The sequence below is a fragment of the Blennius ocellaris genome (genome assembly GCF_963422515.1).
Source record: "Blennius ocellaris genome assembly, chromosome: 2".
Classification (NCBI taxonomy): Eukaryota; Metazoa; Chordata; class Actinopteri; order Blenniiformes; family Blenniidae; genus Blennius; species Blennius ocellaris.
Genome location: NC_137651.1, coordinates 3,834,671 through 3,895,618, shown reverse-complemented (window position 1 = coordinate 3,895,618; position 60,948 = coordinate 3,834,671). Strand labels below are relative to the sequence as shown.

Sequence of the window (60,948 nt, the reverse complement as noted above, 5' to 3'; positions counted from 1 at the left end):
CAGCTTGGCTGTTTACGGTTATGTGGATCTATAAGTCTGATATTTGAAGACATTAAATGTATGAGATAAATGTGGCTTAATTTCTCCACCTTACAATCAGCTGCCAGGTTCCCCGTCTCCAAAATGTGCTGCCCAAGGCTCAAAGTTTGCGTACCAGTGGTGTGTGGTGGTGTGGAGGAATGTTGTTATTGTATTAATGACACACAGGATGCACAACATCATTTAGACCACACACCATTTTTATTAAAACCCATCTTAAATATGATTACAGTTACAACCACTGGTAAAGCCCTGATATAAGAAGAACAAATCAATCCATTTTCACTCAATGATCAAAGAACAAAAGTCCCATAACTTCATCTCAACTCTGATTTCAATTCTAAATTCCTGAAAGTCCTTATTTAGTGCAGAATCCTTCTAACAAAAGTAATGAAATAAAACATGCCACCATTGATATGTAATTCAAAATGAATAATAAAGACACAAGAAAAATAACCTTCAATCTAAACCTTTCGGGGCAGAATCATGTAATCATGTCAAACACAAACATAAAACCTATCAAACTTTAATTGATTTCAGTAAATTCACACAACTTAAAATCACACACCATAAAACATTTAATATACCGTCACCCCACAATTTAGCCTCTATCAGACTTAGTTGCATATTTTGCTCATGTTCTTCACATTCTTCAAGCTCTCTCGTGATGCAAAGTGATGATTGATCAACATAAGTGACTATACAGTCCACAGTCTGACATATTTCTTATTGACCGAGGCCAAACCGGCTGACCAGACCTCCAGAAAGATTGTATATGCAACATAATTTACTGATAAAGTAAAGTATAATAAAGTAAAGTTTGTACATGGTGATTTTGTGATTTTCATTTGATGTACAAAGTATCAGTATCCTTTCAATCAGTTTTGCCCTTCATTGTTCCCTCTTCAGGAAGCGTCTGTATTTAAAGAAAAGAAGAAGAGATAAAGAGGACAGTATTCATAAGAACATCGTCCAGTTTTACCAGATTTGCATCAGCTTTTTAGGCTGCGCCAATGATGATAACAGATATCTATAATTTATACTGTGACTGGAAAGAGAACTTTTTGAAATTTTGTAAAAACTGGAGGGGGGTGATGGGGGGGATTCTGGAAATCTGACTGATCTGGAGCAGAATTATCAAAACTAACTACATCTCAAACCAGCCAGAAAAGCCACTTTTCCCTCTTTCTCCAGAAAAAAATGTTGATTCTCAATCAAAGAATAATGACTCCGTCATTAGAGGCTGAACGCTGATTTTCTCAGGCGGCGGCACTGCTACGAGCAAACTACATATTTCTGGAGAACAAAGACAAATTTAGTGGCACACACTGGTGCACGGTTCAACATGTTTGATTGGTCAAGAACCATTTGAATCAAATGGACTTTGACCAATAAAACATGAGGTTTGACATTGGTATAAAATGCATTTGTTTAGGTTGTCTGGTAATTGAACTGGTTCTTTGAGTAACAACGTTCTGACATGAAAATAAATCACAAGAATAATGTGAAAAACAAATGATTCACTTTTTCATATCAGATTAAAAAACACAAAGCTTTAATAGTATATGATAATACTCCTTAATGTTTTACCTCTTACTTTAAGAAAGAAACATAAAGTAGACCTACTTAGTTTGAAACTCAATACAGCAGTTTGACCAACGAAAATAAAGTCTAATAAACACGTTTTATTCTTCTCCACAGACTCCCTATGGTTCAGTGCAAAAGTATGGCCAACAAAAGTAAATCAAAATAAGACCAATAAGTCAATTCCAATAAGTTTGAATTTGCTACAAGCAAGAAATTATATTTTCCCACTTTTTTGTGAACGACCTCCTGTAAAATATCTACTGTTATATGTTAATCCTTCTCACCTGTTGCTCTGCTCCGGTCTCTCCCTCACTCTGATGCACTGCCTCGAGCCTTGCAGGACATCCATGTAATCACAACACAACATTATTATAGAAATGTATAGTAAAAGCATTCGACTTACAAAAGTGAAAACAAAGTCCACATTAAGGTTTTTGTTTGATTTCTGAACTTCAGATGCCAAGTTGTGTGATCGTTCTAAGCTCAAACAGGTATCTTTTTTTTCTTCTAATTTTATCACCTCCAACTTACCAAAGTCTGTGATAAATCAGCATCATAATATTACCTGAGGTCCAACAGATTACTGGGGTTGAAACCACTCGGAAAATGTTTTCTTGAGTTCTTGCAGCTTTTCGTTGACCTCATCATTGTTCTCAGTGTTCTTCCAGTAAACTCTGAACCTCGTCTCACAAAAATGTTCTGGGAGAAGAGTGCTTCTCTGGGAAGAATGACATCAACATCAGTAACAGTAGTGGAAACAAACAAACAAACAAACAAACAAACAAACAAACAAACAAACAAACAAACAAACAAACAAACAAACAAACAAACAAACAAACAAACAGATAAACAAAAAAGACACATCATGCTTGCAGTGGCTGAACATTTATAGAAAAAGAAGTTCATTCTTCACAATAGTGTCATAATTTGACATGACTTCTGTATTATAAAGTCCTGAACTGGACAGAAAGGTTGGCTGATCACGTCATTGGGTGTTGAAAAAGAAATAAGCCAGAAAGCAATGAAACAAAAAATTAAAAAAAACAAAATTAAAAAACTGAGAGATCATTTGTCCCCTCCTCACAGGGATTCAATTCTACCAAGAAATTCATTGATGGTGACTAAACTATTTACATTAACTTTTAACCTTTTTTTTTTTTTTAAACCATCTACTGTCTTATATATATATATATATATATATATATATATATATTTTTTTTTTTTTTTTAAACCCTTATTCACCTTCTCTTTTGGGATTGTGAATCCTTCCTCTGGTTTATCCTTTCGATAGAAATACGTTTGGTCAAGAGGATCCTCGTCTCCCTTCCCAAAGTCAAATTTGAACGTCTAGAAGACAAAATGAGGATGAAAAGTTTTATTTATAATATCATCCAAACTATTCATTTGGGAGAAGGCAACATTTTACAAATCAAATGAAGATGAAGAAAATCTAATATTTCAATAAGGTGGAGTGAAATTATATAATCCAGAAACTCACAAGAACTTCAAGGCTGCCAGGAGGCAAAAGGTCTTTTTCCAGTTTATTGATCAGCTCTTCTTTCTGTGTGAAAGAGGCAGGACCATTCATTTCAAAGTTATTTCTGCAGCAATGTTAATTTTAGTCAATAATCTGAACTCTTTATTCTTACCTCCTTGTCGCTTAGAGTGTCCTGTGGTGAGTTCATTTTGTTGTGTTGATAAAAGAATAAGTGAGAAAAGGAGGGACAAGACAGTGATTCATGAAACACAGAGTAACGATGCCTCTACATCAAGCTCACGACAGTGTTTTTCCCAATGTTGATCATTTAGGTAATAGTACCGTACAAGTCTGCCCAGCTGTTATAAGAGATATACTTTCAAAGGGGATGAAAACACACTATTCATATATTGGTAGTTCATCCGATAGTCAGTTTTCCCTGAAGCATAATGTAATACAGACATAGGATTGAAGCACACCTTCTCTTCACCCACAAACTTGTACAGGCTTCGTTCTTGGATTCTCTGCAGTATCTCTCTTGCCTCGATCATGTTCTCTTCATCGGAAGAGTAAAGGATTTTCTCAAACACGCCATCTATAGGACATAATAAGAAGTCAAAATGACACATCAATGACACATTTCTGGTGCCAATTTACATCTTCTCCTCTGTATCACACATAAACATTTTGATAAACGCTTACTTATTGAATACTCTTCATAACATCCTAATGATTTATTTTTAATGAATGACTTAATTTCTACTTGTAATTAATATTTAACAAAGACAAATAGAAATAGAAATTCAAACAGATCTCAGGCAAAGTATAGGTTGTCACACTTGAGTCTGCGTTTGGGAGGATTTTGTATTTTGATTTTAAATATCTTGAAAAAAGTGACCAAATGAATAAGTGTTACTTATAGCAGTGGTGTGCAGTCAGGGGCAGCAGGGCTAGCACTGCTTGCCCTGTCAAATATGATTTATTTTTTTCTTTATTTTTTTTAATCATTAAAAACTGATTCTGAAATCTGTGTCTGGAATCAATTAGGCTGATTGTTCACTATGCAACTTTATCTAGAAAAGGAATGGTTATATTTTGTGGAGCTCAAATCTCCCTTGTCCTATAAACGCATCACAGCTCCTTTCGTCTGCCAGGGCAAAGAGAGGAAAGCATTGTGAACCTCTGATCCAAGCTGGACGCTGATGTTGGGTTAAAATGTTGTGACAGTAACATCAGCCAATCAGATGTTGATGTGTTATTGACTGAACGCCCTAGGACAAGCAGAGTTTCTCTTGCTGGTCTTAGTTTCTCACTGAAATGAGCTTGACTGATTGGCCCATGGGCAGGTGGTGATGACACTGTAATTATCTGCTACTCTGGAGTGATGATTTACTAATTTAACAGTAAGATCAGATGATATGATAGTGAACCTGCTTCAGTGACCTTTTTCAATTGTGAGTAGAAAAAGACGGACACCAGAAATGGATGAGCTAAACTCAGACCAACAAAGACTTTGTGCAGCATTTTACAGCAGGATGGATTTAATCTACAAGTGACGGGTGAGTGCGAGTATTTTATTAAATTTTTTTTAACTTTCTCTGGATTAGATTGGCGCTGCTGTTGGCATTTGGGGCTGGTTTTGATTGTAATGTGATGTTTCCCATATTGCTCCTCTCATTCATCTCTGCATAGCAGACAGACGAGATCGCATGCATGACAGTAGTAGACTTACACGGTCTGATGGCGAAGCTGCAGTGTCTTGATGTGTTGTGGTTGTTGATCAGCTGTCATGTTGGTGTGGATGAAGTACTGATGCATAGTAGTGGCCTTACATTGGATTCTGATTGTGTATTTTCTGTAGGACATAATGTCATAATGTGCAGGTGCTGCATTGGCTGTATTGGCATAGGCAACTACACCTTTTTTGGAAGGGGGGGGGGTATTTTGTTACTGCTGGCCCTGACTGAAACATCACTGCACACTACTAATAGTCATAATCACAGCAGACACAATGTGGAGAAAAGAACGATATGATGTATTTTGAACAATGTCATTGAGTAACCTGTCAGCTTGATGTAATCCTCAATGTTGTCTTGGTTGGTGGGTTCAGATAATTTGAGAAGCGGTTTGGCACCTTTGAAGGCCTCAGTGATCCTGGATAAACAGGTTAAGCATTTCTTAGAGCTTATGTTACTGCATGTTCTATTCTGAGGAGAATCACAAAGCAATGCAAATGATTCATATCAAACAAGAGACAAACACTGACAGAAGGAGGACACTTACATCAGTTCTACATTTTGGGTCACTTTGTGCTGGTAGACTCTTCTGTGGAGACTGTACCTTGAGTAGAACATGTCGTACAGATTGCCCTCATCCTGCCAACACCACATCTTACACTTTAGTCACAGCAACTCAGGAGAATAATATTTGTTTGGAGGCTAATAGAAAACAAGATTCCTCACCTTCTCTCTCAGACAGATGTGATTCCTTCCATTCACTTTACAAACCCTGGCAAGCAAGAAGTAGCGCTGATAATCAAAGGTGTTCTTGAGACCCAGGTGGTGGCAGTCCCTGAAATTAAGCACAGTGCGGATATGAATGAGTGAAATTGGTCTGAAGGTAAATTATCCAATGTTGTACTTCTTCAGTGGAAGTAAAAAACAATAGTTCACTTCTCAATGTCAAAAACTGATTAATTGTTGTATGAAACTTGATTCACCTGTCAAGGTAGTCAAACTTGTCCACATCAATTCCATTCAGTTTGTTTGCCACAATTTCATACAGGAAAGACTTTTCCTCTCCACGACCTTTAAATTCCCACTGTGAAGGAAACACCAGTATGATGAAATGAGACGCTAACAAGAGAAGTGTACTGATTTCATGATATTTGTACAAGAGTGGTCCAGTACCGGGTTCTGCTTTTTCACTGGATTTATCATCTCCTTGATGAAAGTCAGGTCTTTTTGCAGTTGTTCTTTTTTTAAACCATATTTCACCATCTCGTCTTCCAGACCATTGTGTTCCACCAAGTGGTCAAACAGCCACTCTGATGCCTTCTCATGCTACAAGTTACACAGACAGATATTAGTAAGAGATGTGAAGTATGAAGTCTTCATGAGCTATCAAAATAGTTCATATGGTTCCCTGCATAAGTTTAACAGATTTTTTTTTTTATTTTGACTTTCATCTTATTGGCGTTTATCTCACTGTTGCTATAGCACTATCGTTATGTTCATTTTGTCATTTTTAAATGTATGTTATACATTATATTTTTTTAAAGAATCTATAATCATTGAAAAAAAATATAGTAATTTATAATTATATATGTTTCAGAGTTTTACAACTGTACTTACCTTCCATGTGTTGTCATGACTTTGTTTGACCTTATCATACAGGTGAGAAAAGGGCCCGTGTCCTAAATATTGAAAAACAAATGGGTTTTAACCTCATAGTTATTATGTGCTAAGTGTTAAGAGTTAGACAGTAGTGATGTTCCAAGCTCAATATGATTAAAATATGGTTGATAGTTATGAGCGAGCTGGAATACGCACGCGCAGCACAGTGCCGAAGTTTCGGCAGGACAATGTAGTTTGGCCAGGACGGTTGGCATCGCCCAAACTAATTTCTTCGGCCAGAGGGAGCACAGTGGTAAATTTATACAGTGCTGCTATGCTCTCCAGTTAGTTGGCAGGTTAACAGGCAGGATGACAGCCCGAGAGACGATAAAGACATTTTCACAACTTGCATTTGAGGATAAACATCAGCTTTCAAAATAATGGGAGACTAACATCTAAACTACTCGACCTTCAGCGAAGGACAGGTCAGAAACTTGTTCGTACCTTCATGTCAATTTGCAACACAAAAGTGGCTTCAGCACGATGGACAGCTCTGCTGTCAGAGTTTTCATTTTCTCCATGTTGTGTTTCCAACATGAACAATGGATGTGCTATCACGTCATGAGATACATGTTGGGAGAGTCTGGAGACTGATATTGACTAATTGTTTAAGTTTCTTTAATGGCGTTTTATAATCTTGATTTTGTTAGATGAACACTTACCAGCCGAAACATATTGTAGCATCGCCAAGCTGATCGCTGTAATGCATTATGGGGGTAAACTTGGTGGTGTTTCAAATGTCATTATTTGGGGTTATATTAGGCTTGTAAGTGTTGGTAATGATTGTGTGGAGTTGTGTTTTTGTTGCTTAGTTCATGTAGTTAGTTAATTGATCTAGTTTAAGTCAGTCTAATATTGGGAAGTTGGCAACCAGGAGTGAAGAGGGTTTTGTGTGTCATCTCGGCCAGCCACTGTGACCCAGTTTAATGTGTTAAATTATGAGCCTCATGCACTTGATAAGTACATTTCATTTATTAATCTACGGCATTGCCATAACTATTGTTGGTGGTGACATTGCAGGTCAAAAGAAGGTCCTTCATATTTCTTTCCTGACTCCTGTCACTGTGAGTACCGAGTTTCCGGGGCAAACTGACACAGACACAAGCAGTGCAGTCTCTAAACGCCCCCCCTCCGTCAATCACAGGCCAATGTGCTCTCACTGTGGGTTCAAGGAACACAAAGGAATTGCAACCAACAAACATAATCACTAAACCTTATAGTTGCAACAAGATCATAACTATGGAGATGTAACACCGTTTTTGTAATTTCTCTGAGTTAAAAGCTTTATTGGCATGAAGCCCCGCCCCTTTTTAAATCAATCAATCAATCAATTAATCAATGAAATAGGGGCAATATCGAAAGGTTGCATAGAGCAGGTAGTGCATGTAAATAAATAGATTAACAATGCAACATCAAACTACAACTGCATCACCAGGTAAACAAATAGCAGTAATAGTAAAAATGTGATAATAAAACCTTGAGTCAGTTGTAGAGAAGAGATACAACAAAGAATGAAGGTTAAAATGTGTAACAATGTATCAGCAGACGTAGGAGTCCAGGCAGTGATTAGCAGCTTCTGGCAAAACCAGTTGTCCTTTTTAAGTTGGCAACAGTTGAAAGTAACTAAAAAAAACTCACTTGTAATCCAGCTTAGTTACTTTCAAAAACATGTAATCAGTAAAGTAACTGAGTTGCTTTTAAATGCATAACTAGTACTCAGTAATCAAATTACTTTTTTCAAGGGAACTGTGGCACCACTGTCAATAATATAGCTTTGCTCAGTTTTTTTCATGATGTGTAACTACATTTGGGGGGTTTGTGGTAAATTCCCTCCAATAAAAAGTTCCACCACATGAGCTATCACTGAACTTTTCCTTCACTGAATAAAGGCAATAACTTTTTCTAAAGTATGCTGTTGCCTTCTGAATTGTGCAACACTTATAATTTCACATTTGCATTTATTCTTTGTTTTATACATTTTATTTCTCAAGCACTTAAGCATTTAAAAATATATCTCAAAATGCGCAAAATTATGTTTCATGAAGGGAATTAATGCATGACTTACCCAGATCATGACAAAGACCTGCAATTTGCACACATAGAATATCTCTATCTGTGATATCGATATTTTGCCTTGATTGCAGATTGTACGCCAACTCTCCTGCCAAGTGAGCCACCCTGTATAACCAGACAAACAGCATGCACATACAAGAACTATAATTGCACTTCAGCTTTGTTTACTTTGATTGATTTTTATGTCTCTTCATGACTCTTCAGCAACTCAAAGGAGCTTCATAACTGATGAAGCCTCTCGGATGAGGGATTAAATGTCTTCTGAGACATGCTGCATGGCCAAATCCAGTTGAGAAAATTCATTGCACATATCAAAATCATTTATTGTATATGTGAAATTGTGGAAAATTAATGAAATCAAATCAAAAGAAATTGACCCGATTCAATTGCTTAAATGAGAATATACATGACAAACAAAGATCATTATAATCATTCGCTTTGGGTCGGACGTCATCACCCTTCCTGAAACTGGAACCTATTCCTGTGTATGTGCAAACTTTGTCAATAAGTACAGTTCCTCCCAATTGACACATCAACAATATATCTGAAGAGGCTCTGATGAAAAACAATGATTCACCGTGAAAAAAATATTGGATTTTATATATATATGATTATCTATTAGATATAGGATTCAACATAAACATAATTTTAAAACATTTGAGAGCCAGCTGAAGTGTTGGATTATTTGATGATCATATTTCTTTAATCTATTACGTGTACATACCCAATTGAGTGTTCAAACCGGCTGTGGCTCCCGCCAGGGTAAACAAAAGACACTCCTCCAAGTTGCTTGATGCTTCGCAGTCTTTGAAACTCAGGTGTGTCTATGATTTTGACCAGGATTGGGTGTAACGCTATTTGTCCATGAACAGGATCATGAAACACCTTTTAAAAACAACAAAAATAAAATTAGTCAAAACCATTTCCCATCCTCATCAAAAGAGTGCAACTAAAGTCAGTTGTTTTCATGAAGGCAGTTTGCACTGCATTTAATTCATTTCAACCTGCATTCCTTCCTCTCAACACAATATGTACGATTTCCTGTTGACTAACACAAGACAAACAAAAGACTAACAATAAAAGCTAAAAACACAAAACTTTGATTATCTAAATTGCTATTCTCACACAGTGATGACATCTGAACAGTTTCTTATTACCTTTCCCTCAGCTCTGAAGTGGGGTCGTCATTGCATGGTTGAATAATAACATGAAGAAAAAACAGACAAAAACAGACACATATATCAGACGTTTACATCTAAAAACCCAAAATGTATATACATACATACATACATACATACATACATACATACATACATACATACATACATACATACATACATACATACATACATACATACATACATACATACATACATACATACATACACACACACACACACACACACACACACACATATATATATATATATATATATATATCTCGAGCCACCTACTCAATGCCTCCAGCCTTTGGCACAACCATGGTTGCAGTTTGATTCCTGGGAATAGACAAGCATTTAGTCATATTAGGTTTAAAAAAAAGGCTCAGTTCAATCATCAAACAAAGAAACCTCTCTCTCAAAGACATATTGTCTTGATAACCAAGCTGTGATATCAAACTATAACTTTGTTATACCGAATAGAGATTTATTTAATGACTGATGGAACATGACACTAGAACCGTCATTCATTAGAAATATTTTCAAAGAAAAGAATCTCACTTCATACTTCAGCATATAAAAACCAAATTCCAGATCAGATTTGAATAATATTTTTTCAGAAGTACATTTCACATGGAAAAAGAAAACAAGTATCCACACAATGACAGAATGGCCTTTATACTTACAGAATGTGGTTATTTTGCTGGTGAGATGATTGAAGAGAAAATTAGTGTGAAGTGAGAATGATGTGAGCTAAGTGATGTCCACCTTCTGTTGACTGAACCAGAACAGGTGCATGCTCTTATACCTGTGTGTGTGTGTGTGTGTGTGTGTGTGTGTGTGTGTGTGTGTGTGTGTGTGTGTGTGTGTGTGTGTGTGTGTGTGTGTGTGTGTGTGTGTGTGTGTGTGTGTGTGTGTGTGTGTGTGTGTGTGTGTGTGTGTTGGGTGTGGAGAGATAGACCGGTCCTGCAATGATCTCAATCAAAACAAAATAACATCAAGACAGTCTTCTTTAGTCCAGGAAAAGAATCTTTAAAGGGACACAAATATTTGTTTAATACATCCAATGACAATCACGTGGATGATTTGACAAACTGCCCAACTTCTCACAGGAAAGTATTGCTAATGTGATATCCTTCACACATAATTGAGCTACACATCAGAATCTGTTGTTCTGTGCAGAGACCCTCCGGGGAAGCTGTTCTCTAACCTCACTCCATGCCACTATTTCCTTTCATCTTTAACACAACAGCTGCATGAAGGTCTGGACTGGTGAAGTGATCTGCAAAAGAAATAACAATAGCACTTGTTAATGCATTGTGTTATGCCTTGTTCTCACTAAATGTTAACACTGATTTATCCTTTGGTGACAACTTTTGTTCCAATCCAACTTTAATTCTAGTCTTAAATACTGATGATATAAAATATTAGCAGGTTTTTACGAGTATAAGAAAATCTACACCGATCACACAAAACTATGATCACATTATCAGTAGACTGTATTCATACAGCACCTTTGGCAGATAAAGGTCACAAAGAAATATGAACACGATGTAAAGTTTTAAATTGTAGAGCTTTTACCCAATTACAGACACGTAGGAAGTTAGTGTTACTCCATGCATTGTGATACTTTTAGATTAAATTGATCTATATCTACTTCTCATCAATACTTTAACTTTTATCTCGGTTCTTTTGGATTAAATTTGATCTGGCTGGATCTTACATGGGTGGACACCAGACATCAGGCACACACATTTTGTACAATAAATTACTTCTGCTTACCTTTTTCAATTGCAAAGTTGCAGAAAATTACTGTCAAGTCATACACAGACTTGGGCAAGAGTTTGAGAACAGGTTTTGTGACTTTGATCAAGTTGAACCATGTATGTCATTCATTTCCAATTCAAATCATTGATTGATTGATTCAAAATAAATGCAAAATAACCTCCAGCTCAACGCCTAAAGGGCTGCACCAAACTTCTGGTTCCTTGTTGACACAGAAACATACAGTGGCGTGTGCACAGCAGCTATGAAGAATGCTAGTCTGCTTGGGTCAACCTATCTCTGTGAATCAGTGTTTTCTGCCACTTGGGTAGAACATGGCTGTGAAAGCTTGACAGTTTGCACATCCAATAAGATGTGTTAGTTCAAGGTGTTTTAGTTCAACTATGGCAAAACCTGTGTGGTTTCCTGTGGCGTCCCTGAAACAAGATGTGTAACTTGACATTGCAACTCTGATCGAGTGCATCAGTGAAGCATGTTTTGTGTTTGTTCTTGATGACATTCATGTCAGAAAACACTGACACGCTAACAGTAACACATGCGCGTGGAGGCGTCTTCCTGGGAAACAGAAGAAGATTGAGTGCCAAGCTTTTTTACTTAAGTTTGCTGTGAACATTGCACCAGCAACACTGGGGGAGAGCGGTCTGAGCGATTTTGAATAACAACAGATTGGAAGTGTTGGGATTTATGGTTGGTAATTAGCATAAATAATTACTGTAAGTAATGGATTACTGAAAGTAATAGATTACTGAAAGTAATTTAGGAAAAATTGGAATTACTAATGAAGTAAACGGTTAGTTACTCATCAGCAACTCCTAGAGTAATTGAGTAATTACTCAAAAGTTAATAAATTATCAAAAATAATTTATTAATAAAAATTATTAATTTGCATAAATTGGTTATTTATCAAATAATAATTAAATCGGGGCACCACCAGCTAAGCTGGAAATAGCTAATACCAAATTTCAGTCTCGTTTGTCAAAAAGGGTTATTTAAGTAAAGTTAATATTTCTGTGTAAATATAACAATATTAAATAACAAGGAAGGTGTGAGATTCGAGCACAGACTGTTACAAACCAGTGAATTGTCAACAATAAATACACAATGATAACCAAGAATCGATCAATTCAGTTAAAATGCGTTTATTAACAAAAAGTATTTATTCAAAAATAATTCATAAATCATTTATTAAAACAACACAATTAAGTAATAAACAATCAAACACGAAGATCTAATCTATTAAACAGCAAACACTATGTACAAAGAAAGAGGGTGTGTGTGTATGTGTGAGTGAATGTGTGGAAGCCTGAGTGGGATGTAATGACCACGAACGTCCACCAGGTGGCGGCAGGCGTTGGAGGGTCAGTGTGTGTGGGTGTAATGACCTCGAACGGACGCTAGATGGCGGCAGGCGTCTAGTTCGAGGCAGTAACCGGAACGACCACTAGGGGCGCGGCGGCGCACGGAGGGAGAATGCAATGACTCGACTTGTCCACCGAGTGGCGGTCTTTCAAGAGATTGCAATCACCAACGCGGCCACCAGAGGCGCTTGGCGCACTCTTTCTGGACAGCGTGACGTCACTGTGCTCGTGCACGGCTCGTGAGCCTGCTCGGAGCGCGCCTGGGGGCTCGTGGTGAGAAATCCCAGGGACAGTGAACTACACACGGTCACAGAAGCGGGTGGAGCGGCACACAGGAACAGCTGTTTGCTGAGTTTGCGCCGCGGTTAGTGGAGCGGAGAGAAAAAGAGAGAAAAGAGAGGAAGGAGGGGGAGAAAGGAGGACAGATTTGTCCAACTACACAGTCCGTGTGTGGAACTGTGCAGTTTTCCACCAGTCCAGTTATAGTCCAGATATGGGAATATGTAGGGTCTAGACAGAGAGAGAGAGGAGGTTCACGTGGATGTAAATCCAACGCGCAGACACAGATTGGTTGGAAACAGGGATCGGCGTCCCTGACTTCAACACAATAATAAAACACACAGCAATATTACAGTCACGTTATTGTCATTGCCTGCCCAGACTCTAAGCCTTACTCAGTTTGATGAGGGTGAACGTGCTGCCGGCGGCAGGGAAAGTGCGTTGATTTCCCGGCTGGAGCTTGTTTTTCTCTCTGGCGTCCCAGGTAAACAAGCTCAAATGGTCTGTGGACAGGGAAAGGTCCACAGGATGATCCGAGGAGGATCAAGCGCTTCTTTTGAGGAGGGGGGAGAAGAAGCGGCTTCAGGTCTGCATGCGGGAGGAGGGTGCGCTGGCAGCTGCACACTCGGACTCCGGTGAAGAAGAAAAAGGGAAAAAGGGAAAAGTAGAAGTAGTTCCACGGTGGTTCTCGGCTCGTCCGGCCGGGTGTGGAACTCCGGGCCCGGTCAGCGGGCACACGTGGCACTTCGTCTCCGTGCGAAACGGATGCGTCCGTCTTTACGCAGGTTTCAACATTGGAGAGGCAGAAATCACCCCGGCGGGGGTGTTTTATACCTCTTGTTGTGGTTTCGTGTTACCGGTGGGCTCTGGGTCATGTGGACCAATCCTGACGGAGGGCCCGCCCTGGACATTCCAGCTGGTGAGGGAGCTCTCAGGCTCCCCCTGCCGTTGGCCTCTAGTATTGCACCTTGGACGGGGGGGTCCAGGGGGTGATCACGTGACCAATGGCAGACTTTTCAGTTGTAGGCATGTGGTCCTTTGTTCTCAAAACGTGGTCTCCCCTCCCCCTTCCATGAGGTTGAGTGGCCCCCAACAGAAGTTTATCAGCTAAACAAAGGGAGAAAAAGTGATCTGGACACTTGGTTTGTGGGAGAGGTAGTGGAGGTGCTGGCCGATGACCTGTACAGATCCGGTATAAGGTGCTTTTGCTCTGCTTCTTCCTGGACGGAGTGCCAAGGATTAGTTTGATATTTGGTTGTTGTGTGGGGCTGGTTTGATTTTCTAAGTGAAGAAGTAAGTTTGGAGAAAAAAATTGGAAATCATATAGGGGATATTAATAGTGAAGGTTCTGTTGATGAGTTTAATGATTCTTTGACTAAAGTAATTCTTGATGTGGCTTTAAGCCATGTAAAGAAGTCCCAAAAGATCGAGTAATGTTCCTTGGTGGAATAATGACAAGGCATTGAAAGAAAGAAAACAAGCTTTTAAGCTTTTGCGCAGACATGCTACTCAGGAAAAGAGTACCTTGTGCATATTCACATGCAGCCGTCAGGACTTTCATTTCTGCCAATTGGCTAGAACATGGCTGTGAAAGCTTGACAGCTTGCACATTCGATAAGGTGTTGTCTTAGTTCAAGGTGTTTTAGTTCAACTATGGCAAAACCTGTGTGGTTTCCTGTGGCGTCTCTGAAACAAGATCCGTCAACAAACAGAGTAAGATTTACCACTATGGGCTGATTGTATAAATCACCATGTACCCGCATAAAGTTGTCTGTTTCCTGTATATAATCATGAGAGGTACCCTCATCTGGCAGAACCATTTTTGTGGCAGGATTCACCGTTGCACAGCGTTGGACAGTTAATTCAGGAGCAGCAGGGATCACTTCATATCCAGTCCGTCTGGCTTGGGTTAAAACAAACCTTGGGCTTGTTAATGACGTATGCAACTGATGGGATGTATATTGCGCTACTTGATGTCCCATAGTTACACTTGAAGCCTTCATGTCTTGCAATAGCACTGCATTTGCATAGCCCATCAGTTGTACAGACTTTCCTGTCCGGGTCCCATCTTAGGACCTTTCTGTACACCTTTTCCCACCTCGGGAAGTATCTTTTGCAATCTCTACCTGTTCAGACCTGCTTCAGACCCCAGCAGTAGCCGTAGAATTGCAGTGTGCTTCTATTCCCTCGTTGGGAATAGTTTTAGCACCTCTACCCGTTCAGACCTGACCTCAAGTCACTCAAACACAGTGCAGTATTTGATTGATACTTAATGACAACGGTAGCCATAGAGGCCTAAATTATGAGGTCACTGTTGCATCCTGAACTACATCTATTACTCATTACTACTTTAACTTTTATGTAGGTTCTTTTGGATTAAATTTGATCCGGCTGGATCTTACCTGGGTGGACACCAGACACCAGAATGCAAAATGTATGTGCCTGTCCTTTGAATTATTCAAAATAAATGCAAAATAACCTCCACCTCAATGCCTAAAGGGCTGCACCAAACTTTTGGTTCCTTGTTGACACAGAAACGTACAGTAGTGTCAGGGTTTGTGAACTCAATTGCACGGCGGACAAGAAGCTCAGTTCGAAAGAGTTTTAATTTTGAAAAACATAGCAGAAGCAAAGTCAGGCAGTCCAAGATCAAAAACCAGAGCAGGCAAAGTCGGGCAGGCAGGCATAAGGTCAAAAACACACGAAAGGCAACACGAGGGAAAAAGGCGGGTACGAATGGTGTAGAAACTCTGACGAACTGCCAACAGAAGCTGGAAGAGAGGGAACTAAATACACACACTAATGACAATGACAGACAGCTGTGATCAGGGAGGAGGAAGCAGGAGTGCACAGGGGCGGAGCTAAGGGGAACACAGGAGGGGAGGAGAGAAGGCAGGATCATGACAAGTGGTGTGTGCCCAGCAGCTACGAAGAATGCTAGTCTGCTTGGGTCAACCTATCTCTGTGAATCAGTGTTTTCTGACATGAATGTCATGAAGAACCAACACAGAACCTGCTTCACTGATGCACTCAATCAGAGTTGCAATGTCAAGTTACACACCAGATTACAATACACTGGTGAACAGCATACAAAGCCAGTCTTCCCATTAGAAACAGGTTGTCAGTGGCTACATGGCAGTGACATCGAAAAGTTTAAATGTTGTGAATAGAAGTTAAGTTATTGAGATACTATCTAGAGACAGTAACATGATTTTCTTTTTTTTATTTATTAAAAACATTTTTTTTTTAAATACAACAGAGTCATTCCTAGATGCTTTTAACAGAGAAAATAGAAAAGCCCAACATATCCACATGAGCAAGCAGGTTTATTTGTGAATGTGGAAAGGAAACACTCCCTCTAATAAGAGGGAGTTTCTTGCAGAAACCAGACTCAGGTAGTAGAGTAGCAGCATTCTGCTGACCGGTTGGGGTGAGAGGATAGAGGAGAGGAGAGGAGAGGAGAGGAGAGGAGAGGAGAGGAGAGGAGAGGAGGTGATTAAACCATCCTGAGCTGTACTATGTCGACAGTACCATGATTTTCTAGATTAAACCAGCCTGGGCAGCTCTACCATGGCAGTAACATGATTTTCTAGAAAGAGTATAAATTAGCAAGTAGGCAAAAAAAAAAAAAAAGTAAAAAAAATAACAACAATGATAACACATGCAAAAACAAAATGACAAACAAAGAACAAAAACATGATTTTGATCATTGGAAGAACAATAGCAGAAAACAAGAAAAATCAGCAGCAAATCTCATCGATGAGGAGTGGAAGTGTGTGTGTGTGTGTGTGTGTGTGTGTGTGTGTGTGTGTGTGTGTGTGTGTGTGTGTGTGTGTGTGTGGCTTGTCCACTGGGTGTGGGAGAGAGGAAGAGAGGGCAAGTGAATTACAGAAAAAATACACAAACAGTGAGGATTATATCTCTGTTGATAGTATTTACTGATTGTGATTCTGTATACCAGTGATTCCCAACCGGGGGTACACGGACCCCTAGGGGTACGCGAGGGTATTGCAGGGGGTACGCAGAAAGATTATAAATTAGCCTACAGTATCCACACACACAAAAAAAAAATTATGCTCTATTATATTGTATTATATCATGAATTTTAGTAAGGCCATACGTTTATTTTCCATGAGTAGCAGTTCGTCCACAGTGATTGTAACACTACAATGCACATAATATGAAAAGACTATAAAGTGGCGCGCTTTAAAAAAAAAAAAAAAAAAAAAGGTTCACGTTCTTGCTGCGGGCGCGCACGATTCGCGAAGCTAGCTACCTCTAGCTGCATACCGACTGTAAACATGGATGCATGGCTAGGCAGGAGTAAACGTCCAGCTACCGCTACTGCTACCGTCGCCTCGGACGCAGGCACAGGGGAGCCCAGTGAAAAAAGGAATTATGAAAGACTTATGAAAGACAAGCAAGCGCAAGTGTCTCATTAAAAGGTATGTTTTTACACTCACAATAATTGTTTTATTTAAATGAGCAGTTGGATAGATAGAAAGACAAAGGGTTAAATATAAGTACACATTAAGGCGAATAATCACACACGAGAGAGGGGGTACTTTTCACATGGAAACCAGCTCAAGGGGTACACTGGTCAAAAAAGGTTGGGAACCACTGCTGTATACAATACATAAAAAGACTCAAATGAGGCTCAATGAGTCCATACATTTCCCACCGATCGGAAAAAGAAAGAAAGAAAGAAAGAAAGAAAGAAAGAAAGAAAGAAAGAAAGAAAGAAAGAAAGAAAGAAAGAAAGAAAGAAAGAAAGAAAGAAAGAAAGAAAGAAAGAAAGAAAGAAAGAAAGAAAGAAAGAAAAAAGAAAGAAAGAAAGAAAGAAAGAAAGAAAGAAAGAAAGAAAGAAAGAAAGAAAGAAAGAAAGAAAGAAAGAAAGAAAAAAAAGAAAGAAAGAAAGAAAGAAAGAAAGAAAGAAAGAAAGCCGTGTTTACAGGTTCACTGCTGAAGATGGATCCAGTGAAAGCTGTTGTTTTTACGTTAAATTCTACCAGAGCTCCACTTCTTTATCGGTCCAAATAAACTAACCGTGTGCCGTTATCACTGAAGAAGAAATAACTGTTTTTTTCCAGGATTCTGTTGGGCTGTCATGGCTTCATGCTTCTTGTTACACTGCCCCCTACAGGTTTGGCTGCTTATTGTAGTTGTGAACCAGGACTTAAAAAATTTTATAAAAAAAAGACATTTCATTATTCAAGTTTGTATGTGGTTTATGTAAATGAAGATTTTTTTTTTTTGTAAATGAAGATTTTTTTTGTAAATGAAGAGTGGGAAATATGGATTTTTGTAAATACCCTGCTGCTACGTGCACTAGCGGAACCAATCAGAGCTGGGCCAGGGACGGGCCACATGAAATGTGCGATAGCTTCCTGCACTTTTTTTATTGATAAAGTTGCTACTGCGAGGGCTCTCATCACCACACTTGCATCTGACCCCTCTGACCACGTTTCTCCCCCAGCTGTGCTTAATGCCTTTGAACCAGTGTCCTTGATTGCACTGCAAAAAGTGGTTGTTCAGATGAAGCTATCCGGCTCTCCCCGTGACATTGTCCCGCCTCACTTTTTTAAAGAGGTTTTTCCTTGTATAGGGCTGTCAGTTCTGGCCATTATTAACAGCAGTTTGTCTTCTGGTGTTGTCCCCCAAAGTTTTAAACATGCTGTGGTGCAACCCCTGCTTAAGAAACCTGGTCTTGATCATGGTATGCTAGCCAACTATAGACCTATCTCCAAGCTGCCTTTTATATCAAAAATCCTGGAGAAAATTGTCCATGCTCAGTTGAAATCATTCCTAGATGAGCATGATATCCTGGAGGTTTTCCAGTCTGGTTTTAAAACATTGCATAGTACTGAGTCAGCCCTTTTAAGAGTTTTTAATGATATCCTTGTGGCGGTTGACGGCGGTGACCATGTGGTCCTTGTCCTGCTGGACCTGACTGCAGCGTTCGACACTGTGGACCACAATATTTTAGTATCTCGTCTGCAGCACATAGTGGGCATTGGTGGTACTGCCCTAAATTGGGTCAGATCTTATCTTGGGGGAAGATCCATGAGTGTACTCCTTGGTGGCTCTGAGTCCCACACTGCGCCACTGTTATATGGGATTCCGCAGGGTTCTATTTTAGGGCCACTGCTTTTCTCCCTGTACCTGCTTCCCCTGGGTGCCATTCTGAGGAAACACGGCATCTCTTTTCACCTTTATGCAGACGACAGTCAGATTTATGTGCCACTGAAAAGGGACAATGCCTCATTGAAAGTACTTCTGTCTTGCCTTGAAGACATCAAAACCTGGATGTCGCTGAACTTTTTAAAATTCAATGAAACAAAGACGGAAGTGATGGTGTTCGGCCCGAGTGCCACTAGTGAACCGCCCTCGGCCGATTTCGGCCCACTGAGACAATACATAAAGCCGTTGGTCAGTGGACAGTGATTTTAAGTTGGACAGATAGGGGCTATAGTGAAGTCCAGCTTCTTTCACCTGAGGCAGCTGGTGAATGTAAAGCCCTTTCTGGCACAGAAGCACCTAGAAGCAGTAATCCAAGCTTTTATTACATCTCGGCTGGATTACTGCAACTCACTTTACTTTGGAGTCAGCCAGTCTTCCCTCACCCGCCTCCAGTTGGTGCAGAATGCTGCTGCTCGCCTCTTAACTGGGGCACGTAAGAGCGAGCACATCACCCCCATTCTGGCTTCCCTCCACTGGCTGCCTGTGCATTTTAGAGTCCGTTTTAAGATTATTTTATTTGTTTTTAAATCTTTAAATGGTCTGGCCCCGCCTTACCTCTCTGAGCTTCTTCATCCATACGCTCCTGGTCGGTGCCTCAGGTCAGCTGACCGGCTGCCCCTGAGGTACCGAGGTCCAAACGGAAGCTCAGAGGGGAAAGAGCCTTTTCCTCTGCCGGTCCTCACCTCTGGAATGCCCCCCCCCTCCCCCTCCCTGTTAGACAAGCCCCCTCACTGTCCGTTTTTAAAACTCGTCTTAAAACACATTTTTATTCTTTGGCTTTTACTTCAGCATGAGACTCTGGTCTGGTTTTAGTGCCTTCGTTTTTTGTTGTTGTTTTAACCTCTTATGTCTTGTTTATTGTTTTAACATCTTATTGTTTTAATGTTTTTATTTTGCGACTTATATTTTTATTTATTTACAATGTACAGCACTTTGTTTCAGCTGAGGTTGCTTAAAAGCGCTTTATAAATAAAGTTGATTGATTGATTGATTGATGACCGGGTCCTTTAAACCCAAATAATAAATCCCACCATATAACGTCATTTTACAATATACACATGCCTGCAACAGCGGGGCTTAGAGCTTCTGCACCATGGAGAGCAACTATGTCATTTTAAAGTCCTTCAAACGGACATGAAGAACAACAAACCAAGAGAACAATAAAAACATGGCCCCAAATAATAAAACAAGACAAATTGAAAGCATTTCAGCACCACGGACAGTGACCACACCATTTTAACACTTTAACTATTTCAACTATTGAGAGCACAGCAGGCTACTCGCCTATATCAATAGCTATAAAGTTTAGTAAAATTGGCACAGCAGCCCACATGTTCACCAACAAGCACAGTTTCAATATGAAGTACTAAAGGCCTTCTCACCTCTATTTGAAACATACAACGAGCCTTGAGCTCCACGAACTCGTCCACGATGTTCTGTATGTCCATTTTCTTTGCTCTCTCATTCTCTATGGACAACATGACAAGTCCACTCAGTCTCTCTTGACCCACTGAGCTCCTCAAGAGGTTTTAATGAGTTTTAACTTGGAGAAAGAGGTCTGAGGTTGCTATGGTGACGGGAAGAGTCCCAAGTAAAAGGAGGGCGGTGCAAACTTCACTGAATAGAGACGTTGCTGTTGTGTGGTTGAGAAAGAACATTTTTGCCTGATCTGCAATAGACTTTTGCTTTGGTATCTGAGACACAGCAGACCGATAATGTTCAGTTTTATCTGTTTATCAAATGTGTGAATTCAATATTTGAACAGGGACGGTGCAAAGGTTCAGTGGACTTTGTCACTTGAGAGTTGGAGGCGGAGGGTGGAGGAGGTCGTCTCGCAGTGCGTCCTGAGTGCATGACTGTACCGTGAGCGGTTTTTGTCAGGATTTACAGCCATAATGTAAAAATACACTAAACTACAGCATGTATCATGTATGCATAATGATAAAATAAGCAATATAAAATCTATAATTTCTTTATTTCACATGAAGAAATCTCATCCCAGCCCCTCCCGAAGCTCCGCCCCCCCTGGCTATGTGTAAATGTGGCCTCAATCACAACTCTGCCCTGCATTGGCTCTGGAACTGATGTTTAAATGGTAAATCAGCTCAATTGCAGTTTGTTTTTTGCACAAGACTTTCCCAGAGACTCATGCAAAGTTTGACACATGAACAAGTTGCTGCTAATTCAGTATTTATGTTCCACTAAAGAAACATCTAGATCAGTGTTTTTCAACTTTTTTTGAGCCAAGGCACACTTTTTTCTTTGGAAAAATCTGGAGGCACACCACCACCTGAAAATTTTTAAATTTGAAACTCTGTAGCTTATATTAACAATATAAAGTCATTCTCATCAAAGCTTTATCAACAGGATAATAAATACAGGAAAAAGTATTTCCCAATTTCTTTTTTTAATTTTTACTCACTCAGTGTGAAATCTGGACCTGATGGATGAAGAACTGAGATCCTGGTTCACATTCTTCCTTTTCAAAAACTTCTCCCTCACTGTCACTGACACAGTACTTTGATACAAGATGGTAGCAGGAGGTGGAGATGAACCACACTGACGTCTGTCACTTTACATTTCACTGGCAAAGTTCTGTGCTGCCCTCTATTGGCGAAGAGTATTTATACATGATTACTCTTCAACACACTGCTCTCACAGCTGACACAACGGCTGTGAGAGCAAATGTTTTTTTCGAAAAAATGTGAAATTGGATAATTTCCCACGGCTCACCTGATTATATCTCGCGGAACACCAGTGTGCCACGGCACAGTGGTTGAAAAACGCTGATCTAGACCACTGCAGCTTGGCTGTTTACGGTTACGTGGATCTATAAGTCTGATATTTTAAGACATTAAATGTATGAGATAAATGTGGCTTAATTACTCCACCTTACAATCAGCCGCCAGGTTCCCCGTCTCCAAAATGTGCTGCCCAAGGCTCAAAGTTTGCGTACCAGTGGTGTGTGGTGGTGTGGAGGAATGTTGTTATTCTATTAATGACACACAGATACACAAAATCATTTAGACCACACACCATTTTTATTAAAACCCATCTTAAACATGATTACAGTTACAACCACTGATAAAGCCCTGATATAAGAATAAGAAATCAATCCATTTTCACTCAATGATCAAAGAACAAAAGTCCCATAACTTCATCTCAACTCTGATTTCAATTCTAAATTCCTGAAAGTCCTTTAGTGCAGAATCCTTCTAACACAACTAATGAAATAAAACATGCCACCATTGATATGTAATTCAAAATGAATAATAAAGACACAAGGAAAATAACCTTCAATCTAAACCTTTCGGGGCAGAATCATGTAATCATGTCAAACACACACATAAAACCTATCAAACTTTAATCGATTTCAGTAAATTCACACAACTTAAAATCACACACCATAAAACATTTAATATACCGTCACCCCACAATTTAGCCTCTATCAGACTTAGTTGCATATTTTGCTCATGTTCTTCACATTCTTCAAGCTCTCTCGTGATGCAAAGTGATGATTGATCAACATAAGTGACTATACAGTCCACAGTCTGACATATTTCTTATTGACCGGGGCCAAACCTGCTGACCAGACCTCCAGAAAGATTGTATATGCAACATAATTTACTGATAAAGTAAAGTATAATAAAGTAAAGTTTGTACATGGCGATTTTGTGATTTTCATTTGATGTACAAAGTATCAGTATCCTTTCAATCAGTTTTGCCCTTCATTGTTCCCTCTTCAGGAAGCGTCTGTATTTAAAGAAAAGAAGAAGAGATAAAGAGGACAGTATTCATAAGAACATCGTCCAGTTTTACCAGATTTGCATCAGCTTTTTAGGCTGCGCCAATGATGATAACAGATATCTATAATTTATACTGTGACTGGAAAGAGAACTTTTTGAAATTTTGTAAAAACTGGAGGGGGGTGATGGGGGGGATTCTGGAAATCTGACTGATCTGGAGCAGAATTATCAAAACTAACTACATCTCAAACCAGCCAGAAAAGCCACTTTTCCTTCTTTCTCCGGAAAAAAATGTTGATTCTCAATCAAAGAATAATGACTCCATCATTAGAGGCTGAACGCTGACTTTCTCAGGCGGCGGCACTGCTACGAGCAAACTACATATTTCTGGAGAACAAAGACAAATTTAGTGGCACACACTGGTGCACGGTTCAACATGTTTGATTGGTCAAGAACCATTTGAATCAAATGGACTTTGACCAATAAAACATGAGGTTTGACATTGGTATAAAATGCATTTGTTTAGGTTGTCTGGTAATTGAACTGGTTCTTTGAGTAACAACGTTCTGACATGAAAATAAATCACAAGAATAATGTGAAAAACAAATGATTCAGTTTTTCATATCAGATTAAAAAACACAAAGCTTTAATAGTATATGATAATACTCCTTAATGTTTTACCTCTTACTTTAAGAAAGAAACATAAAGTAGACCTACTTAGTTTGAAACTCAATACAGCAGTTTGACCAACGAAAATAAAGTCTAATAAACAAGTTTTATTCTTCTCCACAGACTCCCTATGGTTCAGTGCAAAAGTCTGGCCAACAAAAGTAAATCAAAGTAAGTCCAATAAGTCAATTCCAATAAGTTTGAATTTGCTACAAGCAATAAATTATATTTTCCCACTTTTTTGTGAACGACCTCCTGTAAAATATCTACTGTTATATGTTAATCCTTCTCACCTGTTGCTCTGCTCCGGTCTCTCCCTCACTCTGATGCACTGCCTCGAGCCTTGCAGGACATCCATGTAATCACAACACAACATTATTATAGAAATGTATAGTAAAAGCATTCGACTTACAAAAGTGAAAACAAAGTCCACATTAAGGTTTTTGTTTGATTTCTGAACTTCAGATGCCAAGCTGTGTGATCGTTCTAAGCTCAAACAGGTATCTTTTTTTTCTTCTAATTTTATCACCTCCAACTAACCAAAGTCTGTGATAAATCAGCATCATAATATTACCTGAGGTCCAACAGATTACTGGGGTTGAAAACGAGTGGAAAATCTTTTCTTGACTGCTTTCAGCTTTCTGTTGACCTCATCATTGTTCTCAGTGTTCTTCCAGTAAACTCTGAACCTCGTCTCACAAAAATGTTGTGGGAGAAGAGTGCTTCTCTGGGAAGAATGACATCAACATCAGTAACAGTAGTGGAAACAAGCAAACAAACAAACAAAAAAGACACATCATGCTTGCAGTGACTGAACATTTATAGAAAAAGAAGTTCATTCTTCACAATAGTGTCATAATTTGACATGACTTCTGTATTATAAAGTCCTGAACTGGACAGAAAGGTTGGCTGATCACGTCATTGGGTGTTGAAAAAGAAATAAGCCAGAAAGCAATGAAACAAAAAATTTAAAAAAATCTAAAAACTGAGAGATCATATGTCCCCTCCTCACAGGGATCCAATCCTACCAAGAAACTCATTGATGCTGAGTAAACTATTGACATTTACTTTTAACCTTTTTTTTTTTTTTAAACCATCTACTGTCTTATATTTATTTCTTTTTTAAACCCTCAGAAGTTCATTGATTCAATAAATTAATTTGTTCCAACACTTAACTGTGAACAAAGCTGTTTTTGTTATGTCAGTTTTATTCACCTTCTCTTTTGGGATTGTGAATCCTGTCTCTGGTTTATCCTTTCGATAGAAATACGTTTGGTCAAGAGGATCCTTGTCTCCCTTCCCAAAGTCAAATTTGAATGTCTAGAAGACAAAATGGGGATGAAAAGTTTTATTTATAATATCATCCAAACTATTCCTTTGGGAGAAGGAAACATTTTACAAATCAAATGAAGATGAAGAAAATCTAGTATTTCAATATGGTGGAGTGAAATTATATAATCCAGAAACTCACATGAACTTCAAGGCTGCCAGGAGGCAAAAGGCCTCTTTCCAGATCAGCCTTCAGCTTTTTTTTCTGTGTGAAAGAGGCGGGACCATTCATTTCAAAGTCATTTCTGCAGCAATGTTAATTTTAGTCAATAATCTGAACTCTGTTCTTTTTCTTTACCTTCTTGTTGCTTAGAGTGTCCTGTGGTGAGTTCATTTTGTTGTGTTGATAAAAGAAGAAGTGAGAAAAGGAGGGACAAGACAGTGATTCATGAAACACAGAGTAACGATGCCTCTACATCAAGCTCACGACAATGTTTTTCCCAAGTCTTTGATCATTTAGGTAATATTACCGTACAAGTCTGCCCAGCTGTTATAAGAGATATACTTTTAAAAGGGATGAAAACACACTATTCATATATTGGTAGTTCATCCGATAGTCAGTTTTCCCTGAAGCATAATGTAATACAGACATAGGATTGCAGCACACCTTCTCTTCACCCACAAACTTGTACAGGCTCCGTTTGTGGATTCTCTGCAGTATCTCTCTTGCCTCGATCATGTTCTCTTCATCGGAAGAGTAAAGGATTTTCTCAAACACGCCATCTGTAGGACATAATAAGAAGTCAAAATGACACATCAATGACACATTTCTGGTGCCAATTTACATCTTCTCCTCTGTATCACACATAAACATTTTGATAAACGCTTACTTATTGAATACTCATCCTAACATCCTCATGATTTATTTTTAATGAATGACTTAATTTCTACTTGTAATTAATATTTAACAAAGACAAATAGAAATAGAAATTTAAATGGATCTCAGGCAAAGTATAGGTTGTCACACTTGAATCTGTGAGGATTTTATATTTTGATTTCAAATATCTTGAAAAAAGTTAACAAATAAATAAGTGTTACTCATAGTCATATAAACACAACAGACACAGAGTGGAATAAAAAATGGATGTGATGTGAAGACAATTTAAAATGTTGACATGTTGCAACCATTATTTTGAACGATGTTGTCAAGAAGTAACCTGTCAGGTTGATGTAATCCTCAATGTTCTCCTTCTTGGTGGCTTCAGATGAGTTGAGAACCGGATTTGCTTTTAAGAAGGCCTCAGTGATCCTAGATGAACAGATAAAGGATTTCTAAGAGCTTATGTTACTGCATGTTCTATTCTGAGGAGAATCACAAAGCAATGCAAATGATTCATATCAAACAAGAGACAAACACTGACAGAAGGACACTTACATCATGTGCACATTTTGGGTCACTTTGTGCTGGCAGACTCTTCTGTGGAGACTGTACCTTGAGTAGAACATGTCGTACAGATTGCCCGTTTCCTGCCAACACCACATCTTACACTTTAGTCACAGCAACTCAGGAGAATAACATTTGTTTGGAGGCTAATAGAAAACAACATTCATCACCTTCTCTCTCAGACAGATGTGATTCCTTCCATTCACTTTACAAACCCTGGCAAGCAAGAAGTAGCGCTGATAATCAAAGGTGTTATTGAGACCCAGGTGGTGGCAGTCCCTGAAATTAAGCACAGTGCAGATATGAATGAGTGAAATTGGTCTGAAGGTAAATTATCCAATGTTGTACTTCTTCAGTGGAAGTAAAAAACCATAGTTCACTTCTCAATGTCAAAAACTGATTAACTGTTGTTTGAAACTTGATTCACCTGTCAAGGTAGTCAAACTTGTCCACATCAATTCCATTCAGTTTGTTTGCCACAATTTCATACAGGAAAGACTTTTCCTCTCCACGACCTTCAAAGGGCCACTGTGAAGGAAACACCAGTATGATGAAATGAGACGCTAACAAGAGAAGTCTACTGATTTCATGATATTTGTACAAGAGTGGTCCAGTACCAGGTCCTGATCTTTCACTGGATTTATCATCTCCTTGATGAAAGTCAGGTCTTTTTGCAGTTGTTCTTCTTCTTCTTCTTCTCCTTCTCCTTCTTCTTCTTCTTCTTCTTCTTCTTCTTCTTCTCCTTCTTCTTCTTCTTTTAAACCATATTTCTCCATCTCGACTTTCAGACCATGGTGGTTCACCAAGTGGTCAAACAGCCACTCTGATGCCTTCTCATGCTACAAGTTACACAGACAGATGTTAATAAGGGATGTGAACATCTTTTTTCTTTGATAACCCACTGTTAAATTTGTCTTCTTTTACTTCTTGATATTCACAGGCAGACTACAACTTTTATCTTATTGGTATTTATCTCATTGTCATTAAGGCACTATAATTGGGTTCATTTTGTTGTTTTTAAACGTATATTATAGATTCTTTTTCGACGAGATGTGAAGCAGTAATGTTTTTACCTTGCTGATGTCACAGCTGCCAATCTAGCTGATGCAGCCAAAACATGTCAGCAAGGGAAAAAACATTTGTGTTTTACTTGTCGTTAAAAAAGATAACTCTATAACATACTGTATTTGTTTGATAATTGATTATTTGATAGTAATTTCTAAAAACATATTTTTCTGTGTTTTACAACTCTACTTACCGTCCATTTGTTTTGACGTTTGACCTTTTGCATGAACATGGTATCATACAGGTGAGAAAAGGGCCCGTGTCCTAAGTATGGAGAAATAAATTAGTTTTAACCTCATAGTTATTATTTGTTAAGTGTTAAGAGTTAATAATTGCATTTTGAAAATATTAAACCATGTCCTTCATACATTGAGCAAATAATCAGTTAAAAAACACATTTTGCTCACAGCGAACTCCAATCTTCCATTATTGGGGGTTCCACTCTTATTTGTGACTATCTATATAAGTGATGTACAGTCAGGGTAGGCAATGTAAGTAGTGCCTACCCAAGGCTCAATCAATTGAAATGAATGAAATATTCACTTTGATTATTTGTTTTAATTCGAGTATAATTATAATATTTTTTCAATTTACGGTATTTTACAGTACCTATAGGTTTGAAAGTGTCAGCATTTTGTGCTTTTCATAGCCCAAATGATTCACCGAGGCTATCTCCTGGTATGGCATAGAGAAGAGGTCTCTAACCCTGGTCCTCAAGAGCCCCTGTCCTGCAGGGTTTAGCTCTCTCCCAGTTGCAACACACCTGATTGCAATGAAGGGCTTGTTATTGGGCTTTTCCCCAACCTTGGCGATGACATCATCATTAGAGTCAGGTATGTTGAAGCAGGGAGAGAACTAAAACATGCAGGACAGGGGCTCTCGAGGACTGAGGTTGGAGACCTCTGCGACGTCTAGGCCACACCCTCTGCTGAAAGCCACACCCTCTGCTGAAAGCCACGCCCTCTCCTGAAGGCAGACTGTTTGCTCATGTGCAGTCAGTTTCCCAATATGAAAGTCATTTAGGTAAAAAGGCAGATCACTTCACTGTCTTTGGACAGTGCAATGGAGCAGGCGAGTCACACCTTTGTGAAGCTACGTCCTACTCCACGCTAAACTCCCTGAAAATAGTCCCAATCAATTATCATGCGATAGTGCTGGAAACTTTGCCGTTTGTGCTGCCTTGCTAAATAATTTCCACAGGATTTCATTCAGCGATTCAGATGTTTTAAAGATATAAGTTTCTTTTTTTTCTTATCAGCAACAGGGACTATTTTATATATTGGTTTTGGTTGTGTGTGCACTTTGTTTACAAAGGTCCTCACTGGATTGGCAGTTTTGCCTGTTAAACATCTTAATGTCTGAGCCTAATGTTTAAGATATATTGAAGTGCAATTTTGTTGTCGGAGACTTTATACTTTATTTATTGTTTCAGTTGTGTGTGGTTTTTATTCAAATGCATTCTTTGTCAACAGAGACTGACTGTCCATTTTATTTATTATTTTTGGTTGTTTTGATTATTTATTTTGGATATTTGCAATGTTTTTCATAACACAATTACAATTTTAGATATTCTTAAGAAATAAAAGTGTATTTATCTTTAAAAAGGTGTACTTGCATCATTATACCATTATTATGAAATGAAAATGTTATAAAAATGGCAATATTGTCATTTATCGCAATAATTTCTGCGACAATTTATCGTCCAGCAAAATGTGTTATCGTAACAGGCCTAGCTAACAGTGAACCTTTCCTTCACTGAATAAAGGCAATAACTTTTTCTAAAGAATGCTGTTGCCTTCTGAATGGTGTAACACTTCTAATTTCACATTTGCATTTATTCAATGTGTCAAACATTTTATTTCTGAAGCACTTAAGCATTTAAGAATATATCTCAAAATGTGCAAACATACATAGAATTAAGGGAATTAATGCATGACTTACCCAGATCATGACAAAGACCTGCAATTTGCACACATAGGATGTCTTCATCTGTGATATTGAGCTTTTTTTGCCTTGATTGCAGATTGTACGCCAACTCTCCTGCCAAGTGAGCCACCCTGTATAACCAGACAAACAGCATGCACATACAAGAACTATAATTGCAGTCCAGCTTTGTTTGCTTCGATTGATTTTTATGTCTCTTCGTGACTCTTCAGCAACTCAAAGGAGCTTCATAACTGATGAAGCCTCTCGGATGAGGGATTAAATGTCTTCTGAGACATGCTGCATGGCCAAATCCAGTTGAGAAAATTCATTGCACATATCAAAATCATTTATTGTATATGTGAAATTGTGGAAAATTAATGAAATGAAATAAAATGAAATTGACCCGATTCAATCGCTTAAATGAGAATATACATGACAAACAAAGATCATTATAATCATTCGCTTTGGGTCGGACATCATCACCCTTCCTGAAACTGGAACCTATCCCTGTGTATGTGCAAACTTTGTCAATAATACAGTTCCTCCCAATTGACAAATCAACAATATATCTGAAGAGGCTCTGATGAAAAACAATGATTCACCGTGAAAAAAACATTGGATTTTATATATATATGATTATCTATTAGATATAGGATTCAACATAAACATAATTTTAAAACTTTTGAGAGCCAGCTGAAGTGTTGGATTATTTGATGATCATATTTCTTTAATCTATTACGTGTACATACCCAATTGAGTGTTCAAACCGGCTGTGGCTCCCGCCAGGGTAAACATAAGACACTCCTCCAAGTTGCTTGATGCTTCGCAGTCTTTGAAACTCAGGTGTGTCTATGATTTTGACCAGGAGTGGGTGTAACGCTATTTGTCCATGAACAGGATCATGAAACACCTTTTAAAAACAACAAAAATAAAACTAGTCAAAACCATTTCCCATCCTCATCAAAAGAGTGCTACAAAAGTCAGTTGTTTTCATGAAGGCTGTTTGCACTGCATTTAATTCATTTCAACCTGCATTCCTTCCTCTCACCACAATATGTACGATTTCCTGTTGACTAACACAAGACAAACAAAATACCAACAATAAAAGCTAAAAACACAACTTTGATTATCTAAATTGCTATTCTCACACAGTGATGACATCTGAACAGTTTCTTATTACCTTTCCCTCAGCTCTGAAGTGGGGTCGTCATTGCAGGGTTGAATAATAACATGAGAAAAAAACAGATAAAAACAGACACATATATCAGACATTTACATCTAAAAACCCAAAATGTATATATATATATATATATATATATATATATATATATATATATATATATATATATATATATATATATATATTTTATATATATATATTTACACACACACACACACACACACACACACACACACACACACACACACACACACACACACACACACACACACACACACACACACACACGCACACACACACACATATATATATATATATATACATATCTCGAGCCACCTACTCAATGCCTCCAGCCTTTGGCACAACCATGGTTGCAGTTTGATTCCTGGGAATAGACAAGTATTTAGTCATATTAGGTTTAAAACAAAAGGCTCAGTTCAATCATCAAACAAAGAAACCTCTCTCTCAAAGACATATTGTCTTAATAACTAAGCTGTGATATCAAACTATAACTTTGTTATACAGAATAGAGATTTATTTAATGACTGATGGAACATGACACTGGAACCATCATTCATTAGAAATAATTTCAAAGAAAAGAATCTCACTTCATACTTCAGCATATAAAAACAACAATTCCAGGTCAGATTTTAATAATATTTTAGAATTACATTTCACATGGAAAAAGAAAACAAGTATCCACACAATGACAGAATGGCCTTTATACTTACAGAATGTGGTTATTTTCCTGGTGAGATGCTTGAAGAGAAAATTAGTGTGAAGTGAGATTGATGTGAGCTAAGTGATGTCCACCTTCTGTTGACTGAACCAGAACAGGTGCATGCTCTTATACCTGTGTGTGTGTGTGTGTGTGTGTGTGTGTGTGTGTGTGTGTGTGTGTGTGTGTGTGTGTGTGTGTGTGTGTGTGTGTGTGTGTGTGTGTTGTGTGTGTGTGTGTGTGTGTGTGTGTGTGTGTGTGTGCGTGCGTGCGTGCGTGCGTGCGTGCGTGCGTGCGTGCGTGTGTGTGTGTGTGTGTTGGGCGTGGTGAGATAGACTGGTCCTGCAATGATCTCAATCAAAACAAAATCACATCAAGGCTTCTTTATCCAGGAAAAGAATCTTTAAAGGGACACAAATATTTGTTTAATATATCCAATGACAATCACATGGATGATTTGACAAACTGCCCAATTACTCACAGGAAACTTTATTCTCATTATATTTGATGACATTTAGGGGCCGTCCACACCATGAAAACATTTCACCTAAACATGCTGTTTCTGACCTGCCGTCCACATGAGGAGGTTTTAGAAGCATAAAAACAGGTTTTGGGGAAATTTTTAAACCCCGGCAAATTTGTGAAAAAAGACCATCTGTGGAAAAAATATTACATAATCGCCCTTCACCCGCTCCTTCCCCCTGCCTCGGTCCGTGATGTCATCAAATAACCACAACAATCAGGGACTACAAGTTCTAACTTCTTAATTTCTATGTGCTTTGTCTACTTCTGCGTTTGGTAAGTCACAGCGCCCCTAAAGGCCTGGCATGTGTACTACAAGCCCTGAAAGCTTGTGTTGAGCCGTGTTCATAGTGACATGTTTTTTGGAGAAGGCTGGGGAGAAAATAGATAATTTTTCTCATCGTGTGGATGTACCCTTAGAGGACCAAGCTGGGAAGACTGGTTGTCTTCAAATCAGACGCCCCAAATCAATGTGTCATTAAAGCTGTATGTGTGTTGGTATCCGGAGTAGCTGGTTTCTATCTCCTTTGCTCTGCCATCATATATCAGGCTGATAGCTGAACAACCTTATCCTGATCATATTTTCAGTATCTCAGCATACACATAAACCGTGATGATAGTATTGCGAATGTGATATCCTTCACACACAATTGAGCTACACATCAGAATCTGTTGTTCTGTGCAGAGACCCTCCGGGGAAGCTGTTGTCTACCCTCACTCCATGCCACTATTTCCTTTCATTTTAGACACAACAGCTGCATGAAGGTCTGGACTGGTGAAGTGATCTGCAAAAGAAATAACAATAGCACTTGTTAATGCATTGTGTTATGCCTTGTTCTCACTAAATGTTAACACTGCTTTATCCTTTGGTGACAACTTTTGTTCCAATCCAACTTTAATTCTAGTCTTAAATACTTATGATGTAAAACATTAGCAGGTTTTTACCAGTATAAGAAAATCTACACCGATCACACAAAACTTTGATCACATTATCAGTAGACTGTATTCATACAGCACCTTTGGCAGATAAAGGTCACAAATAAATATGAACACAATGTAAAATTTTAAGTTGTAGAGCTTTTACCCAATTAAAGACACTTAGGAAGTTAGTGTTACTCCATGCATTGTGATACTTAGATTAAATTGATCTATATCTACTTCTCATCAATACTTTAACTTTTATCTCGGTTCTTTTGGATTAAATTTGATTCGGCTGGATCTTACCTGGGTGGACACCAGACATCAGGCACACATATTTCGCAGAATAAATGACTTCTGCTTACCTTTTTTCAATTGCAAAGTTGCAGAAAATTACTGTCAAGTCATACACAGACTTGGGCAAGAGTTTGAGAACAGGTTTTGTGACTTTGATCAAGTTGAACCATGTATGTCATTCATTTCCAATTCAAATGATTGATTGATTGATTCAAAATAAATGCAAAATAACCTCCAGCGCAACGCCTAAAGGGCTGCACCAAACTTTTGGTTCCTTGTTGACACAGAAACATACAGTGGCGTGTGCACAGCAGCTATGAAGAATGCTAGTCTGCTTGGTTCAACCTATCTCTGTGAATCAGTGTTTTCTGCCAATTGGCTAGAACGTGGCTGTGAAAGCTTGACAGCTTGCACATTCGATAAGATGTTGTCTTAGTTCAAGGTGTTTTAGTTCAACTATGGCAAAACCTGTGTGGTTTCCCGTGGCGTCCCTGAAACAAGATCTGTCAACAAACAGAGTAAGATTTACCACTATGGGCTGATTGTATAAATCACCATGTACCTGCATAAAGTTGTCTGTTTCCTGTACACAATCATGAGCGGCACCCTCATCTGGCAGAACCATTTTTGTGGCAGGATTCACCGTTGCACAGCGTTGGACAGTTAATTCAGGAGAAGCAAGGATCACTTCATATCCAGTACGTCTGGCTTGGGTTAAAACAAACCTTGGGCTTGTTAATGACATATGCAACTGATGGGATGTATAGTGCGTTACTTAATGTCCCATAGTTACACTTGAAGCCTTCATGTCTTGCATTAGCACTGCATTTGCATCGCCCATCGGAGTTTCCTGTCCGGGTCCCATCTTAGGACCTTTCTGTACACCTTTTCCCACCTCGGGAAGAATCTTTTGCAATCTCTACCTGTTCAGACCTGCTTCAGACCCCAGCAGTAGCCGTAGAATTGCAGTGTGCTTCTATTCCCTTGTTGGGAATAGTTTTAGCACCTTTCCCCATTCAGACCTGACCTCAAGTCACTCAAACACAGTGCAGTATTTGATTGATACTTGATGAAAACGGTAGCCATAGAGGCCTAAATCATGAGGTCATTGTTGCCCTGCCCATTCGGACCTATCCTAATTCACTCAAACATAACAGTATTTGATTTATAGAGTCGCGGTATCCACAGGGGCCTATTTGTTTAACCTGTAACTGTAGAAATACACATATAACAACAACACACAACAAAACATAGACTGCTTTATCTCGTTTAAATGCTTCTTTTGGTCTTTCTACTTTAAGATCCCATTTTATGGTACATCAATGAACTCATGGCTGTTGTGTTGCTCTAATAACCCCAACTTAACTATTCCTCAAAGCCACACAGCCGTCAATAGACAATTAATACATGCAAGTCTCATTCACTCTTCCCTCTCCATGGTCTGTGAGGCACATACACTTAGTTGTTTGCATCCACTTCATACCTCCCTAGCTATCAATCATCAATACTTAAACTCTTATCGAGGATCTTTTGGATTACATTTTGAACTACATCTAATACTCATTACTACTTTAACTTTTATGTAGGTTCTTTTGGATTAAACTTGATCCGGCTGGATCTTACCTGGGTGGACACCAGACATCAGAATGTGAAATTTATGTGCCTGTCCTTTGAATTATTCAAAATAAATGCAAAATAACCACACCTCAATGCCTAAAGGTCTGCACCACACTTTTGGTTCCTTGTTGACACAGAAACGTACAGTAGTGTCAGGGTTTGTGAACTCAATTGCACGGCAGACAAGAAGCTCAGTTCGGAAGAGTTTTAATTTTCAAAAACATAGCAGAAGCAAAGTCAGGCAGTCCAAGATCAAAAACCAGAGCAGGCAAAGTCGGGCAGGCAGGCAGAAGGTCAAAAACACACAAAAGGCAACACGAGGGAAAAAGGCGGGTACGACTGGTGTAGAAACTGCCAGCAGAAGCTGGAAGAGAGGGAACTAAATACACACACTAATGACAACGAGAGACAGCTGTGATCAGGGAGGAGGAAGCAGGAGAGCACAGGGGCGGAGCAAAGGGAACACAGGAGGGGAGGAGAGAAGGCAGGATCATGACAAGTGGTGTGTGCCCAGCAGCTATGAAGAATGCTAGTCTGCTTGGTTCAACCTATCTCTGTGAATCAGTGTTTTCTGACATGAATGTCATGAAGAACCAACACAGAACATGCTTCACTGATGCACTCAATCAGAGTTGCATTATCAAGTTACACACCAGATTACAATACACTGGTGAACAGCATACAAAGCCAGTCTTCCCATTAGAAACATGTTGTCAGTGGCTACATGGCAGTGTCATGGAAATGTTTAAATGTTGTGAATAGAAGTGAAGTTATTGAGATACTATCTAGAGACAGTAACATGATTTTCTTTTTTTTATTTATTAAAAACATTTTTTTTTAAATACAACAGAGTCATTCCTAGATGCTTTTAACAGAGAAAATAGAAAAGCTCAACATATCCACAACAGCAAGCAGGTTTATTTGTGACTGTGGAAAAGAAACACTCCCTCTAACAAGGAGAAACCTTTGCAGAAACCAGACTCAGAAGTAGCAGCATTCTGCTGACCGGTTGGGGTGAGAGGAGAGGAGAGGAGAGGAGAGGAGAGGAGAGGAGAGGAGAGGAGAGGAGAGAAGGGGATGGACAGAGATAGATTGGGTGGGGAGATACATACAATACCCTTGTTAGTGCTACATATACTTCTTTTTTTTACAGTAATCACCCTGATCCAAATATTTTCAAACTGTTATGAGATTAAACCATCCTGAGCAGTACTATGTCGACAGTACCATGCTTTTCTAGATTAAACCAGCCTGAGCAGTTCTATCAAGACAGTAAGATGATTTTCTAGATTAAACCAGCCTGAGCAGTTCTATCAAGACAGTAAGATGATTTTCTAGATTAAACCAGCCTGAGCAGTTCTATCAAGACAGTAAGATGATTTTCTAGATTAAACCAGCCTGAGCAGTACTATGTCAACAATATCATGATTTTCTAGATTAAACCAGCCTGAGCAGTACTATCTAGAGAGTATCATGATTTTCTAGATTAAACCAGCCTGAGCAGTACTATCTAGACAGTATCATGACTTTCAAGATTAAACCAGCCTGAGCAGTACTATCTAGACAGTAACATGATTTTCTAGATTAAACCAGCCTGGGCAGCTCTATCATGACAGTAACATGATTTTCTAGAAAGAGTATAAATTAGCAAGTAGGCACAAAAAAAAAAAAAGCAAAAACAATAACAACAATGATAACAAATGCAAAAACAAAATGACAAACAAAGAACAAAAACATGATTTTGATCATTGAAAGAACAATAGCAGAAAACAAGAAAAATCAGCAGCAAATCTCATCGATGAGGAGTGGAAGTGTGTGTGTGTGTATGTGTGTGTGTGTGTGTGTGTGTGTGTGTGTGTGTGTGTGTGTGTGTGTGTGTGTGTTGGGCGTGGTGAGATAGACCGGTCTTGCAATGATCTCAATCAAAACAAAATCACATCAAGGCTTCTTTATTCCAGGACAAGAATCTTTAAAGGGACACAGATATTTGTTTAATATATCCAATGACAATCACATGGATGATTTGACAAACTGCCCAATTACTCATACGAAACTTTATTCTCATTATATTTGATTACATTTAGGGGCCGTCCACACCATGAAAACATTTCACCTAAACATGCTGTTTCTGACCTGCCGTCCACATGAGGAGGTTTTAGAAGCATAAAAACAGGTTTTGGGGAAATTTTTAAACCCCGGCAAATTTGTGAAAAAAGACCATCTGTGGAAAAAATATTACATAATCGCCCTTCACCCGCTCCTTCCCCCTGCCTCGGTCCGTGATGTCATCAAATAACCACAACAATCAGGGACTACAAGTTCTAACTTCTAAATTTCTATGTGCTTTGTCTACTTCTGCGTTTGGTAAGTCACAGCGCCCCTAAAGGCCTGGCATGTGTACTACAAGCCCTGAAAGCTTGTGTTGAGCCGTGTTCATAGTGACATGTTTTTTGGAGAAGGCTGGGGAGAAAATAGATAATTTTTCTCATCGTGTGGATGTACCCTTAGAGGACCAAGCTGGGAAGACTGGTTGTCTTCAAATCAGACGCCCCAAATCAATGTGTCATTAAAGCTGTATGTGTGTTGGTATCCGGAGTAGCTGGTTTCTATCTCCTTTGCTCTGCCATCATATATCAGGCTGATAGCTGAACAACCTTATCCTGGAATGAACAATCAGAATGTCCTGATCATATTTTCAGTATCTCAGCATACACATAAACCGTGATGATAGTATTACAAATGTGATATCCTTCACACACAATTGATCTACACATCAGAATCTGTTGTTCTGTGCAGAGACGCTCCGGGGAAGCTGTTGTCTAACCTCACTCCATGCCACTATTTCCTTTCATTTTAGACACAACAGCTGCATGAAGGTCTGGACTGGTGAAGTGATCTGCAAAAGAAATAACAATAGCACTTGTTAATGCATTGTGTTATGCCTTGTTCTCACTAAATGTTAACACTGATTTATCCTTTGGTGACAACTTTTGTTCCAATCCAACTTTAATTCTAGTCTTAAATACTTATGATGTAAAATATTAGCAGGTTTTTACCAGTATAAGAAAATCTACACCGATCACACAAAACTTTGATCACATTATCAGTAAACTGTATTCATACAGCACCTTTGGCAGAAAAAGGTCACAAAGAAATATGAACACGATGTAAAATTTTAAGTTGTAGAGCTTTTACCCGACTACAGACACTTAGGAAGTTAGCGTTACTCCATGCATTGTGATACTTTTAGATTCAATTGATCTATATCTACTAGGGATGTCCGATAATATCGGCAGGCCAATATTATCGGCCGATATTGACTTCAAAATGTAATATTTGGAAATATCGGTATCGGATTTTTACGACCGATATTGGAATTTCCGAGTTTGCATGAACGCAGCATGGGACGTTTATGGGCGCGCGCTTGATGACGTTTAACAACAACAAATACAACACGCTGGACTCGTGGCCAAGAAGGAGAAGCCCGTGAATGAAATGTCCGTGGAGGACTGGAGGCTCAACCAGGCCCTCTCCCCTGCTGGTACCAGTACCTGACTGCACCCTGCACCAGTGTTGACAGTGAACCAGTGTTCAGCACTGGTACCAGTACCTGACTGCACCCTGCACCAGTGCTGACAGTGAACCAGTGTTCAGCACTGGTACCAGTACCTGACTGCACCCTGCACCAGTGTTGACAGTGAACCAGTGTTCAGCACTGGTACCAGTACCTGACTGCACCCTGCACCAGTGTTGACAGTGAACCAGTGTTCAGCACTGGTACCAGTACCTGACTGCACCCTGCACCAGTGTTGACAGTGAACCAGTGTTCAGCACTGGTACCAGTACCTGACTGCACCCTGCACCAGTGCTGACAGTGAACCACTGTTCAGCACTGGTACCAGTACCTGACTGCACCCTGCACCAGTGTTGACAGTGAACCACTGTTCAGCACTGGTACCAGTACCTGACTGCACCCTGCACCAGTGCTGACAGTGAACCAGTGTTCAGCACTGGTACCAGTACCTGACTGCACCCTGCACCAGTGTTGACAGTGAACCACTGTCCAGTACCAGTACCTGACTGCACCCTGTACCAGTGTTGACAGTGAACCACTGTTCAGCACTGGTACCAGTACCTGACTGCACCCTGCACCAGTGTTGACAGTGAACCACTGTTCAGCACTGGTACCAGTAGCTGACTGCTCCCTGCACCAGTGTTGACAGTGAACCACTGTTCAGTACCAGTACCTGACTGCACCCTGCACCAGTGTTGACAGTGAACCAGTGTTCAGCACTGGTACCAGTATCTGACTGCACCCTGCACCAGTGTTGACAGTGAACCACTGTTCAGCACTGGTGCCAGTACCTGACTGCACCCTGCACCAGTGTTGACAGTGAACCACTGTTCAGCACTGGTACCAGTATCTGACTGCACCCTGCACCAGTGTTGACAGTGAACCACTGTCCAGTACCAGTACCTGACTGCACCCTGTACCAGTGTTGACAGTGAACCAGTGTTCAGCACTGGTACCAGTACCTGACTGCACCCTGCACCAGTGTTGACAGTGAACCAGTGTTCAGCACTGGTACCAGTACGTGACTGCACCCTGCACCAGTGTTGACAGTGAACCAGTGTTCAGCACTGGTACCAGTACCTGACTGCACCCTGCACCAGTGTTGACAGTGAACCACTGTTCAGCACTGGTACCAGTACGTGACTGCACCCTGCACCAGTGTTGACAGTGAACCAGTGTTCAGCACTGTTGCCCACATCATTGATGAGAAGAGAAATCTCATACATTGCTGAGATGCCGAGATGCTTGTATTCATACAGAACAATCTCCCTCTTACACACGAGGACATGGGAAAAGAAATAGACCAGTTATATGGACGAGTCAACTTCAGTCTTTGTTTTTGTTGCACTTTAAAGGAGGGCTGTTTTAATTTTGTGAGCATTTCTGTGCCTTTCTTGTTTATATTTGCACTATTTTGTTACTCTTAAAAGAGATTGAGTCCAGTTTGAGTCTATTATTTGACAAGTTATGGCCAGTTATTCATTCATTGACTGTTTACAACTAGTGGACTGAAGATATGCCTCTTCCTTTTTTTTATATTGTCTGTGGTGTTGTTGACTTTGTTGTTGAGGTTTCTCTCTAACACTAAATAAATAGGGCACTTTTTTTCCATAATTTAAGTTGTTGTTCTCTTATTTTTCTCAGTGTGTACATTTGGAAAGCCATGTTTGATTCACATATGCATCCAGTGGGGCATCACAATAAAATTAGGCATACTGTGTTAATTCCACAGTAGGAGATATTTTATGTTGTTGTTACCTAACAGTTTTGATGTAAAGAGCCAGCATATATCGGTATCGGTGATATCGGTATCGGAGATTAAGAGTTGGACAATATCGGAATATCGGATATCGGTAGAAAAGCCAATATCGAGCATCCCTAATATCTACTTCTCATCAATACTTTAACTTTTATCTCGGTTCTTTTGGATTCAATTTGATTCGGCTGGATCTTACCTGGGTGGACACCAGACATCAGGCACACACATTTCGCAGAATAAATGACTTCTGCTTACCTTTTTTCAATTGCAAAGTTGCAGAAAATTATTGTCAAGTCATACACAGACTTGGGCAAGAGTTTGAGAACAGGTTTTGTGACTTTGATCAAGTTGAACCATGTATGTCATTCATTTCCAATTCAAATGATTGATTGATTGATTCAAAATAAATGCAAAATAACCTCCAGCGCAACGCCTAAAGGGCTGCACCAAACTTTTGGTTCCTTGTTGACACAGAAACATACAGTGGTGTGTGCACAGCAGCTATGAAGAATGCTAGTCTGCTTGGTTCAACCTATCTCTGTGAATCAGTGTTTTCTGCCAATTGGCTAGAACGTGGCTGTGAAAGCTTGACAGCTTGCACATTCGATAAGGTGTTGTCTTAGTTCAAGGTGATTTAGTTCAACTATGGTAAGAACCTGCCATGAAGAAGCCTTCATGTCTTGCAATAGCACTGCATTTGTATAGACTTTCCTGTCCGGGTCCCATCTTAGGACCTTTCTGTACACCTTTTCCCACCTCGGGAAGAATCTTTTGCAATCTCTACCTGTTCAGACCTGCTTCAGACCCCAGCAGTAGCCGTAGAATTGCAGTGTGCTTCTATTCCCTTGTTGGGAATAGTTTTAGCACCTCTCCCCATTCAGACCTGACCTCAAGTCACTCAAACATAGTGCAGTATTTGATTGATACTTAATGACAACGGTAGCCATAGAGGCCTAAATCATGAGGTCACTGTTGCCCTGCCCGTTCGGACCTATCCTAATTCACTCAAACATAACAGTATTTGATTTATAGAGTCGCGGTATCCACAGGGGCCTATTTGTTTAACCTGTAACTGTAGAAATACACATATAACAACAACACACAACAAAACATAGACTGCTTTATCTCGTTTAAATGCTTCTTTTGGTCTTTCTACTTTAAGATCCCATTTTATGGTACATCAATGAACTCATGGCTGTTGTGTTGCTCTAATAACCCCAACTTAACTATTCCTCAAAGCCACACAGCCGTCAATAGACAATTAATACATGCAAGTCTCATTCACTCTTCCCTCTCCATGGTCTGTGAGGCACATACACTTAGTTGTTTGCATCCACTTCATACCTCCCTAGCTATCAATCATCAATACTTTAACTCTTATCGAGGATCTTTTGGATTACATTTTGAACTACATCTAATACTCATTACTACTTTAACTTTTATGTAGGTTCTTTTGGATTAAATTTGATCCGGCTGGATCTTACCTGGGTGGACACCAGACATCAGAATGTGAAATTTATGTGCCTGTCCTTTGAATTATTCAAAATAAATGCAAAATAACCACACCTCAACGCCTAAAGGGCTGCACCACACTTTTGGTTCCTTGTTGACACAGAAACGTACAGTAGTGTCAGGGTTTGTGAACTCAATTGCACGGCGGACAAGAAGCTCAGTTCGGAAGAGTTTTAATTTTCAAAAACATAGCAGAAGCAAAGTCAGGCAGTCCAAGATCAAAAACCAGAGCAGGCAAAGTCGGGCAGGCAGGCAGAAGGTCAAAAACACACAAAAGGCAACACGAGGGAAAAAGGCGGGTACGACTGGTGTAGAAACTGCCAGCAGAAGCTGGAAGAGAGGGAACTAAATACACACACTAATGACAACGAGAGACAGCTGTGATCAGGGAGGAGGAAGCAGGAGAGCACAGGGGCGGAGCAAAGGGAACACAGGAGGGGAGGAGAGAAGGCAGGATCATGACAAGTGGTGAGTGCCCAGCAGCTACGAAGAATGCTAGTCTGCTTGGTTCAACCTATCTCTGTGAATCAGTGTTTTCTGACATGAATGTCATGAAGAACCAACACAGAACATGCTTCACTGATGCACTCAATCAGAGTTGCATTATCAAGTTACACACCAGATTACAATACACTGGTGAACAGCATACAAAGCCAGTCTTAACATTAGAAACATGTTGTCAGTGGCTACATGGCAGTGTCATGGAAATGTTTAAATGTTGTGAATAGAAGTGAAGTTATTGAGATACTATCTAGAGACAGTAACATGATTTTCTTTTTTTTATTTATTAAAATTTTTTTTTTTTAAATACAACAGAGTCATTCCTAGATGCTTTTAACAGAGAAAATAGAAAAGCTCAACATATCCACAACAGCAAGCAGGTTTATTTGTGACTGTGGAAAAGAAACACTCCCTCTAACAAGGAGAAACCTTTGCAGAAACCAGACTCAGAAGTAGCAGCATTCTGCTGACCGGTTGGGGTGAGAGGATAGAGGAGAGGAGAGGATAGGAGAGGAGAGGAGAGGAGAGGAGAGGAGAGGAGAGGAGAGGATGGACAGAGATAGATTGGGTGGGGAGATACATACAATACCCTTGTTAGTGCTACATATACTTCTTTTTTTACAGTAATCACCCTGATCCAAATATTTTCAAACTGTTATGAGACTAAACCATCCTGAGCAGTACTATCTAGACAGTAACATGCTTTTCTAGATTAAACCAGCCTGGGCAGCTCTACCATGACAGTACCATGATTTTCTAGAAAGAGTATAAATTAGCAAGTAGGCCAAAAAAAAAAAAAAAAAAGCAAAAACAATAACAACAATGATAACAAATGCAAAAACAAAATGAGAAACAAAGAACAAAAACATGATTTTGATCATTGAAAGAACAATAGCAGAAAACAAGAAAAATCAGCAGCAAATCTCATCGATGAGGAGTGGAAGTGTGTGTGTGTGTGTGTGTGTGTGGCTTGTCCACTGGGTGTGGGAGAGAGGAAGAGACGGCAAGTGAATTACAGCAAAAATACACAAACAGTGAGGATTATATCTCTGTTGATAGTATTTACTGATTGTGATTCTGTATACAATACATAAAAAGACTCAAATGAGGCTCAATGAGTCCATACATTTCCCACCAATCGGAAAAAGAAAGAAAGAAAGAAAGAAAGAAAGAAAGAAAGAAAAAATAAAGAAAGAAAGAAAGAAAAAAGAAAAAAGAAAGAAAGAAAGAAAGAAAGAAAGAAAGAAAGAAAGCTGTGTTTACAGTTTCACTGCTGAAGATGGATCCAGTGAAAGCTGTTGTTTTTACGTTAAATTCTACCAGAGCTCCACTTGTTTATCGGTCCAAATAAACTAACCGTGTGCCGTTATCACTGAAGAAGAAATAACAGTTTTTTCCAGGATTCTGTTGGGCTGTCATGGCTTCATGCTTCTTGTTACACTGCCCCCTACAGGTTTGGCTGCTTATTGTAGTTGTGAACCAGGACTTAAAAAAACAAAAAAACAAAAGACATTTCATTATTCAAGTGTGTATGTGGTCTATGTAAATGAAGATTTTTTTTTGTGAATGAAGATTTTTTTTGTAAATGAAGAGTGGGAAAAATGGATTTTTGTAAATACCCTGCTGCTACGTGCACTAGCAGAACCAATCAGAGCTGGGCCAGGGGCGGGCCACATGACCGGGTCCTTTAAACCCAAATAATAAATCCCACCATATAACGTCATTTTACAATATACACATGCCTGCAACAGCGGGGCTTAGAGCTTCAGCACCATGGAGAGCAACTATGTCATTTTAAAGTCCATCAAACGGACATGAAGAACAACAAACCAAGAGAACAATAAAAACATGGCCTCTAATAATAAAACAAGACAAATTGAAAGCATTCCAGCACCACGGACAGCGACCACACCATTTCAACACTTTAACTATTTCAACTAATGAGAGCACAGCAGGCTACTCGCCTATATCAATAGCTATAAAGTTTAGTAAAATTGGCACAGCAGCCCACACGTTCACCAACAAGCACAGTTTCAATATGAAGTACTAAAGGCCTTCTCACCTCTATTTGAAACATACAACGAGCCTTGAGCTCCACGAACTCGTCCACGATGTTCTGTATGTCCATTTTCTTTGCTCTCTCATTCTCTATGGACAACATGACAAGTCCACTCAGTCGCTCCTGTCCCACTGAGCTCCTCAAGAGGTTTTAATGAGTTTTAACTTGGAGAAAGAGGTCTGAGGTTGCTATGGTGACGGGAAGAGTCACAAGTAAAAGGAGGGCGGTGCAAACTTCACTGAATAGAGACGTTGCTGTTGGGTGGTTGACAAAGAACATTTTTGCCTGATCGGCAATAGACTTTTGCTTTGGTATCTGAGACACAGCAGACCGATAATGTTCAGTTTTATCTGTTTATCAAATGTATGAATTCAATTTTTGAACAGGGACGGTGAAAAGGTTCAGTGGACTTTGTCACTTGAGAGTTGGAGGCGGAGGGTGGAGGAGGTCGTCTCACAGTGCGTCCTGAGCGCATGACTGTACCGCGAGCGGTTTTTATCAGGATATACAGCCATAATGTAAAAATACACTAATCTACAGCATGCATCATGTATGCATAATGATAAAATAGGCAATATAAAATCTATAATTTCTTTATTTCACATGAAGAAATCTCATCCCAGCCCCTCCCGAAGCTCCGCCCCCCTGGCTATGTGTAAATGTGGCCTCAATCACAACTCTGCCCTGCATTGGCTCTGGAACTGATGTTTAAATGGTAAATCAGCTCAATTGCAGTTTGTTTTTTGCACAAGACTTTCCCAGAGACTCCTGCAAAGTTTGACACATGAACAAGGTGCTGCTAATTCAGTAGTAATGTTCCACTAAAGAAATATCTAGATCAGTGTTTTTCAACTTTTTTTGAGGCACACTTTTTTCTTTGGAAAAAACACCCCACCACCCACAAATGTTAAAATTTGAAACTCTGTAGCTTATATTAACAACATAAAGTCATTGTCATCGAAGTTTTATCAACAGGAATCAAGTAAATACAGAAAAAAGTATTTCCCAATTTCTTTTTGTAATAGTGACTCCCTCAGTGTGAAACCTGGACCTGATGGATGAAGAGCTGAGATCCTGGTTTTCAAAAACTTCTCCATCACTGTCACTGACACAGTACTTTGATACAAGATGGTAGCAGGTGGTGGAGATTAACCACACTGACGTCTGTTGAGTTTTGATTTCACCGGCAACGTTCTGTGCTGCCATCTATTGGCGAAGAGTATTTATACATGATTACTCTTCAACACACTGCTCTCACAGCCGACACAACGGCTGCTGTTTTTTTAGAAAAAATGTGAAATTGGATCATTTCCCACGGCTCACCTGACTATATCTCGCGGAACACCAGTGTGCCGCGGCACAGTGGTTGAAAAACACTGATCTAGACCACTGCAGCTTGGCTGTTTACGGTTATGTGGATCTATAAGTCTGATATTTGAAGACATTAAATGTATGAGATAAATGTGGCTTAATTTCTCCACCTTACAATCAGCTGCCAGGTTCCCCGTCTCCAAAATGTGCTGCCCAAGGTTCAAAGTTTGCGTACCAGTGGTGTGTGGTGGTGTGGAGGAATGTTGTTATTGTATTAATGACACACAGATACACAAAATCATTTAGACCACACACCATTTTTATTAAAACCCATCTTAAACATGATTACAGTTACAACCACTGATAAAGCCCTGATATAAGAATAACAAATCAATCCATTTTCACTCAATGATCAAAGAACAAAAGTCCCATAACTTCATCTCAACTCTGATTTCAATTCTAAATTCCTGAAAGTCCTTATTTAGTGCAGAATCCTTCTAACAAAAGTAATGAAATAAAACATGCCACCATTGATATGTAATTCAAAATGAATAATAAAGACACAAGAAAAATAACCTTCAATCTAAACCTTTCGGGACAGAATCATGTAATCATGTCAAACACACACATAAAACCTATCAAACTTTAATTGATTTCAGTAAATTCACACAACTTAAAATCACACACCATAAAACATTTAATATAGCGTCACCCCACAATTTAGCCTCTATCAGACTTAGTTGCATATTTTGCTCATGTTCTTCACATTCTTCAAGCTCTCTCGTGATGCAAAGTGATGATTGATCAACATAAGTGACTATACAGTCCACAGTCTGACATATTTCTTATTGACCGGGGCCAAACCTATAAAGTATAATAAAGTAAAGTTTGTACATGGCGATTTTGTGATTTTCATTTGATGTACAAAGTATCAGTATCCTTTCAATCAGTTTTGCCCTTCATTGTTCCCTCTTCAGGAAGCGTCTGTATTTAAAGAAAAGAAGAAGAGATAAAGAGGACAGTATTAATAAGAACATTGTCCAGTTTTACCAGATTTGCATCAGCTTTTTAGGCTGCGCCAATGATGATAACAGATATCTATAATTTATACTGTGACTGGAAAGAGAACTTTTTGAAATTTTGTAAAAACTGGAGGGGGGGTGATGGGGGGATTCTGGAAATCTGACTGATCTGGAGCAGAATTTTCAAAACTAATTACATCTCAAACCAGCCAGAAAAGCCACTTTTCCTTCTTTCTCCAGAAAAAAATGTTGATTCTCAATCAAACAATAATGACTCCATCATTAGACGCTGAATGCTGATTTTCTCAGGTGGCGGCACTGCTACGAGCAAACTACATATTTCTGGAGCACAAAGACAAATTTAGTGGCACACACTGGTGCACGGTTCAACATGTTTGATTGGTCAAAATCCATTTGAGTCAAATGGACTTTGACCAATAAAACATGAGGTTTGACATTGGTATAAAATGCATTTGTTTAGGCTGTCTGGTAATTGAACTGGTTCTTTGACTAACAACTTTCTGACATGAAAATAAATCACAAGAATAATGTGAAAAACAAATGATTAAAAAACACAAATGTGAAGTTTTAATAGTATATGATAATACTCCTTAATGTTTTACCTCTTACTTTAAGAAAGAAACATAAAGTAGACCTACTTAGTTTGAAACTCAATACAGCAGTTTGACCAACGAAAATAAAGTCTAATAAACAAGTTTTATTCTTCTCCACAGACTCCCTATGGTTCAGTGCAAAAGTCTGGCCAACAAAAGTAAATCAAAGTAAGTCCAATAAGTCAATTCCAATAAGTTTGAATTTGCTACAAGCAATAAATTATATTTTCCCACTTTTTTGTGAACGACCTCCTGTAAAATATCTACTGTTATATGTTAATCCTTCTCACCTGTTGCTCTGCTCCGGTCTCTCCCTCACTCTGATGCACTGCCTCGAGCCTTGCAGGACATCCATGTAATCACAACACAACATTATTATAGAAATGTATAGTAAAAGCATTCGACTTACAAAAGTGAAAACAAAGTCCACATTAAGGTTTTTGTTTGATTTCTGAACGTCAGATGCCAAGCTGTGTACTCGTTCTAAGCTCAGACAGGTATCTTTTTTTTCTTCTAATTTTATCACCTCCAACTAACCAAAGTCTGTGATAAATCAGCATCATAATATTACCTGAGGTCCAACAGATTACTGGGGTTGAAAACGAGTGGAAAATCTTTTCTTGACTGCTTTCAGCTTTCTGTTGACCTCATTACTGTTCTCAGTGTTCTTCCAGTAAACTCTGAACCTCGTCTCACAAAAATGTTGGGGGAGAAGAGTGCTTCTCTGGGAAGAATGACATCAACATCAGTAACAGTAGTGGAAACAAGCAAACAAACAAACAAAAAAGACACATCATGCTTGCAGTGACTGAACATTTATAGAAAAAGAAGTTCATTCTTCACAATAGTGTCATAATTTGACATGACTTCTGTATTATAAAGTCCTGAACTGGACAGAAAGGTTGGCTGATCACGTCATTGGGTGTTGAAAAAGAAATAAGCCAGAAAGCAATGAAACAAAAAATTTAAAAAAATCTAAAAACTGAGAGATCATATGTCCCCTCCTCACAGGGATCCAATCCTACCAAGAAACTCATTGATGCTGAGTAAACTATTGACATTTACTTTTAACCTTTTTTTTTTTTTTAAACCATCTACTGTCTTATATTTATTTCTTTTTTAAACCCTCAGAAGTTCATTGATTCAATAAATTAATTTGTTCCAACACTTAACTGTGAACAAAGCTGTTTTTGTTATGTCAGTTTTATTCACCTTCTCTTGTGGGATTGTGAATCCTGTCTCTGGTTTATCCTTTCGATAGAAATACGTTTGGTCAAGAGGATCCTCGTCTCCCTTCCCAAAGTCAAATTTGAATGTCTAGAAGACAAAATGGGGATGAAAAGTTTTATTTATAATATCATCCAAACTATTCCTTTGGGAGAAGGAAACATTTTACAAATCAAATGAAGATGAAGAAAATCTAGTATTTCAATATGGTGGAGTGAAATTATATAATCCAGAAACTCACATGAACTTCAAGGCTGCCAGGAGGCAAAAGGCCTCTTTCCAGATCAGCCTTCAGCTTTTTTTTCTGTGTGAAAGAGGCGGGACCATTCATTTCAAAGTCATTTCTGCAGCAATGTTAATTTTAGTCAATAATCTGAACTCTGTTCTTTTTCTTTACCTTCTTGTTGCTTAGAGTGTCCTGTGGTGAGTTAATTTTGTTGTGTTGATAAAAGAAGAAGTGAGAAAAGGAGGGACAAGACAGTGATTCATGAAACACAGAGTAACGATGCCTCTACATCAAGCTCACGACAATGTTTTTCCCAAGTCTTTGATCATTTAGGTAATATTACCGTACAAGTCTGCCCAGCTGTTATAAGAGATATACTTTTAAAAGGGATGAAAACACACTATTCATATATTGGTAGTTCATCCGATAGTCAGTTTTCCCTGAAGCATAATGTAATACAGACATAGGATTGCAGCACACCTTCTCTTCACCCACAAACTTGTACAGGCTCCGTTTGTGGATTCTCTGCAGTATCTCTCTTGCCTCGATCATGTTCTCTTCATCGGAAGAGTAAAGGATTTTCTCAAACACGCCATCTATAGGACATAATAAGAAGTCAAAATGACACATCAATGACACATTTCTGGTGTCATTGATCAAAATAAACATTTTGATAAACGCTTACTTATTGAATACTCTTCACAACATCGTAACCTACAATGATTTATCTTTCATGAATGACTTCATTTCTGCTTGTAATTAATATTTAACAAAGACTAATAGAATTAGAAATTTAAATGGATCTCAGGCAAAGTATAGGTTGTCACACTTGAATCTGTGAGGATTTTATATTTTGATTTCAAATATCTTGAAAAAAGTTAACAAATAAATAAGTGTTACTCATAAACACAACAGACACAGAGTGGAATAAAAAATGGATGTGATGTGAAGACAATTTAAAATGTTGACATGTTGCAACCATTATTTTGAACAATGTTGTCAAGAAGTAACCTGTCAGGTTGATGTAATCCTCAATGTTCTCCTTCTTGGTGGCTTCAGATAAGTTGAGAACCGGATTTGCTTTTAAGAAGGCCTCAGTGATCCTAGATGAACAGATAAAGGATTTCTTAGAGCTTATGTTACTGCATGTTCTATTCTGAGGAGAATCACAAAGCAATGCAAATGATTCATATCAAACAAGAGACAAACACTGACAGAAGGACACTTACATCATGTGCACATTTTGGGTCACTTTGTGCTGGCAGACTCTTCTGTGGAGACTGTACCTTGAGTAGAACATGTCGTACAGATTGCCCGTTTCCTGCCAACACCACATCTTACACTTTAGTCACAGCAACTCAGGAGAATAACATTTGTTTGGAGGCTAATAGAAAACAACATTCATCACCTTCTCTCTCAGACAGATGTGATTCCTTCCATTCACTTTACAAACCCTGGCAAGCAAGAAGTAGCGCTGATAATCAAAGGTGTTCTTGAGACCCAGGTGGTGGCAGTCCCTGAAATCAAGCACAGTGCGGATATGAATGAGTGAAATTGGTCTGAAGGTAAATTATCCAATGTTGTACTTCTTCAGTGGAAGTAAAAAACCATAGTTCACTTCTCAATGTCAAAAACTGATTAACTGTTGTTTGAAACTTGATTCACCTGTCAAGGTAGTCAAACTTGTCCACATCAATTCCATTCAGTTTGTTTGCCACAATTTCATACAGGAAAGACTTTTCCTCTCCACGACCTTCAAAGGGCCACTGTGAAGGAAACACCAGTATGATGAAATGAGACGCTAACAAGAGAAGTCTACTGATTTCATGATATTTGTACAAGAGTGGTCCAGTACCAGGTCCTGATCTTTCACTGGATTTATCATCTCCTTGATGAAAGTCAGGTCTTTTTGCAGTTGTTCTTCTTCTTCTTCTTCTTCTTCTTCTTCTTCTTCTCCTCCTTCTCCTTCTCCTTCTCCTTCTCCTTCTCCTTCTCCTTCTCCTTCTTCTTCTTCTTCTTCTTCTTCTCCTTCTTCTTCTTCTTTTAAACCATATTTCTCCATCTCGACTTTCAGACCATGGTGGTTCACCAAGTGGTCAAACAGCCACTCTGATGCCTTCTCATGCTACAAGTTACACAGACAGATGTTAATAAGGGATGTGAACATCTTTTTTCTTTGATAACCAACTGTTAAATTTGTCTTCTTTTACTTCTTGATATTCACAGGCAGACTACAACTTTTATCTTATTGGTATTTATCTCATTGTCATTAAGGCACTATAATTGGGTTCATTTTGTTGTTTTTAAACGTATATTATAGATTCTTTTTCGACGAGATGTGAAGCAGTAATGTTTTTACCTTGCTGATGTCACAGCTGCCAATCTAGCTGATGCAGCCAAAACATGTCAGCAAGGGAAAAAACATTTGTGTTTTACTTGTCGTTAAAAAAGATAACTCTATAACATACTGTATTTGTTTGATAATTGATTATTTGATAGTAATTTCTAAAAACATATTTTTCTGTGTTTTACAACTCTACTTACCGTCCATTTGTTTTGACGTTTGACCTTTTGCATGAACATGGTATCATACAGGTGAGAAAAGGGCCCGTGTCCTAAGTATGGAGAAATAAATTAGTTTTAACCTCATAGTTATTATTTGTTAAGTGTTAAGAGTTAATAATTGCATTTTGAAAATATTAAACCATGTCCTTCATACATTGAGCAAATAATCAGTTAAAAAACACATTTTGCTCACAGCGAACTCCAATCTTCCATTATTGGGGGTTCCACTCTTATTTGTGACTATCTATATAAGTGATGTACAGTCAGGGTAGGCAATGTAAGTAGTGCCTACCCAAGGCTCAATCAATTGAAATGAATGAAATATTCACTTTGATTATTTGTTTTAATTCGAGTATAATTATAATATTTTTTCAATTTACGGTATTTTACAGTACCTATAGGTTTGAAAGTGTCAGCATTTTGTGCTTTTCATAGCCCAAATGATTCACCGAGGCTATCTCCTGGTATGGCATAGAGAAGAGGTCTCTAACCCTGGTCCTCAAGAGCCCCTGTCCTGCAGGGTTTAGCTCTCTCCCAGTTGCAACACACCTGATTGCAATGAAGGGCTTGTTATTGGGCTTTTCCCCAACCTTGGCGATGACATCATCATTAGAGTCAGGTATGTTGAAGCAGGGAGAGAACTAAAACATGCAGGACAGGGGCTCTCGAGGACTGAGGTTGGAGACCTCTGCGACGTCTAGGCCACACCCTCTGCTGAAAGCCACACCCTCTGCTGAAAGCCACGCCCTCTCCTGAAGGCAGACTGTTTGCTCAGGTGCAGTCAGTTTCCCAATATGAAAGTCATTTAGGTAAAAAGGCAGATCACTTCACTGTCTTTGGACAGTGCAATGGAGCAGGCGAGTCACACCTTTGTGAAGCTACGTCCTACTCCACGCTAAACTCCCTGAAAATAGTCCCAATCAATTATCATGCGATAGTGCTGGAAACTTTGCCGTTTGTGCTGCCTTGCTAAATAATTTCCACAGGATTTCATTCAGCGATTCAGATGTTTTAAAGATATAAGTTTCTTTTTTTTCTTATCAGCAACAGGGACTATTTTATATATTGGTTTTGGTTGTGTGTGCACTTTGTTTACAAAGGTCCTCACTGGATTGGCAGTTTTGCCTGTTAAACATCTTAATGTCTGAGCCTAATGTTTAAGATATATTGAAGTGCAATTTTGTTGTCGGAGACTTTATACTTTATTTATTGTTTCAGTTGTGTGTGGTTTTTATTCAAATGCATTCTTTGTCAACAGAGACTGACTGTCCATTTTATTTATTATTTTTGGTTGTTTTGATTATTTATTTTGGATATTTGCAATGTTTTTCATAACACAATTACAATTTTAGATATTCTTAAGAAATAAAAGTGTATTTATCTTTAAAAAGGTGTACTTGCATCATTATACCATTATTATGAAATGAAAATGTTATAAAAATGGCAATATTGTCATTTATCGCAATAATTTCTGCGACAATTTATCGTCCAGCAAAATGTGTTATCGTAACAGGCCTAGCTAACAGTGAACCTTTCCTTCACTGAATAAAGGCAATAACTTTTTCTAAAGAATGCTGTTGCCTTCTGAATGGTGTAACACTTCTAATTTCACATTTGCATTTATTCAATGTGTCAAACATTTTATTTCTGAAGCACTTAAGCATTTAAGAATATATCTCAAAATGTGCAAACATACATAGAATTAAGGGAATTAATGCATGACTTACCCAGATCATGACAAAGACCTGCAATTTGCACACATAGGATGTCTTCATCTGTGATATTGAGCTTTTTTTGCCTTGATTGCAGATTGTACGCCAACTCTCCTGCCAAGTGAGCCACCCTGTATAACCAGACAAACAGCATGCACATACAAGAACTATAATTGCAGTCCAGCTTTGTTTGCTTCGATTGATTTTTATGTCTCTTCGTGACTCTTCAGCAACTCAAAGGAGCTTCATAACTGATGAAGCCTCTCGGATGAGGGATTAAATGTCTTCTGAGACATGCTGCATGGCCAAATCCAGTTGAGAAAATTCATTGCACATATCAAAATCATTTATTGTATATGTGAAATTGTGGAAAATTAATGAAATGAAATAAAATGAAATTGACCCGATTCAATCGCTTAAATGAGAATATACATGACAAACAAAGATCATTATAATCATTCGCTTTGGGTCGGACATCATCACCCTTCCTGAAACTGGAACCTATCCCTGTGTATGTGCAAACTTTGTCAATAATACAGTTCCTCCCAATTGACAAATCAACAATATATCTGAAGAGGCTCTGATGAAAAACAATGATTCACCGTGAAAAAAACATTGGATTTTATATATATATGATTATCTATTAGATATAGGATTCAACATAAACATAATTTTAAAACTTTTGAGAGCCAGCTGAAGTGTTGGATTATTTGATGATCATATTTCTTTAATCTATTACGTGTACATACCCAATTGAGTGTTCAAACCGGCTGTGGCTCCCGCCAGGGTAAACATAAGACACTCCTCCAAGTTGCTTGATGCTTCGCAGTCTTTGAAACTCAGGTGTGTCTATGATTTTGACCAGGAGTGGGTGTAACGCTATTTGTCCATGAACAGGATCATGAAACACCTTTTAAAAACAACAAAAATAAAACTAGGCAAAACCATTTCCCATCCTCATCAAAAGAGTGCTACAAAAGTCAGTTGTTTTCATGAAGGCTGTTTGCACTGCATTTAATTCATTTCAACCTGCATTCCTTCCTCTCACCACAATATGTACGATTTCCTGTTGACTAACACAAGACAAACAAAATACCAACAATAAAAGCTAAAAACACAACTTTGATTATCTAAATTGCTATTCTCACACAGTGATGACATCTGAACAGTTTCTTATTACCTTTCCCTCAGCTCTGAAGTGGGGTCGTCATTGCAGGGTTGAATAATAACATGAGAAAAAAACAGATAAAAACAGACACATATATCAGACATTTACATCTAAAAACCCAAAATGTATATATATATATATATATATATATATATATATATATATATATATATATATATATATATATATATATATATATATATTTTATATATATATTTACACACACACACACACACACACACACACACACACACACACACACACACACACACACACACACACACACACACACACACACGCACACACACACACATATATATATATATATATACATATCTCGAGCCACCTACTCAATGCCTCCAGCCTTTGGCACAACCATGGTTGCAGTTTGATTCCTGGGAATAGACAAGTATTTAGTCATATTAGGTTTAAAACAAAAGGCTCAGTTCAATCATCAAACAAAGAAACCTCTCTCTCAAAGACATATTGTCTTAATAACTAAGCTGTGATATCAAACTATAACTTTGTTATACAGAATAGAGATTTATTTAATGACTGATGGAACATGACACTGGAACCATCATTCATTAGAAATAATTTCAAAGAAAAGAATCTCACTTCATACTTCAGCATATAAAAACAACAATTCCAGGTCAGATTTTAATAATATTTTAGAATTACATTTCACATGGAAAAAGAAAACAAGTATCCACACAATGACAGAATGGCCTTTATACTTACAGAATGTGGTTATTTTCCTGGTGAGATGCTTGAAGAGAAAATTAGTGTGAAGTGAGATTGATGTGAGCTAAGTGATGTCCACCTTCTGTTGACTGAACCAGAACAGGTGCATGCTCTTATACCTGTGTGTGTGTGTGTGTGTGTGTGTGTGTGTGTGTGTGTGTGTGTGTGTGTGTGTGTGTGTGTGTGTGTGTGTGTGTGTGTGTGTGTGTGTGTGTGTGTGTGTGTGTGTGTGTGTGTGTGTGTGTGTGTGTGTGCGTGCGTGCGTGTGCGTGCGTGCGTGCGTGCGTGCGTGCGTGTGTGTGTGTGTGTGTTGGGCGTGGTGAGATAGACTGGTCCTGCAATGATCTCAATCAAAACAAAATCACATCAAGGCTTCTTTATCCAGGAAAAGAATCTTTAAAGGGACACAAATATTTGTTTAATATATCCAATGACAATCACATGGATGATTTGACAAACTGCCCAATTACTCACAGGAAACTTTATTCTCATTATATTTGATGACATTTAGGGGCCGTCCACACCATGAAAACATTTCACCTAAACATGCTGTTTCTGACCTGCCGTCCACATGAGGAGGTTTTAGAAGCATAAAAACAGGTTTTGGGGAAATTTTTAAACCCCGGCAAATTTGTGAAAAAAGACCATCTGTGGAAAAAATATTACATAATCGCCCTTCACCCGCTCCTTCCCCCTGCCTCGGTCCGTGATGTCATCAAATAACCACAACAATCAGGGACTACAAGTTCTAACTTCTTAATTTCTATGTGCTTTGTCTACTTCTGCGTTTGGTAAGTCACAGCGCCCCTAAAGGCCTGGCATGTGTACTACAAGCCCTGAAAGCTTGTGTTGAGCCGTGTTCATAGTGACATGTTTTTTGGAGAAGGCTGGGGAGAAAATAGATAATTTTTCTCATCGTGTGGATGTACCCTTAGAGGACCAAGCTGGGAAGACTGGTTGTCTTCAAATCAGACGCCCCAAATCAATGTGTCATTAAAGCTGTATGTGTGTTGGTATCCGGAGTAGCTGGTTTCTATCTCCTTTGCTCTGCCATCATATATCAGGCTGATAGCTGAACAACCTTATCCTGATCATATTTTCAGTATCTCAGCATACACATAAACCGTGATGATAGTATTGCGAATGTGATATCCTTCACACACAATTGAGCTACACATCAGAATCTGTTGTTCTGTGCAGAGACCCTCCGGGGAAGCTGTTGTCTACCCTCACTCCATGCCACTATTTCCTTTCATTTTAGACACAACAGCTGCATGAAGGTCTGGACTGGTGAAGTGATCTGCAAAAGAAATAACAATAGCACTTGTTAATGCATTGTGTTATGCCTTGTTCTCACTAAATGTTAACACTGCTTTATCCTTTGGTGACAACTTTTGTTCCAATCCAACTTTAATTCTAGTCTTAAATACTTATGATGTAAAACATTAGCAGGTTTTTACCAGTATAAGAAAATCTACACCGATCACACAAAACTTTGATCACATTATCAGTAGACTGTATTCATACAGCACCTTTGGCAGATAAAGGTCACAAATAAATATGAACACAATGTAAAATTTTAAGTTGTAGAGCTTTTACCCAATTAAAGACACTTAGGAAGTTAGTGTTACTCCATGCATTGTGATACTTAGATTAAATTGATCTATATCTACTTCTCATCAATACTTTAACTTTTATCTCGGTTCTTTTGGATTAAATTTGATTCGGCTGGATCTTACCTGGGTGGACACCAGACATCAGGCACACATATTTCGCAGAATAAATGACTTCTGCTTACCTTTTTTCAATTGCAAAGTTGCAGAAAATTACTGTCAAGTCATACACAGACTTGGGCAAGAGTTTGAGAACAGGTTTTGTGACTTTGATCAAGTTGAACCATGTATGTCATTCATTTCCAATTCAAATGATTGATTGATTGATTCAAAATAAATGCAAAATAACCTCCAGCGCAACGCCTAAAGGGCTGCACCAAACTTTTGGTTCCTTGTTGACACAGAAACATACAGTGGCGTGTGCACAGCAGCTATGAAGAATGCTAGTCTGCTTGGTTCAACCTATCTCTGTGAATCAGTGTTTTCTGCCAATTGGCTAGAACGTGGCTGTGAAAGCTTGACAGCTTGCACATTCGATAAGATGTTGTCTTAGTTCAAGGTGTTTTAGTTCAACTATGGCAAAACCTGTGTGGTTTCCCGTGGCGTCCCTGAAACAAGATCTGTCAACAAACAGAGTAAGATTTACCACTATGGGCTGATTGTATAAATCACCATGTACCTGCATAAAGTTGTCTGTTTCCTGTACACAATCATGAGCGGCACCCTCATCTGGCAGAACCATTTTTGTGGCAGGATTCACCGTTGCACAGCGTTGGACAGTTAATTCAGGAGAAGCAAGGATCACTTCATATCCAGTACGTCTGGCTTGGGTTAAAACAAACCTTGGGCTTGTTAATGACATATGCAACTGATGGGATGTATAGTGCGTTACTTAATGTCCCATAGTTACACTTGAAGCCTTCATGTCTTGCATTAGCACTGCATTTGCATAGCCCATCGGAGTTTCCTGTCCGGGTCCCATCTTAGGACCTTTCTGTACACCTTTTCCCACCTCGGGAAGAATCTTTTGCAATCTCTACCTGTTCAGACCTGCTTCAGACCCCAGCAGTAGCCGTAGAATTGCAGTGTGCTTCTATTCCCTTGTTGGGAATAGTTTTAGCACCTTTCCCCATTCAGACCTGACCTCAAGTCACTCAAACACAGTGCAGTATTTGATTGATACTTGATGAAAACGGTAGCCATAGAGGCCTAAATCATGAGGTCATTGTTGCCCTGCCCATTCGGACCTATCCTAATTCACTCAAACATAACAGTATTTGATTTATAGAGTCGCGGTATCCACAGGGGCCTATTTGTTTAACCTGTAACTGTAGAAATACACATATAACAACAACACACAACAAAACATAGACTGCTTTATCTCGTTTAAATGCTTCTTTTGGTCTTTCTACTTTAAGATCCCATTTTATGGTACATCAATGAACTCATGGCTGTTGTGTTGCTCTAATAACCCCAACTTAACTATTCCTCAAAGCCACACAGCCGTCAATAGACAATTAATACATGCAAGTCTCATTCACTCTTCCCTCTCCATGGTCTGTGAGGCACATACACTTAGTTGTTTGCATCCACTTCATACCTCCCTAGCTATCAATCATCAATACTTTAACTCTTATCGAGGATCTTTTGGATTACATTTTGAACTACATCTAATACTCATTACTACTTTAACTTTTATGTAGGTTCTTTTGGATTAAACTTGATCCGGCTGGATCTTACCTGGGTGGACACCAGACATCAGAATGTGAAATTTATGTGCCTGTCCTTTGAATTATTCAAAATAAATGCAAAATAACCACACCTCAATGCCTAAAGGTCTGCACCACACTTTTGGTTCCTTGTTGACACAGAAACGTACAGTAGTGTCAGGGTTTGTGAACTCAATTGCACGGCAGACAAGAAGCTCAGTTCGGAAGAGTTTTAATTTTCAAAAACATAGCAGAAGCAAAGTCAGGCAGTCCAAGATCAAAAACCAGAGCAGGCAAAGTCGGGCAGGCAGGCAGAAGGTCAAAAACACACAAAAGGCAACACGAGGGAAAAAGGCGGGTACGACTGGTGTAGAAACTGCCAGCAGAAGCTGGAAGAGAGGGAACTAAATACACACACTAATGACAACGAGAGACAGCTGTGATCAGGGAGGAGGAAGCAGGAGAGCACAGGGGCGGAGCAAAGGGAACACAGGAGGGGAGGAGAGAAGGCAGGATCATGACAAGTGGTGTGTGCCCAGCAGCTATGAAGAATGCTAGTCTGCTTGGTTCAACCTATCTCTGTGAATCAGTGTTTTCTGACATGAATGTCATGAAGAACCAACACAGAACATGCTTCACTGATGCACTCAATCAGAGTTGCATTATCAAGTTACACACCAGATTACAATACACTGGTGAACAGCATACAAAGCCAGTCTTCCCATTAGAAACATGTTGTCAGTGGCTACATGGCAGTGTCATGGAAATGTTTAAATGTTGTGAATAGAAGTGAAGTTATTGAGATACTATCTAGAGACAGTAACATGATTTTCTTTTTTTTATTTATTAAAAACATTTTTTTTTAAATACAACAGAGTCATTCCTAGATGCTTTTAACAGAGAAAATAGAAAAGCTCAACATATCCACAACAGCAAGCAGGTTTATTTGTGACTGTGGAAAAGAAACACTCCCTCTAACAAGGAGAAACCTTTGCAGAAACCAGACTCAGAAGTAGCAGCATTCTGCTGACCGGTTGGGGTGAGAGGAGAGGAGAGGAGAGGAGAGGAGAGGAGAGGAGAGGAGAGGAGAGGAGAGGAGAGAAGGGGATGGACAGAGATAGATTGGGTGGGGAGATACATACAATACCCTTGTTAGTGCTACATATACTTCTTTTTTTTACAGTAATCACCCTGATCCAAATATTTTCAAACTGTTATGAGATTAAACCATCCTGAGCAGTACTATGTCGACAGTACCATGCTTTTCTAGATTAAACCAGCCTGAGCAGTTCTATCAAGACAGTAAGATGATTTTCTAGATTAAACCAGCCTGAGCAGTTCTATCAAGACAGTAAGATGATTTTCTAGATTAAACCAGCCTGAGCAGTTCTATCAAGACAGTAAGATGATTTTCTAGATTAAACCAGCCTGAGCAGTACTATGTCAACAATATCATGATTTTCTAGATTAAACCAGCCTGAGCAGTACTATCTAGAGAGTATCATGATTTTCTAGATTAAACCAGCCTGAGCAGTACTATCTAGACAGTATCATGACTTTCAAGATTAAACCAGCCTGAGCAGTACTATCTAGACAGTAACATGATTTTCTAGATTAAACCAGCCTGGGCAGCTCTATCATGACAGTAACATGATTTTCTAGAAAGAGTATAAATTAGCAAGTAGGCACAAAAAAAAAAAAAGCAAAAACAATAACAACAATGATAACAAATGCAAAAACAAAATGACAAACAAAGAACAAAAACATGATTTTGATCATTGAAAGAACAATAGCAGAAAACAAGAAAAATCAGCAGCAAATCTCATCGATGAGGAGTGGAAGTGTGTGTGTGTGTATGTGTGTGTGTGTGTGTGTGTGTGTGTGTGTGTGTGTGTGTGTGTGTGTGTGTGTGTGTGTTGGGCGTGGTGAGATAGACCGGTCTTGCAATGATCTCAATCAAAACAAAATCTCATCAAGGCTTCTTTATTCCAGGACAAGAATCTTTAAAGGGACACAGATATTTGTTTAATATATCCAATGACAATCACATGGATGATTTGACAAACTGCCCAATTACTCATACGAAACTTTATTCTCATTATATTTGATTACATTTAGGGGCCGTCCACACCATGAAAACATTTCACCTAAACATGCTGTTTCTGACCTGCCGTCCACATGAGGAGGTTTTAGAAGCATAAAAACAGGTTTTGGGGAAATTTTTAAACCCCGGCAAATTTGTGAAAAAAGACCATCTGTGGAAAAAATATTACATAATCGCCCTTCACCCGCTCCTTCCCCCTGCCTCGGTCCGTGATGTCATCAAATAACCACAACAATCAGGGACTACAAGTTCTAACTTCTAAATTTCTATGTGCTTTGTCTACTTCTGCGTTTGGTAAGTCACAGCGCCCCTAAAGGCCTGGCATGTGTACTACAAGCCCTGAAAGCTTGTGTTGAGCCGTGTTCATAGTGACATGTTTTTTGGAGAAGGCTGGGGAGAAAATAGATAATTTTTCTCATCGTGTGGATGTACCCTTAGAGGACCAAGCTGGGAAGACTGGTTGTCTTCAAATCAGACGCCCCAAATCAATGTGTCATTAAAGCTGTATGTGTGTTGGTATCCGGAGTAGCTGGTTTCTATCTCCTTTGCTCTGCCATCATATATCAGGCTGATAGCTGAACAACCTTATCCTGGAATGAACAATCAGAATGTCCTGATCATATTTTCAGTATCTCAGCATACACATAAACCGTGATGATAGTATTACAAATGTGATATCCTTCACACACAATTGATCTACACATCAGAATCTGTTGTTCTGTGCAGAGACGCTCCGGGGAAGCTGTTGTCTAACCTCACTCCAT

General features: G+C 39.0%; 3 protein-coding genes and 1 long non-coding RNA gene across 4 annotated transcripts in view; all 4 read right to left on the bottom strand.

Annotated features, from left to right (window-relative positions):
• Nucleotides 1-227: 227 nt before the first annotated feature.
• Nucleotides 228-20,841, bottom strand: LOC308136970 (deoxynucleoside triphosphate triphosphohydrolase SAMHD1-like; the record flags this gene model as incomplete). The annotated part of the gene is made up of 16 exons (XM_080505526.1): nt 228-955; nt 1,911-1,959; nt 2,192-2,344; nt 2,869-2,973; nt 3,125-3,187; nt 3,276-3,296; nt 3,583-3,698; nt 5,166-5,257; nt 5,387-5,478; nt 5,566-5,674; nt 5,823-5,923; nt 6,013-6,165; nt 6,457-6,518; nt 8,564-8,676; nt 9,296-9,456; nt 20,776-20,841. 14 exons carry the CDS (start codon nt 20,839-20,841, stop codon nt 2,207-2,209), a joined length of 1,392 nt encoding a protein of 463 aa, XP_080361652.1. The 3' UTR covers nt 228-955; nt 1,911-1,959; nt 2,192-2,206.
• Nucleotides 20,842-22,546: 1,705 nt separating this feature from the next.
• Nucleotides 22,547-24,461, bottom strand: LOC308136444. Its single transcript, XR_013936829.1, has 3 exons — nt 24,383-24,461; nt 24,102-24,150; nt 22,547-23,146 (listed from the first exon to the last, which is right to left on the bottom strand). It is a non-coding gene; the product is annotated as an uncharacterized lncRNA (long non-coding RNA).
• Nucleotides 24,462-24,604: 143 nt separating this feature from the next.
• Nucleotides 24,605-44,238, bottom strand: LOC308136960 (deoxynucleoside triphosphate triphosphohydrolase SAMHD1-like; the record flags this gene model as incomplete). Its single annotated transcript, XM_080505516.1, has 14 exons — nt 24,605-24,619; nt 25,024-25,128; nt 25,280-25,342; nt 25,436-25,456; nt 25,745-25,860; nt 26,295-26,386; nt 26,513-26,604; nt 26,692-26,800; nt 26,949-27,049; nt 27,139-27,360; nt 27,780-27,850; nt 29,528-29,643; nt 30,262-30,422; nt 44,173-44,238. The coding sequence occupies 14 exons, from the start codon at nt 44,236-44,238 to the stop codon at nt 24,605-24,607; spliced, it is 1,350 nt and encodes a 449-aa protein (XP_080361642.1).
• A 1,957-nt stretch (nt 44,239-46,195) lies between these two features.
• The window catches only part of LOC308136949 (deoxynucleoside triphosphate triphosphohydrolase SAMHD1-like), a gene marked incomplete at its 5' end in the record, with an annotated part of 21,328 nt that continues 6,575 nt past the window's right edge, over nt 46,196-60,948 (bottom strand). Inside the window, 12 exons of the mRNA XM_080505505.1 lie at nt 46,196-46,464; nt 47,407-47,455; nt 47,688-47,840; nt 48,329-48,433; nt 48,585-48,647; nt 48,741-48,761; nt 49,050-49,165; nt 49,581-49,672; nt 49,799-49,890; nt 49,978-50,086; nt 50,235-50,335; nt 50,425-50,694. Of these exons, the coding sequence (XP_080361631.1) occupies nt 47,703-47,840; nt 48,329-48,433; nt 48,585-48,647; nt 48,741-48,761; nt 49,050-49,165; nt 49,581-49,672; nt 49,799-49,890; nt 49,978-50,086; nt 50,235-50,335; nt 50,425-50,694 (1,107 nt within the window). The 3' untranslated portion in view covers nt 46,196-46,464; nt 47,407-47,455; nt 47,688-47,702. The remainder of the gene's footprint in view (nt 46,465-47,406; nt 47,456-47,687; nt 47,841-48,328; nt 48,434-48,584; nt 48,648-48,740; nt 48,762-49,049; nt 49,166-49,580; nt 49,673-49,798; nt 49,891-49,977; nt 50,087-50,234; nt 50,336-50,424; nt 50,695-60,948) is intronic.